The following is a 71,012-nucleotide window of genomic DNA, read 5'->3' as shown; positions in this document are numbered from 1 at the left end:
GGTGAGGTTGTATTCATCAGGAGCAACAACAGAAAAAGGGCTACACTGCATGGCTCACCACACCATAGGATCAGAAGGACAGGATTCATTATGAAAGAAGTCTCTTTCAGTGGACAGGCAGAGGTGGCATTAGGAATACTGTGACATAAATTCTGCTTCGTCCTGAAAGAAACACTGGGATTTATTGACTGGAGGGGCTGGAGCTTCTCCATCACTGGAGGTTTTTAAGAAGGTGTTAGACAACTCAGAATAAAGTGAGCAATTCATTTCACGCAAGAAAGATTTAAAGATAGGTTCATTTGTATAAAGATATCTTCATGCAAAAACCTGGAGGCAAAAGAAATGTAGTGGCACTGCTTCCAGTACAGGAATATGCCAAGGTAACACAAAGAGAGGGATGCTCCCAGCCAGGATGAGTCGCTGATTTCTATTTAGCCTTTCAAAAAGAACTGGTCACTAGCAACAATATAAAACTCTTTTAAAATCATTCTTAGAGTGAATTAAAGCACTGTAGGTGTAGGAGGACAGGACACCTAGGTATAGGACCTAGGTGTCCTGCCTTCTCCCATACACACACCTAGAAAAGTGGATGGAAACTTGGGTTTAATTTCCAGCACTCTATTAGTGATTTACAACATGGAGAAAAATTGTTTCCCTGCTCTGGGCCTTGGTTTCCCCATGGTGAAACTGGAGCTACTGACACTGACCTTCACTTCCCAATCCTCTCTCAGGGAGCAGCAAGAGTGGGGCATCCCTGCAAGGGCTTCAAAGAGGATTCAAAACTGACTGAGGACTGCAGTGGTTTGTAGTACCACCTTTAGTACTGCCTGTAAAGCTACCTAAGAAAGATTGAGAAGAGGGCAAGCCCATAGGGATGTTTTCCCAGGCTACAGTGATCTGCAGTGCTGGGATGACGGAGGACTCCTCCATATGCAGCAGCTCTGGTTTGTATGATGGCAGGATCTCTCCCTCCCAGGCCACTATCCTGTACGAGCAGATCAGACACAGGTACTGAACCAACTCCCATTGCAAGGATGGCACAACCACAAGCAGGTTCAGCTCGTGCTGTGCTGACTCCAGAAGTTAGTCTCTGGGTCAGGAAGGAAGAGAAACGCCTGTATTTCTGGGTCTGGAGGCTGAGCAGACTCCTACCCAGGGAGGATGCCCCATGATCGTCTTCAGCCTCTGACACCACGCTGGGTGCAGGACTTGGCGTGGGCTGTGGATTGACACTTTGCAGGGTAGACATGTGCAAATGGAGGCTACCTGAAGCACAGCACAGACACCCACACAAATTGCCATGCCAGAAGAGGTCTGACCTAAGCAGATTTGGGGGACTGGAAGATCAGAGTCTGACTTCTGCCTAAGTATATGCTTCAACATCAATGGAGAGAGCCTAGTTCCACTCCAGCAGAAGCCAGTATTAAAGTTCTCATTGACTTCAACAGCAGAACAGCAAAGCTCTGGCACTTCGAAGGTTTCTTTCATGGTGCTTATCCTGTTAATAAGCACCATCCGTTCCTTTCTATAGGGGAGCCATCCAATGATTTGCTAACAGCACTTTGGTCTTCAGGGACGTAGCCCATGTTTATATGATCATGGCAGTTCATCTACACAGGCGGAGAGGGGACTAACAGCTTCCCACTGCACAGAAGGAGCCTTGGAGAAGCAACAGGGGATTTAGCTTCCAACAAAGGCGTTGTGCTTGTGTTGAAAGTCCTCCTGTTTTCAGGTCTGCGGTACAAACCGCTAACTCAGCCCAGTCCACAGAGCGGGAGATGAGTGCTTGGGTTCACACTAAATGAGGCTTATTATCACACAATCAGCATTAGTATCAGTTAGGGAGTTGGAAAAGTCCTCTGTGGAGCCCATATCCAAAGGAGCAGCTCCAGGCATGGGGAAACAGCTCTTGTGCATCACCTCTCTATGAGAAAAGTTTTTCTTAATGCCTCACCTACACTTCACAAGCTGCAATTTGTGGTCATCCCTGCTGACTATATCATCTGCTGCTGCTGAGAAGAGTCTTGTGACTCCCCTGCAAGTAGTTGCAAACAGCTGTTAGATCACCCTTCTGCCTCTGCTTCACCTGGCTAGGTAAGCTTAGATCCAACTTCTCTGCAGGCTTTCCAAGGTCCCTCTGGATTGAGGTTCTGTCAGGCCCTTAATTTTGTGTCACCTGCTGATTTTCTGAGAGTAACTCTGACATTACCTAGGTCATAGGATCTTAGGATCACAAGATAGTTCAGGCTGGAAGGGATCTCAGGAGGTCTACAGCCCAACCAGGCTCAGCTATGAGGGCAGAGCGGGTTGCTCAGGGCTTTATCCAGTTGGGTCTTGAAAATCTGCAGGGATGGACACTGCACCACCTTGCTGGGCAGCCTGTTCCTTGTCTTAACTGAAGATCATGAACATGCCGGACAACGTGGGACCTAGTGGTGACCCTTAGTGCACTCTGCTTATCACTAGCTGCTGGTTGGACACTAAGCCCATACCCTTGGCTTATGATGCATAGCCTCACACTGCAGATGAGTACTAAAAAAACATTTATTTCTCTTGCTGTTGCTAGATGATAACAAGTCTCTTGCCCTACTCTGATGCTTGCAAACAAGCTGATTCCAAGAGCTTCAAATTAATTGCATAGAGAATGAAATCATATGTTCAAAGAGCAATGCTACTCAAGTTATTTTCACATCCACTCTGCTCTTGCAAAGAATCGGTGTTGAATGTCAGCGTTTTGTTAATTTTGAAAGCCGGTGCTTGCTCAAGATTTTGCTTCAAATAAAGGATTTAGCTTGCTCCAAAGAAAATGGGGAGAGCATGAGAGATGCATGAAGGTGTTTCTAATGCTATGCAGAGCTACAGTTGCCTGACAGCATGTCATAGCCCACACTGACTGAGAGGCTAACAAGGAAACAGGGCTTTTTTCATTCCCAGCCCTGTTTTCTGACCTTTAAAGCATCCTCTCCTTTGAAGTAGCATATAAAATACAAGAACCAGGATGTCACTCATTTTCTCCACCTCTAAAACAAGTTAAGAAAACAAGACAACAAACCCTTAAATGTCAAAAATCTCTTCTCCCCTGAGCAGGCACCCAACAAATCCACAAGGATCTGTTGAGGTGTACTGTTGTACTCATGTTGCAAACTCCTGCACTCTGGAAATGTGGGCACTTTACTATGACTCCCTCACCTGGGCAAGATGCTAAATATTTATGAACAGCTGTCAAAAGCCCTCCTTGCTGGGTGTCTCACAATGTCTAACCAGCAGCGATGTGAAGCCTTGGGGACACAGAAGTACAAATAATGCTCTGGGTGTCTCCTTTCAGGGTGGTGGCTGAATGACTAGGAGCACGAGAGTTACTGGTCCTAAACGTCCTTGAGCAGGAGGGCTCTCAGACATTTTTCTTAAAACATTGGCCTCCACGTCCTGCTGTAACTCTACAAGACTCCATTTCTTCATCTGCAAGTTTGGTTTTTAAGGCTGCTTGGCTTGAATCCAACGGGTTTTCTGGCTGTGTTGGCTAAAACCACACCCTAAACATGAGAGCAGCTAGGCTTTGAAGGACAAAGATTAAGACTTTAATTCCACTGGCCTTTCACATCATTTAAAAGAGATATATATGTGAACCACTCTCTGGGCATTTAAGGAAGTCACAAAAGCTAATGAAAGGTCTTGCTTGGATTGTTCTCTTCAGCAGCTACTTGGTCCTCTGTAGATAAAAACACTTTGAACTTGTATTTCTACCCTCTAAAAATGACTTTATTATCCTTACTAAGTCTTGTAGACTTTATATATAGAAATCCCAACTATCCTTTCTCAAGTGAAGGAGAGTGAATGAGTCTGAGGAGGGTGATAGAGGGGATCAGAGACATGAACTGCAGCTGAAAGAAGAAGAAATAACTGCCTCATGCCAAAGGAACCCCATCTTCTAAGTATAGACTGAGCATTTCAGTATGGGGTTACTATTTTCCTTGGTTCAGGGGACTGGGTGATGCTCCTCTGTTAGGATGTATTCTTATTACATGGAGGATGTATCTAGAAAGCAATGCAAGGAGGAAGGAAATATCCTCTACACTAGAAGGCAAAAAAGAGAAAGATCAGTGCAGCAGGGCAGCCTAGGGTATTTAGTTACACATTTATTAGCAGCTCTCCCACAGCTGTTCACAGCTCTCAGGGCTGCATGCAGCAGGGTACACTGGGGTTCCCCCCAAGCCCTGCATCCTGTGACATGGGCAGCATCAGAAGAGGCATAACACCTCCTTGGCCTCCTGGTGGGTAAAGTCACACCTGCCTCTTTCCTTTAGTCTCCATTGACAAATCCCAGAGAGGAGGGGGGTGGGCAAGTGTCAGGAGAAGAGGGGAGCCAGCGCATCGGGGTTCAGTCCTTCAGGCAGGTGGCTGACAGCAGGATTTACACGGCAATATGTGCACAGCTGTGCCTGAGTCAGGCTTCCTAGGTAGCATGCAGAAACCAAGTCGGGGGGCCCAGGGTGTGATTCATCTCAGCCTAAGGCAGATTGAATTAGAGCAAATGAATCATGCCCTTGAAATTCCTCCACTGAATACAAGCTCCTCGCACTACCAGGAAGCCTAGCTCTGCTGCAGGTATTTGAAAGCAAAGGCTTCACCTTCTCAGCAATGCCTACAGCTGGGTTTGCTCACACTGCCCTCCAGGCAGGGAAACTGAGGCACCAGCACATGCCAGGCTCATGCCCAGACTCCATTTTTATAACCTGGACTTGGAAGACACCTACCAGTCCTAGGGATAAATTCTTGGTTCCCTCTCAGTGGGATGTGGGGAATGAAAGACATTAGAGGGCAAGTAGCACTCACTACTCAAGTAGCTAGAACTTTATTGCATGTGATTATGGGCAGGGAGGACCTACGGGGTTTGTCTGTGGAGGAAGGACGAGGCCAGGAGAGTAAGAGCATTGGACAGCAGCTGTTGTGTTAGAAAGGCACTGGGAAGGCTGTTCTATTAAGTAGCAGAGCTGTGCTGCCTTACACCAGCTTCTGAGATGCTTCTCTGCTCTGCTACTGATGTGCTGTTCAACCTTGGGCATGTCATTTAGACCTTACTAGTTTTTTAAAAGTTATCTTATGATGGGGTTGTCGTTTTGGGAAAGAAAGTTGCAACCAGGGTGAAGAGACTGGGACTCGGGATGAAAGGGCGATTGGTGTAGGGCTAGGTCCCAAGGCCCTTGTAGCATCCCAGTTCCCTGCTCACCATATAGAAGACCTGGAGATGTTTGATCCCTCCCACAACGCTGACAGCACTTGGGGCAGAATGAGCAGAGCAAGGAGGGTTTCTGATTTGGGGACATTACAGCCATAATCCTTCCTTCTCCCTCCTGACAGAAGCTCTGCAGTCACCAGCCCTGACTGCAGCTCTCCCCAGGAAAACAAAACCAAACAACAACTAAGTCTTCACGTCCGAGAAGCTCATTGTTTGTAGGACAGACAGGCGGATGGGTAGCTGTGATCTGGCCAGGCTTGAAATCAGTGCCAGCCCCATTTGTGCTTAAACCATTTTCTCATTTCAAGCTCTTATCAGATGAGTATGGTGGATATGGAAGCGGCCACAGACACCACAATTATTTTCATGGCAGCAAGACAGGAAACCGTGGGCTTGGGCTGCACAATGAAGCTGTAGGAGATGTGGGCCAAAAAAAGAAAATCTTTCCTTCCTAATCAGATGCCCAAAAGCAATTAAAGGAAAGCAGGGGGGTTGGAATAGCATGGAAAATTACTTGTCATTTAAACACTTTATTCTCCTTTATCACATTTGCCTTACTGTGAGAGTTGTTTCCTAAATTAATAAAAACAATCTATAGTGTAGCAAGGCAGCGCTCTCAGCCTCAGCTGGCACCTATCATGTTTGCAAATCTCAGGAACAATCACGGACTCACCTGAACAAATAACTGGGCTTCCTGCTCCCTTATCTCTCCATGTCGCATTGTCCAGCTCTCCTGCATTGTGTGTACCCAGCACAACAAGCCACCTCGTGCCCTCAAGTCTCCTGATGTGATTAACTGTGGCATCTTTAATAAAACCTGCGGCAATATTTCCTTCTGAAGTGGAGTGAAGATTTCATTTACTCCTCCTCCTTTATTTTGCCAAATTCCATTTTTATTTCATTGTATAATTAATCAGGCACTGGAGCATATGACAGCTCGGCTTAAATTTAGTTCTCACTTCTCCTATGCAGCCTTGTCGGATACAGTTGGCCGGTCAAACTCAGAGTTGGATTTGTCTGAAAAAGCAACACAGAAATCACCAATCTGGATCAGACCTTTACTCCATCAAGCCTAACATCTTGTCTCCAATGGCAAGCAGCATCAGGCGCCTCGGAGAGCGAGAGGTGCACCAGGCGCTGGAGGAGAATGTTACACCAAAACACAACTTGCCCAAAGGGGAAGACGTTCCTAACCCTGGTGTCTTCTGACATGAGAGGGTGGCTGTGCCCAGCACATGAAGGACATACAGACAGACAGACACACACACACACACACACACATAAACATCCCTCCTGCAGCCTGGATAGCTGCTGAGTTTTGTGTTACTCTGAGTGCCCGTGGGATAGTCTAATCTACTTGGACCTTGACCAACCAGGTGAAAAAAAAATGGTGTGTGCAAAGCCTGGAGGCTGCTCAAAGACTTAGACCTTGCAAAAACATCAGTGGGTAACATGGGACAGATTATGTTCTGCAAAATGCAGAACTCCAGGCACTAAAAGATAAAATGTGAGATCATTTCAGTCCTATACTGATCTCTACACCAGGGAAGTGCAGCATAGAGCTTGCTGGTGTACAGGACTGTGAGCTTTATTTATTTTTTACCCTTTCCCCATGTAGGGTTTCTTTCCTAGTACTGCAGTGTCTACAAGTTTCATTCATTTCACCTTCCCACTAAACACCAAACATATGCAAGCTGGTTATTGGCACTACTGCACTAACTTGCTTCTACTCCGTGATCCCCTCCTCAGCTCCGTGCAGGTCTGTTCCTCCAGGCTATTACTCCCATAGCTGGATAAGTTGGACTTATGTCTTGCCTCTTGGTCACCTGATATGAGGAATCATCTCCCAGAGCAGGACAGGGCTTGGACATGCCATGCCAGCACCTGTATGTTTCTTGAACCGACTGTCCACGTCAGGACATCAGGTCATGATGTGGTGGCTAGAGGATTTGGCAGGTGAAGGTTTTGGGGAGTTGGGGTGTTTGATAGGAAGGGACATGAGGAAAGGAGCTTGAGGGGTGAGATCCTGGTCTGGGGAGACACTGGGAAGAAGTTCTCATCTAAATAATAGCAAACAAAGACAAATATATATATATATATTTGAGAAACAGAGAGAGAAACAGAGAGAGGAGATACACAAAACACGTTCACACATATATTTATACATACTACCCAAATGCAAGGAGGGCTTCTTAGATTAATAGTCAAAGATTACCTTTTAAAAAATACAATAAAACAAATCAAATTGCCAAAAGTGTGAGACTTTCTAAGCAGGAGCAGGCCAGGAAGAGCTTTCACTGGCATCTAGTGGTACGTTGCAGAGGCAGAGTCACCGCAGCTGATGGCACAGCTTCACTTCCAAAGTGGGTTTCTCTGGGATAGCGGAGACTCTGTTCAGACTGGGAGGTCACCACTTCCAAACTGGGCTTAGGAAGAGGCAATTTTGGACATAGCCTAACCCTGCCCTGACAACTTTGTCTATGAAGCCCTTTTGGGGATGAGCATAGAATCATAGAATCATAGAATCATTGAGGTTGGAAAACACCTGTAAGATCATCGAGTCCAACCGTCGACCCAACACCACCATGCCCACTAAACCATGTCCCTAAGTGCCGCATCTACACGTCTTTTAAATACCGCCAGGGATGGGGACTCAACCACTTCCCTGGGCAGCCTGGTCCAATGTTTCACCACTCTTTCACTAAAGACATTTTTCCTTACATCCAATCTAAACCTCCCCTGGTGCAACTTGAGGCCGTTTCCTCTCGTCCTATCGCTTGTTACTTCGGAGAAGAGACCAACACCCACCTCACTACAACCTCCTTTCAGGTAGTTGCAGAGAGCGATGAGGTCTCCCCGCAGCCTCCTTTTCTCCAGGCTAAACAACCCCAGTTCCCTCAGCCGCTCCTCAGAAGACTTCTTCTCCAGACCCCTCACCAGCCTCGTTGCCCTTCTCTGGACACGCTCCAGCACCTCCACGTCCTTCTTGTAGTGAGGGGCCCAAAACTGAACACAGTATTCGAGGTGCGGCCTCACCAGTGCCGAGTACAGGGGCACCATCACTTCCCTCCTCCTGCTGGCCACACTAGTTCTGATACAGGCATGAGGCGCTCTGAGTCTATTTACGACTGCATGAGTAAAACCTTGGGGTCATACCAAGGCATATTTAATCTCTTCTTTTCTTGGACTTTGGGGCTTTGTTTGAGCCTGAGGGGACAGCAGGCAGAGCTGGTCTGTTTGAAGGAGAGGGTGAGCTGTGGGGGAACTCACCTGGGAAAATGCCAATGTCAATGGAGAGAAACAGGAGCTCTGAGGGCACAAGTCATCTGCCCTACTAGAGGCGTCCACTTTAGAATAAGGTATACAGTGCCCCAGTGGACGAATGGACACTGACACAGCTGAAACGGCACGATCCTGGCCCTTTCCTCCAGATCTCTCTGGCAGCAAAGGAGTCACACAAATGATCCCCCCAGCTGCTCCAGGTCAGCCCCTCATCCATGTCCTGTCTCAACCTCTCTCCCTCCATGGTGCCATACACCAAGATGGGGCCAGTTGATGGAGCTGCTGACTGGCACCATCCAAAGTGTTGGTAGGCAGGACTTGTGGGAAGGTATTATGGAAATAGGAAGGATGGAAAAGGGTGGGCATGTTGCCTAAGGAGTCCTGCACGTGAGGAATCTCGCCTCAGCATATGTGGGATCTACTGTGGCCTAACACCGTGGTCTCTCCTGTCTGTCCAGGACCTGCTGTGGCACTTTCATGCATCAAAGCAGAAGACCTTCAGTGAGGCAAACTGAATGAAGCTTGTGTATCTTCTGCTGTGCATGTACTGGTATAAAGATGGTTAGATTTGTATGACTTCTTCCTTCACTGGACTGGGATACAAGCTGAAATGTAGGTGCATCTTCATACTGGTGCTGCTGCCTCATACTGCTGGTTTGTATTGGGGTAGGAAATACATCAGCAGACTTTATCCAAGGCACATACCGTGTGTAGACTAGATCTGAACTCCAGGGACCCTGGAACCTTGAACTTCCTTGTGGGATCTGAGCCAGGCACCTCACCATCTCCTGCCTCAGTTTCCCTGAATCAAAGAGGAGGAGAATAGCATGTTTGCAGCCTGTGTCATATTTAGGACAGGATTGGAGGTGCTGGCTTATGCAGGAATGAGCGTTACTGTCCAACCTCAGAGACACGGGACAGCCCCTTATCGCTGCCCCAGGGAAGGACCATGCTGAAGCAGCTTTTCGTCATGCACAGGCTCCTAAAACCCTCCCAGAGAAGCATCCTGGGCTAGAGCTGCCTGCTGAGTCTCTAAGCCTCATTGTGCAGGGCAGATCCAGGAAGGTCTGGGCGCTTTCTGTGAGGTCCTGCTGAGGCTCAGCCTCTCCCAGGTGGTGCTGATCACTCTGCCAAATCAAGTCCATGTGCCTCAGTGTCCACCCTTGTCAAATTTGCACACTTCTTTTGTGCTTTCACTGAGCATTAAAAAGGATCCTTTGCTGGTAACTAAGCACCAGACTCAGTTGCTACCTCCCCCCAGGGGGATCGCAAGCTGCTACGGACACAGAAATACTCCCTGAAATGCACCTTTCCTCTCCTGACGCTTCCTGGAGCAAGTCCCAGACAATCAGCCTGGGAGGGAAGAAGGATGCTTGCAGCACTGCGGGATGTTTTCCTTCCCCCAGCAAAAAAAAAGCAAACACTCTCAGCTGGGGCAAGAGAGAAATGGCCTGATCCTGACCCACTGGCTGCCAGGGCAGAGAGGGCAGGATGGGGGACCAGAGCTGCTGGGAAGAACTACAATTCCCATAAGGCAGTGCGAGCCGGGGACCCTTCCAGCTTCCCACCAATATAGCGGTGCAGAAGAAAGGCACATCAGGGAGAAATTCCCCTCTTCTCCCTCCCCGTGCTCCCGCTAACACCTTGGCGGTGGCGTGAAAATCCCTCCCGGCGACGTGAGTCGAAAGCATCTCCCCTGTCCTCCCCCTGCTCCTTCAACCTTTGCTCTTTGTCTTTGTTTCGCTTCACCCTTCCTCCGGTAGCTCTCACTGCACTGGCCACAGACTTCCTTTAGGTCAGCCCAGCTGCGGCTGCAACACAACTTGCAGCCAAGTCGCAAACACTGTTGTGCCACTGAGACTGCCCCGGAGAAGAGAAATGCCAGCCAGAGATTGATGGCCCGCTCAGGTAAGATGCTTTCGGCCAACCGCCCTTCATTTGTCCGGGTAGCCCAAATAAAAGACGAAGCAACTCCCTGGGATCTGGTTCTGCCCTTGATTCAAACCCTGAGACCAGGGGATTGCAGAGCTGGAAGTAAAGGCAGGATTTGGATCTGTAGGATCTGGATACTGGGGGGGGTAAGCAAGAAAGTAGGCAAGAATTTCTTCTTTTACCCTGATCTGAATTCAGGGATTTGTTGCTTTTTGCCAAAACCCAGAGGCAATTGAAATGCTGCTGCCGGTGAGATGTTTCCTCTAAGGGACCGGCACAAGCATCCATGGCGAGGAGAGAGGCCGTGGACACCGCAGCGAGACCGGCGCTCGCTCCACCTGTGGCTGTGGCTGAGCATGTCCCCTCAGCATCAGCCAGACGCGACAGGAGGGTCCTTGGTGGTGGGAAGCTAAATCTGCTACCCATTCAGGGGGTTAATGACCATCCTCGGTAAAAATACACTAATGAACTTTTCTGAGTCCTCCGTCTAGCCTGGCTGCTGCTGAGGCTTTGTCTGCTGAATTAAAACCTGTTGTAGGTGTCACATAGCTGCTCCCGGACCTAGGGAGGGGGCCTGGCCCCCCTTGGAGTCTCCCCTCCACTAGCAAACATTAAACCCGGTTCCTGCTCCACGTGGGTGTGTTTTGCCTCTCCTGGCTCAGTATAGTTTTGCAGGTAGTTATTTTTTGGTTTTGTTTTCCTGTGGTTCCTCTGTACCGGCATGGAGAATTCGGCTTGGACAGGAGCACCATTGTGCTTCAGTGGTGGCTTTTACCAGCACCAGTGGGGATCCAGATGGGATAGCTGAAGGGGAAACACAAGCGACACGACTAAATCTGAAGTAACTTTCCCTGTTATAACTGTCCTCTGAAATCTGACATAGCTGCCCACTTCATTTACCACTCTGACCTCTCTCCTCTGAGGAGTGTGTAGCTGCAAACTCCATCGCAGTTGTGCTTGGATGTTTATACTCCACATCTCCCATCACTTGTCCCCTGATCCATGGCATCCCCCCTCCCCAGCACCCTACACCTTGGTGACAGGCTCCCCAGGGACTCGTCTTCTCAGCCACAGCCTTCCCAGCGACCCAGACCTCCAGGGACAGATTTCACTGACAACCCATGCCCTTGCTGGCAGCCTGCCCCATAACTGATGATTTTGGCAGCAGCACCTTCAGCCATCAGTACCATCAGTAAAAGCCTGCCCAGCCACGTATACTCTTGTTGACAGTCATCTCCAGCACCACTGGCTTCCTCCCCTCAGTCTTTCTGGCTCTTTTCCCTCCTGCAATTCAGTCTTGACGGAAGATGTTTCTCACATCTCTGTTAGCCCTGATTTTTTTTTTTTTTCTAATGGAAATACGTAGGACCCAGACCCTGCTGTCAGTTGAACCCTCTTGAAAAGGACAAAGTCACTTAAGGTTTCCAGGTCTCGCTTCTCCAGCTGCCCACTGAGGACACCACTGACCTGTCTTCTCCTGTGCACGGAGGTCTGCCAGTACAAAGCAGCACATCCCAGTTTGCAAATGGTGCTCAGTTTGGTTTTCTTCTAGGTTTTGGGGATTTTGGTTGCTGCACAGTCACTCCTCAAAAATGGGACTAATTACAACAATTACCTCAAAGTGCATTAATTAATTAACTTATTTACTTGTAAATCTTCTTGGTCAAAGGACAGAGGACTATTCTGAGAGTAAATCACTAGTGCTGCAATAGTAGAGCCGAAACCTCAGTGTCACTGCAGCAGCGAGTGCATCACAGATCCCCCATTGCCAGGGGAAATTAGCCTGTTCCTGCCCTCTCTGCTGGAGTCCAGCTGAGCCTGTGGCTTCAAAGGTCTCAGGTTCAGTCTCCCATGGAGCAGCCAAGGTGCCACCCGTTGTGTTTACATAGCGAACGCAGGAGGTGGAGAAGAAATAATGCCTTAATAGTTTTCCCTTTATTTTTTCAGTCTGGCAATCCGAGTCTCCAGAAAAGCCAGGGGAGCCTCTCCAGGAGATCAGAGGAGGCAGGAGATGGAGTTACAAACATTACATCTGCAAGCTGAGGTGGAAGGAGGCTGAGAAATGAGGAAGACCACACACTCCTTGTTGGCCTGGCATACAGCAGCAGCACCCTTTCCCGTGCAGGGAATAAAGTGCATCCATTAAAGTACACTTTGATGTGTGTGTCCTGATGGTTTTCGTATCCTCCCAGACAGTCCATAACATTCTGGCTTTTTCGTACCTGCTGGCTGCTCGGCAGCCCCATCACGCACGGCTGGGTGCAGGGCGCTGCTGCCATGAAGGACTTGGTTAAGCGCGTGGTGCTAAAGACACACCCATGTCAGGAGTGTGGCAAATCCTTCAGCAAGAAGGGAAACCTGAAGAGACACCAGCGGATCCACACGGCAGAGGAGCTCTTCACTTGCAGGGAGTGCGGGAGGCGTTTCACCACCCGGGGCCACCTCACGACCCACCAGAGCATCCACACAGGAGAGAGGCCCTTCTGCTGTGGGGAGTGTGGGCGCTGCTTCCGCCTGGAGATATGCCTGGCCGCCCACCAGAAGACACACGCCAAGGGTGGTCCCTACCTCTGCGCCCGCTGCGGCAAGAGCCTGAGCACAAAGATCTACTTCAATATCCACATGCGGACACACACGGAGAAGAGGCCATTCGCCTGCACTGAGTGTGGGAAGAGCTTTGTGAAGAAGGGGACCCTCACTGCCCACAAGGAGATCCACAAGAGGGAGAAGCCCTTCAAATGCCCTGACTGCAGTAGGTGCTTTGGGCAAAGTGCCACACTGCTGGCCCACCAGAAGATACACCTCCGCGGTGGCCCTTTCATTTGTACGGAGTGTGGGAAGAGCTTGAGCACCAAGCGGTATTTCAACATCCATCAGAGGAACCACGCTAAGCAAAAGCCGTTCGAGGGACATATCAATGGTGTGTCTCTCCAGGTCATCCAGATTAAAGAGGAGCTTGATTTTGCCTTCAGGTCAGAGGAGAATATGTTGGACAGTATGTCCCATGAAGGAGATGTAGCCCAGGGGTGCAGCATACCTAGAAACCCATCTAATCCAAAAAGCCCTCCTTGGAAAATCCAAATGAAGGAGGAACCAGACCCACCCACTGATGACACAGCAAACATTACTGCAATAGCCTGCCAGAAACTTTACATCAAGGAAGAGCCACCAGAAAACCCAGACTATGGAAAGCTCTTTGATCCAAAGATCCCACTGATGGCTTTACAGGGGAGACAGCTTAAAAAGGAAGAAGATGCTGATGGGCAGCATGAATGGGAAGTCAGTAACCGGCTGCTCCATGTGAAGGAAGAACCACAAGAAAGCATTGAGTTTGGGATGTATTATGAACAGAAGCCGAAACTCAGTGCTACCCAGAGGATCCACATTAAAGAGGAACCTGGTGTGGAGGCCAACCACCAGGAGAGCCAGAGCCCAAAGAGGAAGCAGAAGAAATGCTATCAGCCCACCAAAGAGGGGATGCTGGAGAACCAGGAGAAATCCATGTCCAAGAAAGATCCCTCAGCAAAAGGAGCTCCCAAGGGTGAACGGATATTCCCCTGTCCCGAGTGCGGGAAGAGTTTCAATCAGAAATCAAACCTGACCAGACACAGGAAGATTCACACGAGTGAGGGGCCGTACAAGTGCAGCGAGTGCGGGGAGAGCTTCCGCATGAACCGCAAGCTGATCCGCCACCAGCGAGTCCACATGAGCGAGCCCTTCAAATGCACCGAGTGCGGGAAGAGCTTCACCCAGCGGTCGAATCTAGTTCGGCATCAGAGGATCCACACCAAGGAGGAGCCCTACCAGTGCCCTGAGTGCGAGAAGACCTTCAACCAGAAGGCCAACCTCTTCCGTCACCAAACAATCCACGTCCGCATGGGGCCTTGCAAGTGCACCAAGTGTGGGAAATGTTTCCCCCAGAAGCGCCACCTGATTAAACACCAGCTGCTCCACTCCCGAGGTGGGGCCTACAAGTGTGGGGTCTGTGGGAAGCGCTACCGGCTGAAGAAGTACCTGAGGAGGCACCAGAAAATCCACGCACGGGAAGGAACTGCTCCCTGCGCAAAACAGGGGGAGGCCACAAGGACCGGCAGTGGACCCCACCACACTGAACAGAGAGCACTGGCCCCCATGAAGAGTGAAGAGGAGAGCTGAGCGGGTCTGGTGCCCACTCCTGGGGGAGAGTCCTTTGGGAAAGGGGAGGGATGGAGACAAACTCTGCTCGCCTTATGTGTGCAGTATCTGGGGGTGGGGAGGTCAGCCTGAGGGGACGGTGAGGTTGAGGGGGCAGAGCACTGCTGGAAGCCAGTCCTCTGCAGCTTTTCTGACGAGAACCCTCAGGGTATCACATGCTCACAGCTGTGGGATGGGGCTGGAGAGCCAAGCCTCCTCACAGCTCTTGGAGATGGAGAGATAAGAGCTTGGCATCCTTCGTAACAGTATGCTTGTGCCTCTAAAGGCTGCCAAAGTTGTGGAGGCCAAAATTGTCTTGTGTGGGCAATATGTAGCCAGGAGGACCAGGTAGGATTTATTTTTATTACATTACTGTGTTTCTGAGAAAGCTGAAGGGAACCTCTCCCATCTAGGCAAGGATTTAAAGCAAGGGCCAACTCTCTTCTTCCCCATCATGTAGCTCTGATCCACACCTTGATCCTACTGGGCTGATGGACTCCAGTCAACTGGGTGGTACAGATTTGGGAGAAACTGCTGCCAGCCAGACCAGGGTTTTAAGGCTTGAATCATCCAAACCAGGCTCCCAGATTGGCTTAAGCCAGGTCCCTAAAAGTAAGTTATGCAAAATCAATGACTGTTTTTCCAAAGCTAGCCCAGAGGCCAGCAGATTGTATTCTGGTTTGTGCCCCCACAACCCCACTGCGTGGATGTAAATGAGAATGTCTTTTCTTAGCATCGAGTTTTACATCTCTGATGAGCAGGACGCTTTGCCACCACAAGTTCCAGAGGCGCTGGTGACTTCATCAGCTTGAGCCGACACTGGCGCTGGTTCTCAGCCACCTGCTTCCCTACCCGTTACTGTGAAGCTCTTGGTAGGATATTGACTTTATTGGGCATGATTTAGGGAATTCAAACCAAGCAGCAGGAATAGTTGAAAAAGTCTTCAGACTTTATGGACCACAGAACTGGAAATTATTTCCCTGTTGGGATGTTCTTCCTTCCTCTCCCTGGTGTAAAGGGGACTGTGCAGCTACTCAAAAGCATGGACAGTTCAGCAGTCTTTATTGCTCACTGCTGATGATTTTGTTTGAGTGTTCCCTGGTCAGATGGATCTCTGTGTCTTGAAAGTCCGTGGTGAAGCAGAGATGTGGAGGGAATCCATGATCCCCTGAGTCACTCCCCAAGATTTCTCTGCAGCACTTCATTTCACCTGAGCACTGCAGAGCAAAGACACATATTAGGGTTTGTTGTGTTGCTGTAATACGTAAAGTCCAAGAAGCAAGTGGAAAAATGTTCCATGGTGAAATAGTAGCTCTACCTCTCTGGTTTTGTGCAGGAAAAGAAGCCCCCTTCCTATCCCCAAGGCACACACCGCTTCCTTCTCCCAGGACATGTTGCAGGTGGCATCCTCTTGGAGTCATCTGAAAGTCATGCGGTATGACTTTGGGCAACTACCTGCTGTGATGCTTCAGACCCAAGCTGCTGATTGTCTGGACTGCCTACTCTGGAGCAGCTGTGTCTCCAGGCAGGGAAACTGAGGCATGGAAGGAAGGAAGAAAGGAAGGAACAGGAAAAACTGCACTTGAGCTTTGCCTTTACCAGCTACTTGGACACCATTGGGTTAAGGTGTTCTGATGCGGTGGCTCAAGCCCAGCACTCAGTACAGCTGTCAAACCCCAAAAGCACAGAGTAATTTTGGTGTTTAGAGTCCCTCAGCCTTTGATATAGTCAGGCCCAGGATGTGATTTCAAACAGCAAAGCAAGCTCTGACAGCCTCTGGAAGGAGCCTACCTCTGTCTTCTCACCTATAAACCATAGCCAAATTGATTGATATGAAGCTTCCCCTCAAATCACTCTAACCTGGTGGTGATTCATTTCTGGGACAGAAAAGGAAGACATACAGGGGAAAACAACAACTTTAGGATGTTCTAGGGGAGTCTAAGGGACACCCTTGTTAGAAAAATGGTTCTGGGCCATATGGTGGGTAGATACTTCACTGCAGGACTGGGAAACTATGTTCCTCGGGAAGAATATGGCTGAGCCAAACTAGCGAAGCAAAACAGCCTCTGTTAGGCTTGCTGAGGGGCAGAGGTACAGCAGAGCCCTTCAGTGGGGAGAAAGTAATCACCAGATGGCTGGCATTTATTTCCTTTTCATTAGCCTAGCGTAGGGCCATAGAGATTTTTAGCAGAAGAGGAACTGATATGAGAGGTTTGCCAGTTGTATTACTGTGTCCCTGCACATAGAGAGGGCAGTGAGTCAATGTCAGTAGCTTTCCTGGACATCACTGGATCTTCCACCGTTGACCGTGGCCAGTGTGGGTGTCCCAGCTTCTGGGACAGGGCTGATAGTTCATAATATCTCCTCAATAAAGTAAGTATTTAAAGAAAAAAGGAAAGAAAGTGAACCTCTCTTCCTGGTGGTTTTTTTTTTCACAAGCTATCACTGAGAGAACCACACTACAATGGTAGTTGTTCCACACTACACTGAAACAACCACACTACAATGGTAGTTATTCTACCCACAGTGCAGCAGGTGAACAATGCCAGAGCAAGATGCATACCAGTGGCAACCAAATGGATGTGTTGGTGAAGAGCCCTCTGGGCTCTGTTGACTGCGTTGACCAGCTCTCCACCAACTATGCTGAGAGCTCGGACCTCCACACACTGACCCCAGGGCTCCAGTCAGTGACTCACACACAGGTACCATGTGAAGTGCCCTAAGGTGTCTGCATAGGGCTAGAAAGACATAGGCCTTATGGGAGGCCTTCACCTTTCTGGATGAGCAACTGGAGGCCAGGAAGGGCATCTCAAATTACACCAGACACCATGGTGCGAGAAACTGAAACGATGCCCTAAGTATGGGCGTTTTCATCCATGAGCTAAATAAACTCCACACTCAGTGTCCCACCTGTGGGAGCACAACGCTCAAAGTACAAAGGGAGTCTTCCTTGGGTACCACCGAGATCTGCCTGGGACATTACACTATGACTTTCTCAAGGACACCTGCAAAGAGATGCCTTGCAGATAGTTTGGGCTACCAGCTCTGGTGTCTGCTGTTGACAGTTGTTTTGGGTTTAGATCAGGACCATGGAATAATCCCAGCTCCATGAAAAAAACCTATTTATCTGGGGATTGAACAAAGCCAAATCCTCACCCCCCAGTAGCAAAATAGTCTTCATCCTTTTCTCCCTAAACCCATTAAAAAGGCTCCCAAATAATAATAAAATGCTTAAAATCCAAATCATCGCCCCATTCTCCACTGCACGGATTTTATGCAGAATACCACATCTGTAAGCATTCACTGAGCAATTTCAGTCACCAAGTGAAACTATACAGTAAATTCAACGTGGTCAAGCTGAAACCAATGGACTTAAATCAAAGTTATGTTAAGGAAGAGAGATCCAAGCTCTGATGACTTTTAAAAAAATACCTTCTGGTCTTGCACAGTGGGTCAGGTAGGGCTTATCTTGAGACAACTGCTGTCCTATTTCTAGCCATGCACATTGTTCCTGTGGATTTCAGGAGGAATTTGGCTGTGGGACTCTTTTTGATCACCTTGTTGACTCATTGTCTATCTGTGTGTATCATCTCAGCATCAGTTTTGTCTCCAGCGTTCAGCATGGCCTGTCTGGAGGAGAGATGGAGACAGGCTGTGTTGGGGAGCACTTGCGCAAGAGTGCATATTTTGTGCTTCGATGAGACGCGTGGAGCTGATTGGCGCTCAGCATGTTCTGGTATGGTGGGAATGAGAGGGTCTTTGGGGCCAGAGCAAACATCTGCTCCAACATAAGTGCCCTGGGATGTTTACTTGCCCTTTGAGAACGTGATAGTTCCCATGAGAACTTCTTCGAGAATCCCAGGCTGCAGGGATCCTGGTGTCCACACGGATGGGGAGTGAGGAGAGGAAAAAGACCAGGGTGAAAACTGGGTGAGCTACAGGACACTCAGTATCACATACTTCTACACACGCTGTTATCTGTTCACTTTCGGCTAGCAGCCTCCAGGGGGAGTGAGTATTTACTTACCACCACCACCTTAGCTACCTCCCATCCCATCCAGGGCCAAAGTTACACAACCAGGTAGCACCACATGGGACCAGGTTATCAAGCTGAACTGCCGGTAGCCAAGGCACACTTGGAGCCACTGCTTCCATCTCCTGACCCAAAGCACAGTCCCTCCCGTGAAAGTGATTTCTTGTGCTGGAACAAAGCAAAGGTGAGCGATCTCCATCAAAGGACCGAAGCTTCTGACTAGTCCCCACCTGCAGATTTTCTGAACAAGGTCATAGAAAAATCTGTGATCTCCTTTTCCAGGGTCAGTGTTAGCCTGAAAACAAGAGCAGCCCCTGTGATGGGGTAGGTGAGGTGGGCAGTGCTGGCCTGTGGCTCTCTACCAATTGCACAGGAGGTGATGATAGCCCATTGCTATCCTTTGTAAAAGGACTGCTGCCCCACGGGAGACATTGCAGAGTCCCACTGCTCACTCTTTTTTCCCACCTCAGGCTGATTTCTGTCTCTTCTGCTTCTGTCTGGCCTCTTCCCTGGGGAGCTGCTGTTTCAAGGACACCAACGTCCTCCAAGTCGCTGCCAACTGAAGGCAGAAGTAGGAAGCAGAGATCTGGAGATCCTTCCCTACCAAGTCACAAGATTTTCTCCTTTTTCATCATCTGAAAAGTAGGATAAGATGCTTTGCAAGTGGAATAAGATACTGACTGTTCTTATTTCTACATGTGTGTTGGCCTCTGAGGAACAAAACAGACTGAACAGTGAGGGTCTGAATGTAGAGGATGACTTCTGCTAGGAGAGTAGCAGGGTTTTGAAGTCATGCAAGAATAAGCCATCGTTATACCTGCGCTGAAGTTCACTCGCCCTTAGACATGTCTGCAGGGCAGAAAAGCAGTCCCTGCAGGAGAGCTGGGAACAGCACTGGTGTGAGCTCACTTTGGGGAGAAAGGGCCTAGGAAACTAAACGTTGATCTTGTGAACTACAAGCTAAGCAGCCCTGACAACTAATTATTCCTAGTCACCGCTCAAAGTGTTGGCCTAGGGCTGCAGGCAGAGATTACTAAGAGCCTTTTGCTGCACAGACGAGCTGCAGTGCATTGTGCACAGTCAAGGGCACACGCTTATTCAGCCAGTATTGCAGGGCCCAAAACTTCCCCATCAGAGTGGACAGGCAAAGAAGCAGAAAAAACCTTGTGACAAAGAATATGTTATTTAGATCGAGTTAACTTACAATAACTTCATCTAGCTTGGGGTAGTTTGAAGGGCAGAGAGAGGAGGGGGGAATGTGAAGTATGGAAGAGGTGACTTTACAGTCTCTGATCGGGTGGCAAAAATGAGTTGTGCATCAGATCTAACAACGTGAAGGAGATTTGCAGAGCCTGGGAAACACCACGAGAACCTGGGCTTCCCTGCGGGAAGGTGTTAGATCCAGATCAAATCTTACTTACAGCTCTGCCTGTTCGTATTAAGTTAATTTATTATCAACAACTTCAGGCTACATTAAAGCCCCCGTTGGGTGATGCAGCTGATGACTCCATTTGCTGCTCATGGCAGGGTGAGAAAGGAATGAGATTGTGGGTGTTCCTGCCCTTCCTGGGTTCTTGTTCCTCTCTTCAAAGCATCGTCTGCTGTTGTTTTCCTGGGCTGAGCATCAGGGTCCTGAAGGCACCAGTAAGCCTTAGTGGCCCTGGCCAACCCCAACTGGAGCCTCTGCCTGCTACGTCCAGGCCCTGAGAGACTGCACCTCACGGGTGCCGCCTGCGCAGGGTCCCACATGGCTCCCCACCCCTCGGGGAGCAGCCAGCCCTCACTGCTCCCAGACACAGAGAGGGTGTGGGGGGCTGTCAGAGGGGGGCAGCAGGAGAGAGAGAGGTTGCGCGGGCACACATATACCACAGTGTGCCCAAAAGCACCTGTAAGCCTCTCCGCCTGCATCTGTGAACAAGAGCTGAGGTTTAGGAAGGAAAGATAAATCAGGAGAGCTCGTTTCCCGAGTGTGAGACCATGTGCGGTCATTGCTACAAGCTGACCTTTAATTGCAAAACCCACTAACCAGCTCCTTGCGTGTCTGTCTCTGTCCACAGCTAAGGGTTCAGGTGCGATCAGAAACTAAGGAGCTTGTGATGAATTTCCTTGGATGGACCACCCAAAATCAGGTAGCTCACACACACACACACCACACACACAACCACAGTGTGCCCAAAAGCACCTGTAAGCCTCTCCGCCTGCATCTGTGAACAAGAGCTGAGGTTTAGGAAGGAAAGATAAATCAGGAGAGCTCGTTTCCCGAGTGTGAGACCATGTGCGGTCATTGCTACAAGCTGACCTTTAATTGCAAAACCCACTAACCAGCTCCTTGCGTGTCTGTCTCTGTCCACAGCTAAGGGTTCAGGTGCGATCAGAAACTAAGGAGCTTGTGATGAATTTCCTTGGATGGACCACCCAAAATCAGGTAGCTCACACACACACACACACACACACACACCAGCCCTATGGACATAACTGGAAAGATGGGAAAACAAGTCATGAATCAGCATCCCTTTGCTCACTCTCCAGGCAGCAGCATCTTAGAGGCACAGGTGGAGCACAGCTGATCTCTCTGAGACTTTCCTCCTGTCTATAAAGTGGTGTATCGTAGAAATCACCCCAGATCCTATAGATGTTCCTTTTTGCTTGTCTCTATTAAAGCCCAGGGGGACAGAGCATGGGGAGCTCCTGTTCCAAGCAGGACCTGTTCATCCTTTGCTTTCCCAGCCCTTTCCCTGTCTTATGGTCTTGGGGAAGAGGGGTGCTCCCAGGGACAACAGACACACCTACCCCAGATGGTCTAGGAGCCCGATTCCTGCAGCACTGTCTGCCTCCCTTTGAGCCCCTTTCTCTCCTCTTTTTTCTGGGTAGTTTTTGCAAACCTTTGACATGGGCTTCCCGTGGCTTAGTGTTTCAGCCCCATGGAGGATAGATAGAGCTGGGGAAGAGGCAGTCCTGGATGTCTCACACCTGGGGAAGATAGGCTTGGATTGCCTTCACTAACAAGACCTTTTCTGCCTGAGAAACTCTCAGCCAGCTAAACCTTAGTGAAGGTAAGGTAAACGAGGCTGGAGGGAGGCTGTCCCTGCTGCTGGGACATTCACTGTCTCGCTGTCCTTTGCTACACTGACGCTGGGAGTCAGCAGGGAAGGAGAAAGGGGAAGGAGAGATTCTCTGATGCCTGGAAATATTTCTCATCGATAAGAGAGCATATTCCCAGCAACATTTCCATGAGGTATTTCCCAATCCTCATCCAATGCTCCTTGAGTGTACTCACTTTGCTTTTTATGCTAAGCACTGTTGTGTTTCCCAGGGCTGAATTAACAAGGACACCTTGTGATTAGTTGTCTATCAGAACAGGATTTCTTTTATCTTCTAAAGACTTTCTTGTTAAGTATCGGACAAAGTCTGTAGCAAAGAAAATAACAGTGTACTTTTCATTTTAACTTCTCCATGCAAGTAATAAGCCCGATCCATCTTTAGCTCAACATAAGGGGGGCCCCTTTCTGCTCAACAAATTGCTTGCAGATGCTGGGGGCTCAGAGCAGCTCAGCCACTAATGCACAGCCTGGCATTGCTCAACTCCATTCTGCCTGCTTTTCACAAATTGCTTGCCAAGCAGCCAGCATGGAAAGTGGCTCAGGGCTGTGAAGGTCCGTGCTAGTATTGCATGCCAGTATGGTCAGCTGAGTTTGAGGAGAAGAGGCATTCTGCTGCCCTCAGCAAGACAATTCCCAGGGTTTGGCCCCAGTCTGCAGGGGACTTTTGGACAGCAGGCATGTAATGGTAGCATTATACATCTGTGCAGCCTGAATATGCCCTCTGTACAGTCTTCAGCGTGTAGCTCTGCCCATGTGAATCCCTCATTCAGCAGTATAAAAGTATTCAATTCTGGTAAACAAGCACCACCACGAAGAGTGGGTCAGGCTCCACCAGAGGTGACGCGCAGGCTGGTACGGCCAAGGACTGCCGTCGAGCTCCAGCAGTGTAGGGGTATCGCTGACCCAGCCCAGCTCCGCGTGCCTTCCTGGAAATGGCTCCAGCTCCTCGACAGCGTTAAGGCTTAGGCCATGGTGGGTTCAGCTGGGGTTAAAGCACTTGTCCCTCGGTTATGGTCTCCTGTTTCCATCAGTATAATCTGGATACACTTGAGTTTAGGTGAATTTAAGCATCTTAACTCTGAGCCAAATCCCAGCCAAAGAGTCAAAGGCCTGAATTCATCCTGGAAATATCTTTGGCCGTAAGCTGGAAAGGGGCCAAAAAGTATTTTAATGTAAAGGGGGAAAGGAAGTTTTTGGTCCTCTGGAATTTTTTCACTTTACTACGAATTCATGAATTCTTCAAGCTGACAGAAAAGGGGGGAATTAGAACTAATTGTAAAGCCAGAAAAAACTTTTGAATTTTTTTCAATCTTCTTACTTTAAAAATAAATGCAAGCTTTACACTTTGGTAGGTTGGAGGTGCTTTTTTTTCCCTTAGAAGAAGCCAACTCTATCCTAAAACAAAATGTTTCATTATGGGGTGAAAGTAAAAGATATTCAAAGGTTTGTTTAGATTTGTGTTTTTTTCCCAGGAAAAGGAATTGAAAAATGTTTGGGTTTTTTTTTTTTAAATTTACCTGGAACAAACTTTTGGTTTGACAGCAGATCAGATACTACCACATATTCATCCAGATCTACTTTAAACACAGGGCTCTTGAGATTTCCTAAGTGCTTAAATTAAAATGTGTGAATGAATAAGGGGTATAAGTTCTTTTCATGAAAATAACAGCATGTATGTTTCTAAGAGTGCACAGCGAGAAAAGGCAGTGGATGTGACCAAGCCTGTTGTATACCCATGGCTGGCTGCAACCAAAGTAGCAGTCAGGAATGAAAGAGGGAATAAAACAATCACTGTCCCCTCCAAATAAAATAAATATCTAATCCTTTACATTGGCAAACCTTGGAAATGAACTGCAGCAGAGGCAGGAGCAGATGCCAGGGCTCAGAGCTGAACACAGGAGTCCCAGTAATCGACCTCTGTTTGGCGCTTTCTACATCAAGGCCCAGTTCCTGTTCTGTCCTTTAGCTAGGGCAATTCAAGCACTTACTCCGTAAATGACAACTCTGGATGTGCTTTTTCTCCAGCTTTGGCACTGAGGTGCAGTTTTATTTCATGTCTTGCCCAGCGGATTTACAATGTGGTGGTTTGAAGAAAGTAGAAGCATCATGAAAGGGATGCTAAAAATAGGAACCAGACCAGGAATTGAAATAAGGAAGAAGAAGTGAGAGCTTCGCCCCCCAAAAAAATCTCAACGAAGCTGAATAAAGACAAGAATAAACATATGCTGGCTGGATACACAGTAGCTGTAAACGTTCATTCCTTGGCAGCAAAGCACCTGGCTCTGCACATCAGCCTGCTCTTCTGGGGAAAGCTGGGAACCAAGAACATGGCCATGTGGCCTCCAGACACCCACGCAGTTCTGTACACCTCAGGTGGGAAAAACAAAGGCAAGAGTGCACGAAGGACACTCCACCAGCAAAGCCAGTGGCGGGAAAGCAAGAAGGAGAAGAAAAAAAACCAAGCATTTTTAGGAGGTACCCTGTACCAAGCCCTGAAGACACACAAGTGTATCAGTGGAAGAGCTTCTTGAAGAAGAGAAATCCCACCAGAGGAAGGTCCAAAGTTGTCTACAAGGTTGGACAGAGATGCACCAGGACCAAGGAGCATCTTTTGCAAGGAGCAAGCCAAGCAAACCAAGGAGACACCATCCCCAGGGCAGGGAGATTCACGCCGAGGATAAGCCTTATGAGACCTTCACTGTGGTGTACCAGGTGGTGCAGGTCCCCAGATAAGAGTGGGGATATAGTGAGCTAAAATACCCACTATGAAAGGTGGCCCAGGCTGCTCATCTCTGCAAGAGGCTGTGCTTTCTCCTCTCCATGGTCACGGTGTCTGGATGACCGGAGGGGGTTGGGGATGGCCAGTGTGAATGCCAGTGTAAAGATCACACAGGATCCTTGCTGGCAACCACTCTCCTGGGGTGGTGAATATCAGTGACGCTGATGGGACTTTGCTCCCCTTCGGACCTTGAACCATGCATCCAGATTTCTTCATGTCTCCTACCTCCACCACCTGTCAAAATAGAGAGCAAAGCTCTTTGAGAGGTGATTCAGGATATCTGACTAAGGTTTCTGCCCTTGAATCACCTTCTGAAGAAACTTGTCCCTCTCCATGGACCAGAAGGGACACACGCTCTCAGCCTGTGCTCTGCAGCTTGGGCTGTCATCACCTCTGGGCCCCTCCTACTCCATGGATGAGAGTAACAAAAAAATCCCACCGTTGTTCAGGACTCAGCAGAATCAGAGTCAGGTCCGTCTGTCTTCTTACATTATATTTTGTTTTTCTTGTGCCTGTAATAGAAACTAAGAGGATCATACCTTACTTTCGGTGATCATGGTTGCAAAGCCTGGAATGAAGCTGTTCCCAGATCAACGGCAGCTGCAGTGTCCCCAGCCCTTGCCCCTTGTGTCTGTCTCCCCAGCCAGTTAGCTGTGTCCTTGCTGCCCAGTTTTGTGAAAGGTAGACTTTAACTCACCCTTTGCTCTTCCATCCCATTTCATGAGGTCTTTACCTGTCCTACATCCATAACATTTGCAAAAGAAATGAGAGCAGACCTTAAGAGTTTGAAGTGGGAGAGATGGAAAAGAGGACTCAGCTGCCCGGAGCAGTAGAAAGCTCTTAAAGGATTTTTCTTCTTTTTTCTTTCTGGGTGCTTTCCTGAGTCATCCAGCTAAATTGACTCACCCTGCACCTGCAGTCACTTGGTCCCATTCAAGGGAGCACGGGCACAGACAGTGGCAAGGAGCAGGACTCCCCTTTCAAAGGCTCCTCACTGCTAAGTGAGCATAACAGCAGCATGAAGTTGCTACTCCCCATGCCTGTGTCACCTCACTTCCTTAACTAAAAAAAAAGGCAAACAAAACAAAAAGAGGACATAAAAACATTCACTTTCTCCTGGGTTTTGTCCTTTTCCATTTTGTAACTGGGAAAAGAGAACCAAAGAGAATGCCAGTGTCACTGCTTTTTGTGGTCACTTGGTAAGCCACTTGTTAGGCAGGAGTGTGACATGGGGTGATGCACAGGGTCCAGCTTCCTACCCAAAAGGTCAAGAAAACCTGGAGATGTTTTTTCCAAGGTTTCAAAAATGGAATATAATAACTTTTTTCTTCCTGAGGATACTAAATTCCTATAAAAGACAGAAATAATAGTTACAGTATTTCGGCCCAATTTTAGAGATGGGGAAACTGAGGCAAAACTTTCGATCTACACAAAATCCCACAAGCAACCCACGTCAGATGCACACCCTTATCCCTCTCTTCTGTTCCCTCATGTCACGCTTTGAAACAGTTGTGAACTCATTTCATCTGAATAAGGATGTCAGGAGACATTGGTCTGGCTTCTAAGTGGCACCAGCGAGCACATATTTGAAATCAGAAAACACAAGGAGCACAAAACAGTCAACCACCAACACAGGCCGAACTCCTTTTTTACAGTACAATTATCTTCATTTTTTTTAAATTACTGTTTTTTTAAAAAGTCCTAATTCTGAGAGTGTGTCCCCCCCAACACTTTAACCTGTACTACCCAAGCTGCTGTCTGCAAGGTACTAGTGATAAACAGCCAGGCAAATGGCTGTGTCTGTATGACTAATTCAATCATCTGAGCAGAGGACACTTCTCCAGCCCTGAGGGCACCAAGCTGGCTTGCATCCATACAGCTAAACTCCATTCAGGATGGCATCATCCAGCTCTGCCCTGGGACTCATCCCTGGCTCCAGCTCTGACTCAGGCTAAAAGTTTCATGTAAAGACATGAGAGTTGAGAAAATTGTGCTCCGGTGCCCAGGAACATCACCATTTGTTTCAGAGATACGGCTTGGGTTTTCTATCACCCCAAATTAGCACATGTCCAGCAGCCACCAAATGCTCCAGGACCTGCTACGTGACCCAGACTGGCAGGACCATGGATTTACTGTGGATTTCTGTAGGCATCAGTGCTGCTGGTTATAACCACAGCCCAATCCAGGCAGCCTGCTAACTGCTACAAAGCACCCAGGAACAGGCAGTCCAGCCATCCCCTGGGAGCTGGAGACTCACAAGGAGACTCTCAGCCACATGGAGGAAACAATTTTCTTGGACTCACTGGGTGGAGACCCCCTCCACTGTGTCTAGCAGAGGATGCAGACCTGGGCTCTGCCACTGTCTCACCAAACGTCCCCTTTCAAGTCACCTCACTGCATTTCCCATTTGCAAAGTGTTTTGAGATCCACAGACAAAAAAGTCATGGAAGAGGAGAAGAGGATGACTTTTCTTGCTTGCACAACTCTAAGGGGGGTCAGCCACACGAACGGAGAGTGAAAGCATCCACAGTGAGGGCTGGGAGGTACGTAATGGGGACTTCTAATGCAAAGCAGGGAAGTTCAGCTGCCTAAACATAACAATTGAAAAAAGAGAAACTAATGTAAATCAAAAGCTGTTTCCAGCCTGCTGCAGCGTGGGCACTGCATTTCCCTAAAACAACCCCCAGCCACCAAACATAGGCATCCTCCAAAGCGAACGGGCGAGCAGCATCCCCACTGAGGACTACAGCTCCCAGGAGCCTGCAGCCCAGGCAGCACCTGTACGGGGACCAGGCGCTGGGCAGCCAGGCAGGGGTACCAGCAGGGAGGCAGCGCTGGCTGGGGATCCCCCCAGCCATGCCCGAGAGGTTTTAGGGCTGCTATTTCCTACCCCCAAGCCCCTTCCCTCCCTGACCCAGCTCCTCTTTCTCTGTCTCTCCTCCCCCGGTAGTTTTTACATCACTGACACAGACTTCCTGTGAGTCAGCACCAGCGGACATGAACGAAGTAGCTGGAAGACGAAGAAGAGCTCAAAGTGGGTAGAAATAAGAAAATTTGGCCAGTGACACTTGGACACTTCCAGACCCACTGAGGGAGATGGGAGACAGGTCAGTAAACGGCTGAGCTGGGATGTCTGGGGCCAGGACGGGATGCTCAGGGCTGAACCCCTCCATGGTGTCTGCATGTGTCCCGCAGCATCCCAGGGCAGCAGCAGGACATCTCTGGAAGTTGGGGTCGCCGCTGTGAAGCCGGAGTGTTTCTCAAGGTTGGCTGTGGTGGAGCAAACTGCCCTGGCTGGGATAAATCGCCTTGCTTGTCTTTCTCAGGCTGAATCCTGCCTGAGAGATCTGGCTTGCTCCCCTGGCTGGAGGTGACCGGTGGAGTCAGAGGTACAGCTAGTCCTGCTCGGCGTGGGAGCAGGCGGCTTGGCTAAAACGCAGGGAGCAGGAACAGCAGCACAACACGGGAAGGGGCGTCCATCCTTTAAAATCTGCCCAAAAACGATGTTTCTGGGGCATCTGTGTGACAAGTGCTTGCAGGAGTGCTGGAGGAATGGGTGGGAATGAGTTAATAGGTCCAGCCTCTGCCTTGCAAGGAGGAGCTGTGCCTGCCTATGCCTGTGCCTGTGTGTGTCTGTGTGTGTGTGTGCTGGTGTGTGGGGAGGTTCCCAGTGAAAGGAGCAGAGCAACAGCTGAGGAGCTGCTCACATTCATGTGTTTCACAAGTGAAATTCAGGCAGCTGTGCTGACATGCAGCCACCTCCGGGAAAAACAGCCCAGCGCATGAAACAGCCAGAGAGAAAAGTTTGCCCGGAGTCATCTCTGGGCTCGGAAAAGTTGGTCGCCACAGAGAATAAAAGCAACCTCCGTTTCTCAGCCTGAAAGGTCCCCAGAGAACAATCTCACCCAACACCTTTCTCTTGGTGAGAAAGGAGCAGAGGTGCTGGAAATGCCGCGGATGGTCCCCAGAGAACAATCTCACCCAACACCCATCCTTTCTCTTGGTGAGAAAGGAGCAGAGGTGCTGGAAATGCCGCGGATGCCTGCTGGGATGGCTGGATCGGGGTTCCCTTTGCTCAGCTGAGGGGTCGGGCAGGGGCTGCTCAGGACGTCTCATCACTTTGGGGCACTTGGGAGTTAAGGAGCAGGGGAGCAGAGAGTTTTGGCTGGCTGGACCATTGTCAGGGACCCCTCCCCAGGAGCTGCCCCAGATAAGTTCTTGGGGCAGTTTGGTGCTGGTTCTCCCATGAAGAAAGTCTATGGCAAATGGGGTGCTTCTTCAGCCTGGACTTTTCATGCAGATGGGCCAACGATGCTGGTGGTGTTGTGGCTGCACCCTTCATGGGTCAGGCGTGACAACCTGCAAATTGAAGCTGGCACCAAGGCAAAGCTTCAGCAGTCCAACCGCAGGGCAAGGGGACGGGGGAAGGAGTTGGGTCCTTGCTGTCTTCCTGGACACCAGGAGGACTTCTCCATCCATTCGGATGTCTTCCTGGCCACCAGCCCCAGCAGCTTTGCACAGGCTCTGGTGTCTGCCCTGGTGCTGCATGGGGAACTGAGGACATCGGTGTGAGTTTCACTTCTGCCTTCAGCCTGTCTGGCTGCAGCTGTGACCCAGATGTCCCTGTCTGCTTACCGAGGTGGACATGACACAAAATCTCTAGAGAAATAAATGAGCACCTGCTGAGGGATGGGACCCCCATGGGGTTTGCACAGCCAGATAAGCCTCAGACAATGCTTGAGCAGTTCTGTTTCACAGATGTGAGATTTCGGTGCTGTCTGGAGGCTGGGGAGTGCAACGTGATATGTCCCAGAGACAAACAGCCATTTGCTCATCAACATTTCCCCTTGTTGTCCCAGAAGGTCCCTCTCTGCCAGTGCACTGAAGGAGGCGCAGATGGTCTCAGTGACCACGCTTCACATGGGACGTGTCTGGCCCTGGCCCTGGCCCCGGTCCCTGGTCTGGTCATCCTGGATCAGAGCAGGGATTGCACCACCCCAGGGATCCTCCAGAACTGGGTCTGGGTGTGCCCCTCCCCAAGAGGAATTTACTTCTAGAGGTGCTGATGACCGTGAGTTGGTGCCTGATGGTTATGACCACCAGCCTTTACCACCCCCTGAAGGAAAAGTGGTGTTGGTTCCTGCTTAGAGATCAGTACAGCAGGAGGAGCCCCCCCAAACCATCAGTTTCTTGTCATGAGTACCTGGAGACGTGGAGAAACTCCAGCCTGTGCCAGGCAGTTCCACCAACCCCCTTCAACCCCTTCCTAGATTTTATAGTCTCTTGGCCTTTGGTTTTACTAGAATTAACTAAGGTTGGCTGGGCTTTTATTTATGATTTTCTTTTCCACATGACAGCTTACCACAGTAAAAGTGCTTTGTTTGTTGTTGGTTTTTTTCCTGTTGGCCTTGACAATAACACCTGCCTTGGTTTCTTCTCAGGTTCAGCCCTCATGAAGGAAACTATAGTCTTTCATCTAAAGAAGAGTAACTCAAGCCGGTGCTGGCACTTTCCCATGGTCACTACCTCCCAGCAGCCCAGGCAGGCAGGGAAAGCTGGTGGCAATGGCCAGGAGGACTCCCAGCGATGCCTCTCCTAGTGAACACCACCCAGGCCCCCACCTCTGAAGAACCAGGTGGTGGAACAGCCAGCCATGATGGCACTGGAGCTCTTGGAGGTAGAGAATTTTCTCAGCCACACTCAGGAGAAGTCATACACTTGCATGATTTGTGGGGACAGTTTTAAGCAAAAGGGCATCCTGGTGGCCCACCAGAAATCCCATAAGGAGGAGATAGAGGTTGAAGGCTGTGAGAAGGAGGGCGATGCTGACCGGGCTGGAGAGCTGCATGACCAAGAAGCCATCAGAGCAGGTGGGAAGGCCAATGGGGAAGGCCATAGCAAGCACAGCACACAGAGTGATCCTGAGAGAAGGGAGAAGCCCCATGCCTGCACCGAGTGCGGGAAGAGCTTCAAGATGAAGGTGGACCTCACCAAGCACCTTCGGACTCACACAGGTGAGAGACCGTTCCCCTGCACCGACTGTGGCAAGAGGTTCATAACCAAATCACAACTCAAGGAGCACCAGAGGATCCACACAGGCGAGCGGCCATACAAGTGCCTGGACTGTGGGAAGAACTTCACCCAGAAATCACAGCTCATCGTGCACCGCCGGATCCACACGGGTGAGAAGCCCTACCAATGCAGAGGCTGCCAGAAGAGCTTCGTGGACAAGTCGCAGCTGGTGGCCCACCACCGGATCCACACAGGTGACCGTCCCTTCAAGTGTGGGGTGTGCAGCCGTGGCTTCCGCCAGAAGATCACCCTCATCAAGCACCAGCGGGTCCACAGCACCAAGGGGGCCCAGCGGGACAGCACCAGGGCCATCATGGCCGAATCCACTCCAGCAGGGGAGAAGATCTTCCGCTGCGGCTCCTGCGGGAAGGAGTTCAAGAAGAAGTCAGTGCTGGTGACCCACCAGAGGATTCACACTGGGGAGGAGCCCTACCCCTGCCCTGCATGTGGGCGGTGCTTCCGGCAGAAGATCCACCTCGCCCGGCATCAGCGGATCCATGAGCGGCCCAATGCCCACGTCTGCGGAGCCTGTGGGGACCACTTTGGCAGCAAGAGGGAGATGCTGCGGCACCACCAGGACTGCCATCCCCCGCAGGCCCCCCACACCTGCACCACCTGTGGAAAGCGCTTCAGCCAGAAGGTCGGCCTCATGGCCCACGGCCGTGTCCATGCGCGGGAGAAGGAAACCGCCAGTGCCGTAGGGGGTGGGCAGCCTCTCACCACCCTTGGTGGTACCCACGCCTGTGGGCAGTGTGGGAAGACGTTCACCAAGAAGGGCAACCTGGCCAACCACCAGCGGGCTCATGCCGAGGGCCGGGGTCACCACTGCGGGGCTTGCGGCAAGGGCTTCGCCAAGCGGGGGGAGCTGACCAAGCATGAGCGGACCCACACCGGGGAGAAGCCCTATGGGTGTGGGCAGTGCGGCAAACGCTTCGCCCAGCGCACCCAGCTGGTCACCCACCAGCGCGTCCACACCGGTGAGCGGCCCTACCCCTGCGATGACTGTGGCAAGCGCTTTGGCGACAAGTCACGCCTCACTGTCCACCAGCGCATCCACACCGGCGACCGGCCCTTCCGCTGCCCCACCTGTGGCAAGGGCTTCCGCCAGAAGATCGCCTTGGTCAAGCACCACCGCGTCCATGAGCGTGGCAGGGACAAGGGAGGCAGTGAAGACACCAGTGCCAACACCAGTGCCAACGCTGACACCAATGCCAATGGCGATGGCAATGCCAACGCCAACACCAACACCAATGCCAGTATCAAGACCAATGCCAATGTCAATGCCAATGCCAAGGTGGCTGGCAAAGATGAGGAGAGCCCGGCTGTCCCCTGTAGGCGGCTCTCCGTTGGCGAGCGGCCCTTCTCCTGCAGCAAGTGTGGGAAGGGCTTTGCCCAGAAGGCCCAGCTGGCAGTCCACCACCGCATCCACACCGGGGAGCGCCCTTTCCTCTGCGCCGACTGCCCCAAAGCCTTCATCGACAAGTCCTGCCTCATCGTCCACCGCCGCACCCACACTGGCGAGCGTCCCTTCCCCTGTGCTGCCTGCGGCCGAGCCTTCACCCAGAAGGTCGCCCTCACCACCCACCAGCGGGTCCACATGCGGGAGCACCAGCCACCGCCAGCCCCAGTTCCCCTCAGACCCCAGGGTGAGGAGTGGCCCTTCACCTGTGTCGTCTGCGGGAGAGGTTTCCGCAAGGAGATCGCCCTTATCACCCACCGGCGGGTCCACACCAAGTATGAGCCCAACCGCTGCAGCAAGTGTGAGCAGGTCTTCCCCAACAGGGCCCAGCTCTGGCTCCACCAGCCCTCCCATGCTGAGGACCGGCCATTCAAGTGTGCCACGTGCGGGAAGGACTTCAAGAGGAAAGAGATCTTGATTACCCACCAGCGGGTCCACACGGGAGAAGCGCCCTTCCAGTGCCCCCAGTGCAGCAAAAGCTTCTCACAGAAGGCCAACCTCATGAAGCACCAGCTCACTCACACCCGCCGGGGCCCGTTTATCTGCTCTGACTGTGGGCAAAGCTACACCACCATCGGACATTTCAAGAGGCACCAGAGGAGGAACCACCTCAAGAAGCAATGTCTTCCTGGTGAGGGAGAGGAGCCCCCTGAGGACCTGGTGACCGGCCGTGTGCCACCGGAGCCAGTGGGTGGCCACAGCAGCCCCATCATCGTGGTGAAGACAGAGGCTGATGCTGATGACTATGAGGTCCTACAGGTCCCATGATGGCAAGGATCAAGCACTCAGGGAGGGAAGGGATGATGCCTGCTCACTTGGGGATGGGGATGCTGCGTCCACCACCAAGGTCCACGGTCCCATGGAAGCTGCTCCCCTGGGAACATCTCACAGTATTTGGTGGGAGCCAGGAGTGCAAAAACCTGGGAGGATCTGGACTTCAGCACACAGCAATCCCTGAATCAAACCTCAGTCAAAACTGGCTGACACAATGTGAAATTTGGGGGCAAGGGAGGGATATAAATACATATTTTGGCTTCTTTTTTATATCTTATATAAGAATCCTCATTTCAAGAGGGGTTGTTTTTTTTTTTATAACAGGAGGGCTGAGAAGCTCAGTTTTTTAAAGCAAGTAAATGAAATCTGTGATTTCAGATATTTTTACATGACTCCAAGAGCTGGAGTTTTAAAAAAAAAAAAAGGACGAAAACTCTTACCAAACGTTATGATGCTTGCCATCGCCCTCTTCCTGGCAGGAGTCGGAGCAGAGCACCGTTGGTCCCTAGCCTTCCAGCAGTTGACACCAGCACCGGCCGTCCTGCAGACACGTGGAGCAGCGCGGGGTCTGCTACTGTGGAAAAACTGCAGCCAGAAATAAGGGAGGACGTCACGGCCAAAAGACTCGGGGATGGGGAACCCACTGGCACCTGGGGAAGGGCCACTGAGGTCAGTAACGCTCCTCGTGGAGGGCAAACACCCACCCACCCAGCCTAGTTTGCAGAGCCAGAGTAAGAGCCCTGGCTGGGAACTAACACCGGGTTTATATGAAGACGTCGTTTTTCCTAGTTTAAAATAACCTCATACATGGGTTGATTGTGCAGAATAATCCCTGGGCATATTTTTTATGGCGTTGAGGGCATTCGTTGCACAGCCACAGTTTCAGAGAAGCATTTGGGAGGTTGCCAGACCTGTTTCTTGCACCACATGCTCAGTTGCAATGCCAAGATGCGGCTCCTAAACCTGAAGACTGCCGGTCTGTGCCGTGTACAGCCGCACTGAGGTAGGGAGAAACCCTCTACAACTGTCCTCTGTGTCACACATTTGCAGTCGTGACCATAGCGTGGCACCAGCAAAAGGTCTGTTTAATTGCTCTGCCAAGAAAAGGAGGTGTTAGGTTGCTCCCAGCTCCCCACCAACCCGGGTGGAGTTGGGGCTTAGCAGAGGCTGTTCCCACCAGGGGTGAGGATGAGCCTCCCCACATCTGGCGTGGAGACTCCGGCCCTGTGGGCTGCGCTGTCCCATACGACCCCTCTGACCCAGCTTAGTGACGCGGAGGCCACCGCCAAGGTGCACCTCCAAGGCCACCTGGCCAAGCCAGCCTGCTGTTCAGAGTGGTTTTGGGGGAGAAGAAGGAAGGGCTTTGCTGGGCAATCACTTAACGTGCCACTTCAGACTTGCCGGGGGGTTCAGTTGCTTTTTCATCCTGGACGTTACTGCCAGAGGTCGCTTCAGCGACAGCAAGAAGGGGGTTCACCACCCCCTCCCCAGAGCTGGGTGCTCCCTGTGGCCAGAGCAGCACCCTCCACCCTCCCGCCCCCTCCTTAGCCGCCAGGTTTTGCCTTCGAGATTGCACGAAGGCGGCGAGGTGCAACACCATGTCCATACAATGCTAATGTTCAGTACCTGCACGTGCCTTTGGAGCTCAAGCAGCTCCCCCATTAAAATTACCCGGTGAGAAATGATCCCCCTCCCTCCGTGCTTTTAGCAGCGTTCACCGTTGCTGGATTCAGCGTGCGCCCTGCGCTCCATCCCCCAGGGCAGCCCCTGCTGCTCTACGTCCTGTCCATTAAATTAATATCCTGCCATTAACTATGGAAAAGAGCTCCGATGCCACGAAGCGATGGCAGGAGCCAAAGGAAGGATCAATACACCACTATTAGCTTGCAAAAACTGGGCCAGCTTGTCTTCAAACCCCGCGTTGTCAGCAGACGAGCCAAATGGACAGTTACACAAAATTAAGGGCCGTTTTCATTTTATTCTTTTTTTCCCCCAGTAGATCTGTTTGATTTCGAAGACTTCCTTCAGCATTTCTGTTGTTTTAATCGGCTTTTTTTCCCTGCGTTTGTTTCGCTGGCAGTAAATTCATCAGCCCTAAATAGGTAGACTGATAACAGACCATAATAGCACACTAAACTGTTACATGAAAAGCAGGGAATTAAATCATTCACTGGAAAACAGGCCATGGTGGAAGACTGCTGCTTCCTGAAAGCTTTGTATCCTTTTAAGCTTGCTTTTTTGTGCAAGATGTTCTTGCTCCAATAATCTTTGCACAGCTCTGCCCTATTTCTGCAAGCCAAAGAGACAGCGAGCTGGCGTGTAGGCTCAGCCCTCGCTGACCAGTTGCCCCCGCCTTGTCCCTTGTTTGGGGATTTTCTCTCAGGAATTAAATGGCAGTGAGGAATAAATTATCCAGCTCCCCTTTTCTAACTGATCCTGATTTCTTTAACTCATATTATGTCTTGCTAATAATCCCGCTGCACGTAAACAAACTCGAGCTGGGGATGATTGGAAAGCGGCTACGTACATCGCATGGCAAAACTTCTGCCCTGATTAGGTGACCGCTTTTCCAGCCAGGGGGATTATGAGTGATGAGTAACAGACCACGTTACCGGAGTACGGACACAAGAAGAAAAGGCTTTGCCTAAGCATCATTCAAATAAGACCCAGGAGGACAAACAGTAGAGCATGAGCACGGCCCAGCTGGACTCTCCTTTGGGGAACAGGAGCAGCTCTATGTTTAAGAGCTGTGGTTGGGCAGTTTTCCATTGGCTTTCTAGAAAAGTTTGACTGCTGTGGGGTGAATGAAGACGAATTCTTAGTCTAACGAAGTCTCTCACCTGCATATCATTTCAATGTCAAGTTAGAAAATAAAACAGATTGGGAATATACTTATTTTTCCCTATCTCAGTGGTTGCGGGTCCACCGTGCTCTGGGGCTGGCTTTATCTCACCTGAATTCATGTCTCTAGAGCACAGATGTAAACATCTGAGCTGGTCAACCCCCATTTAAAATCAAAGGAGAGAAACGGAGAGATGGAGAAGGTGATTTTTCTGCCCTATTTCGACGTCCACTCTGGGTTGAGACTCCAGGACTTCATTGACTCTACTGGCTACATCTCCGTGGGCTGCAAAGGGGATCCGGGCTCGGAGGGAGACGTCACCATCGGTTCATGGGGTTTTTAGCCCACAGCAGCAAATCTATTGGGGAAAAGAGCAGGGGCTGTAGGGACAGAGGCTGCAACGGCCAGCGGCTATTAGACATAATTGGCGCATGGAGTCAGCACTGCAGATGCCTCTGATGCAAAAACGTCCCAGCCCTTAACGATTTGTTCACTGCGCTGCGCCGTGCTGATAAAGCTCTGCCTGCAAACGGTCCCGGCTGCGTGTGGCTTCCCGAGGGAATGAGCTGGTGCAGACGGGGGTGTGGGAAGGCCGGTATAATCCACACAGAGGGAGATGATTATTTTGCAGGTATATTTTTTATTACTTTGTTTTTATTTATTGGTAGGCAGAAGGTAGCCATGCAGGAGATGGAGGAACTAGCGGGAGTTGTGAATGCCCACTGAAATATTAATATATGATCCAATGTTATTTGCTGTTCTTCCCTACTTTTCTTTTTACAAAGCAAAATAAATTACATTTTGCAATTGTCCTCCTTTTTAATATCACGTCCCAGCACACTTTTGCTGTATAGGATCCTCCAGCTATGAGATTCACCTCTTTCCCCTAGATTTTTTCTGTATTTCCTCTGATTTGCAGATAGTTTGCCTCTAATTTCTAATAAAAATCTGTACTAAAAAAAGCTGTGCTTCAGTGCTGTTGGATTCAAGTCATCCCGAATGGGATGGAGGTGGGGGAGGTAAGAGCTTGGGATGGGAGCATCCACCTGGGACCAGGACACGAGCATCCTCATCTCAGTTCAACCCTCCATCCCATGGCAGGTCTGAAGGGGGGATTGTGTGAGACTGCGGCTTTGCTGTAGGAATCACTGAGAAGGAACTTAACTTTCCAAGTCTCTCTATAAACATTTGGAAAAGTACATGCAAGGTCCTCACTCATCTTGGTGTAAATCAGTCTGCAAAAATCAGTCATAAACAGAGGCAAAATACAGGTGAAAACCGTGACGGATGAGAAATCTTGTCTCCAAGCCTCTGGTGCATCCTGGTTATCTCCTGCTCGGATCGTTACTGTTTGCTGGTGATCACAGTTTTGCAAACAGGAGCTCATCAATGGGGAATGAGCAGCAGGGCAGAAAACGAGAACGAGACCTCTCTTGTTCGCCTTCACCCCTTGCACCATGAGCATCCTAAAACCACTCTTCTCCGTGTCAGCCCAGTGCCATGCTTCCTGGGACACGAGAAGACCCTTTTTTAAGAAGCGGGAAGTAGACATGGTGCAAAAGATACGAACTACTTTTATTTAACAAATCCCATGCTGGTGCACTCAGCTAAGACGCTGGTCCCCAGGCACTCCTGTTCCCTTCCCGTGGTTTGCCCCAGACCTTAGTTTTGCTTTGTGGTTTGTGATGGCACCTGGGCTACACATTTGGGGACCTCTCTGAGTCAGACATGTGTCACAGGCCATTCGGTGACACAATGGGACGTTTCTTTCCAGTGTCCCTTAGCTATTTTCCGAGCAACTCTCTCTGACCAGTTGAACTGCCGGATCCTCCAACCTCCACCAATCCCCATTTCTGTTTGCACCAAACAGCCGGTCGAGAAAGTAGACTTGCTCCTTCCCTCCTACAGAGGGACATTTGTTATTCAGAACAAAATATTATGTTGCCGTGTTATTTAATCAAGTCAAAATTCATAGGCAGCATCTGTGCAGAAGATAAAATGTTTCGGGACAGTTTAGTCCTTTTCTTATCTGAGTGATTAAGGTTATGTAAAGACTTTTCTTTCAAACGCGGAGATGGAGTTTCATAAGCGAGGGACCAAAATAATGCCAAGTAGCCAACCATCTCCTCTTGATCACACTGGATTAGTACAATTAATCTGTAGGTATTAGTGACCAGCAGGGTTTTGCCTGGAGGATATAATATATATTTATTATTTCCTATCTGATTTCCCCCAAGAGGCAGAAAATTCAATTGTGGGCTTTCCTTTTCATCGTTATATTTTTGCAAATGGGGTTGCGGGATTTGGAAAATTACCAAGGAGCTCTTGATCAGAGGGGGGACAGTTAGCAAAGGGAGGAATGAGACCTCTGCTCATTTTTACGTCTCCTGAGAACAGTACAATTGGGAATTGCCTGCTGGATGAGCGCGAACCAGCGTGGGACCTCAGCCAGGACCTGCTGGGGTTAGTGGGAGGGTAGCAAATATCCACCAGTATAACCAGCCCTAAAGGCACTTTCCAGCCACTACTGCTATTGCTGCCTAACACCGGAGGAGAACAAAGCTCAGAAATATGGAATTATTTACCTGGGAGAGGATCAGGAATCCTTATTCTCATGCTCCTGTTCAGTTGCTGTAACAACACGTCTCATATAAATACTCCTTTCACTAATGTGAAGCCTTTGAAGAAAGAGCAGAGCTTTGCTCTGTTCCCGAAATGAAAACCAAAAAGGAAAGTCCCTGACAAGCTTTCTTTGCTTTGGCTTTTTGGGAATAGGTGCTGAGGGTTTCTCACTTTTCTTCCTGCAAAGCAGCTGCATTTCTCATCAATTTATAAATGAAGACGTAGAGGCCTGGTCTGAAGCAGCACCCGTTTAACCCAATTACAGATCAATTGGCTTAAATGCTGCTCTTAGCACTGTCTCAGTTAAAGGTTGGCATAGATGGATTTAGCCTGTGTGGGTTGACTGCTGGGAAAACAACTGATTACAACTGGTGCTTCCTATACCTCCCAGGCTTCACAAACCAGTGTCGTGGTTTAACCTCAGCCGGCAACTGAGCCCCACGCAGCCGCTCGCTCACTCCCCCCCACCCGGTGGGATGGGGGAGAGAATCGGAAGAGTAAAAGTGAGAAAACTTGTGGGTTGAGATAAAAACAGTTTAGTAATTGAAATTAAATAACATAGTAGTAGTAATAATAATAGTAATAATAATAATATACAGAGCAAGTGATGCACGATGCAATTGCTCACCACCCGCTGACCGGTGCCCAGCCAGTCCCCGAGCAGCGGCCCCCCCGGCCAGCTTTCCCCAGGTTATGTACTGAGCACGACGTCCCATGGTATGGAATGTCCCTTTGGCCAGTTGGGGTCAGCTGTCCTGGCCGTGCCCCCTCCCAGCTTCTTGTGCACCTCCAGCCTGCTCAGTCGGTAGAGCATGGGAAGCTGAAAAGTCCTTGACCAGTGTAAGCACTGCTCAGCAACAACTGAAACATCGGTGTGTTATCAACATTGTTCTCATCCTAAATCCAAAACACAGCACTGTACCAGCTACTAGCAAGAAAATTAACTCTATCCCAGCCGAAACCAGGACAACCAGCCAAGAGCCACCAGAAGATGCATAGAAAGGAGAGGAAGAACCGCACAAATACACAGTGATCTTTCCTCCAAGTACCTATTTTAAAACTGTCACCTGCCAATTTTATTGATTATTCACCACTTCTTGTATTAGAAGAGAAAATGAACCTTTCTTTTCTACTGCCCTTCTTCACACGCTTCCTAAAAGTGAGGATGACCCTAAATGCTGTTTAAACCCAGAGCTGGAGTCCCGGCGATGCAAGCCGAGACATTACTTAGGACCAATGGGCTTTGCCAGTGCTTTTCATTTTTCGTAGCTTTATAAAATGAATGAGCAACGTTCTCCCATCCCCTTGCAGGGGAGATAGCTGCAGATTACAGCAGAAAGCGGAGTGTTACATGATCAGCTCGGATAGGAACATGGAAATGAGTGTGGCAAAGCGATGCAGAGTTAGATTGAGGTTCAGCAGCCCCCGCTTATAAATACTAAACTCTGCCTATCTGGTGCAGAAGGTGAATCACAGGTCACAGCAAAGATAGGAATCAAAAAGGTTTAAGCTGAATTTCCAAAGTACATCTGTTGGATCTGTCTTTGTTAGGACAAGCCTGTCACCTTCAGCTTTGTTTTTTATCAGGGGGATTTTTGCAACGCGCAGGCTAGGCAAGGTTCACGCCGCTGCCTTCAGGCGTCGGCTCTGCTCCCCTCCCCGGCATCCCCTTCCGTCAGCGGAGCAAAACCAGCGGTTTCGTGACGCCTGTTTGCAATGCCCACTTAAGACTGAGACAAATCCTGCCCCGGGCTCCGCTGATCACGGAGGCTGCCCGGGAGGCTACAGCCATCCAGGCTGTAAATAATTGCATTTAATCAGATGGATCCCCCCAACTCCATAAGCTCATGGCAGGGGGATCCAAACTTCACTCTTACACCCCAGCTATGCACTCCCCTGAAGATGAACTACTATCAACTTCGTTTCTAAGACTTTCTTAGGATTGTTGTCTCACTTACATTAAAATCCAGGCTGCAACAGCATTTTCAGCCATTAACAACAGTGTTAGAGCAACGCAGTGCTGGAGGGCCAGGGCTGCAGCACAACTGAAACACCCAGAAGAGTTAAAAATAAAACATACGGTTTCGGTGCCTAAATACCTTCCTTGTGCTTGCTATTTTCTGCCTGACAGCACCCTCTTCTGGGAAGCGGGTGCTGCTCGCTGAAGGGTGCACCCTGCTCAGCTCGCATCAGCTCCTCAGTGCCTAAGCACCAGCAAGGAAAGGGCAGAGCCCTCCCAGGGTGAATTTAAGCAGAGTGGCACTAGACAGTCTCTTCTGAGCTATTTTTTGCAGTTCCCTTTGAAGGAGTTTGAAGATCGTTGCATGATCAAGTGTTGGTCACAAGTCACAGCACCTGGTTATTTGGTACGTACTAGCTGATGGGTGCAGCTCCCAGCAGCCAGGAATCAGCACAGACACCGGTAAAGCCTGGCAAATCGCTGCTTTGCATTGCTGGAGCAGCAGGTAAAATCCGTACCGTCCTAATTTTTAATTAAGTATGTCCTCAGACACGTCCCAGCTTATTCGTTTGCTTGAAACACAGGTGAGCAAGCACCTTTTTGCAAATCATGTACATATGAGTCAGGACAAGAACACGGGTGTTCAGCTGGCTACATCTCACAGCGACACAGGCTGTGAGCCAAGAAGGGGATGGGCAGCTCAGCTGCCCAGGGACGTCAGGCAGGGCCGGGGCAGCCACCATCAGCATCCGAGCCAAGAAGGGGATGGGCAGCTCAGCTGCAGACAGGGCCGGGGCAGCCACCATCAGTATCCATCTGGCTGGGCTCCAGATTGCACCTCCTCCAAAACCATCCTCATCCCTTGCCCTCTGCAACGGCAGGAGCGCCTCGCTTGTGGCTAGCATTGGTCAGGTCTCTACTTGAACGGATTTAACACAGCGCAGCTAGTTCCAGGGCTTGTTTGTATTTTAAATAACAAGGTTTTTAACTACGAACCACATGCAGGGTTTATCCGCGTCCTGGGCTAACAATCTCCTTTGAAGGCCAAGCAGTGAAGTTGAGACACAATTTGCTAATTAGTTCCCTGGTGATGGTTTCCCACTCATGGCTGCAAACTTTCGTCTGTTCTTACATAAAGGAAATAGTACTGCTATGTTTGCTGGCAGTGTGGGGGTGCTTAATTACCTTTTTCAAGCATGGAGAGCAGCAGGGAGATGGACAAAGAGGAGTTGACCCGAGTTTCCAGCCGCTGCTCAAAAGGCAACGGCAGGCAGCGGGAGCGGCTGGGAGCGAGTGGGTCTGAGACCTGCTTGGAGGCAGGCAGGTCCCTCGATGCAGCTCAAAACCCAAGTCATTTCAGGGTCCACTCGGATCCTCCAAAACAGGGACACCCCGAAGCACTGATCGCTTTGGAAAGCCCTGCCTGCCCTTCTGTACTCCTCTCCCTGCCCGCGGGCTGCTGGCTGGGCTTGTACAGCACCTGGCACACAGGCACCTTGGCTCGTCTAGTCCGTGTTTCACTCAAATTAATAACCAGGCTTAATTTATTACATTAGCTCTGTGCATCTTGGAGATTTTGCCAAAGATGACGACCCTCGCTTGCCCCAGCACAGGGGAAACCGAGGCCAAGAAAGCCTCCTAGCAGAGATCCACAGGCGCACAGCTCCACAGCTTACACGTTGCAGGTACTTGGAGCAGCCCCAGGTGGAAGAAACACCCCTGGGGCGTTCGCCCTGCTCCAGGCACCTCTTTCCACTAGCCCCTTTCAGGCACAAGGCAGATCCGTAGAACGGCCGGTTTAACTCAAGGATGCAGTCTGAGGAGGAAAAGGACGACCGAAAGCGGTGACCGCATACCTGCTGTCACCACCAGGATGAATTCATGCAGCCAAGCCCAGCAAAGCAAAACAAAATCAGCAGCACAGTGATTTATGGGCATGGTGAAACCGCCACCCTCCCCGCCTGTGTCTGCCCCTCCCTCTCCAATGCCCCCGGTCCATCTGCTTCTGCAAAAGTTTAGCTAAAACTAAAGGAAATCACTTAGAAACGTTCACTAATTACTGTTTGCCTGCCAATCTGGAAAAGGTATCAGCCGCTAGCGCAGAGAAAGCAGCTTCCAGTCACACAAATCAATTGATGGTTCCAAGCATCCTCTTCTGCATTCCTTTCTTTAAAGCCTTTCCTTGCCAAGTATCAGACCTGCTTATGCAAGGCTGTAACGCAGCTAAAAGCTTCTTAGAAGAGGCTTATGCACCTGCGGCTGACAGAGCCAGCAGTGGCAGGTCTTATTTACGCCAGGGCTGAAGAAAGGTGGGGATCGGGCCCCATATTTAGTTATCAGGGACAGACGGGCAAGGGCAGGCAGGCAAATTGCAACCTGCAGCTACACTGCTCAGGTTCTTCCCATTGAAACACCAACCTTGCTTCTCCCCACTGGGAATTTTGGGAATTTTCTAGGGCATCAGATCAGAGCCTCTCAAGAGCATCCAGTTTATTTCATATCTAAGACTCTGTGATTCAGAGGAATTTATTATTAGTTATTATTTTGGCTAAAGCGCTCAGGTCATCATTTGATTTCACCGTGCAGCATTGTCTGCAGTCACGTTTTAAAGAGAGCTCTTGCAGACGTGCAAGGGACTCAGCCAACGCAACGATTTCCAGCTCGGCTTCCCCTGCAGCCACGTGGCAGCGGCAGAAATAAGAGATTGAGCCCTGTAGGAGTCACTCCTGGGAGCCAGCCCCAGGCACACGGCAGGGAGAGATCACGGCTGAAAGCCATGCCTGCTGCCAGGGCTCCTCGAAGCTGCACGGTGCCTGCTCTGCCAGCCCAGGACGTCACCTATCATTGCAGATCTCCAGTCAGCCACATCTGGCACAGTGCTAGAGTTCATGTTTTCTGACCTGTCTTTAAAGCAGCTCCAAGCAAAAGCTTGGAGAAGGATGCTTCCCTACCCTCTGGAGAGGTTTCTAGCCCAGGGATAGAAATCCCTGTGATGGCAGTACCAGACCACTCTCCAAGGGCTGGAGGACAGCTGAGTAGGCTGAGAAGAAATGACATGGAAGGAGACAAGACCTTGCCTCTCCGCTTCTCAGTGGGATGAGAGACTGAAGCACCAGTGGGCGTGAGGCCTCTCTTAACTGGTCTGGGTCAGGCAGGGTTTAGTGCTCCCCAAACACTAAGGTGCCATTCCCACCTCCGGCCGCGGTAAGACACTGTCAGCATGTGGGTTTGAATTTCTCCAATGCCCGGGGAAGTCAAAGGGTACCTGGCTCTTTTCCCACCCGCTTAGGGCAATCTCTGGTTTCAGTCCTTGCTGCAAGAAGACATTGCATGAAAAAGCAACCCTGCCAGCACTCCTACTCTCCACGCTCCTAGCTGCTCGCTCCCTTAGCCAAGCAACCAACCATACCAAGCAAGAGCAGGAACTGGAATAGGATTTTCCACCCCCTCTCTGTTCTGCTGCATGTAAACGCTCCTAACTCTGCAGAAACAGGTATTAAACACCTGCAGCCAAAAGAAAGCACTGAACCCTTCTCTTAAGGCAGCTGCTTGAAGCACTGTGCAACGGTGAAAGGAAGACTGACACCTGGATCATCCCCTTCATAAACACGAGGCCAAGCAACTAGTACCGTCTTGCACGAGAGTCTGAGGTGATCTGAACCCAGATGAAAGGGTGCATGGTCCCTGACTTCTTGAGGGGCTGTAATAACCCTGTAAGACACCCAGCCATAAGCAGGGGGCGGGGGAAGACATTTCTGAAGAAAGTACAAGGCTACACGAACACAGAGAAGCAGGCATATATAATGGCGGTTTTATTCATAACACCTTTAACTTGGACTGCAATTATTTCAGTTTTTGAAGTTAAATTCGGGCAGCAATTGAGGAAAAAAAAAAAACCCAAATAGTCCCTGTGTGCACAAACAATGCAGCTTTGAATAATACACGATAAGTTTATTTCATATTAACATGAACAGTAAAAAGTGGACATTTGACGGGATTTTACTTCAGTTCCTTTTCTTTATTCCTCTATTGTGTCCTTTTTGCCAGTCTCTTGTCCCTCAAATTGTGGATACTTTGCCTCAACGTCAGCCCAAGTTAGATAACCGTTCGCCAGGTCACGAATGATGGCAGGAAGTTCAGAGATCTGCAGGCAAAGTCACAAAGACATATGAAACATGAAGCCATCGGAATCAAGTTGCTCTGTTGGATACTTGGGGAACACGGGTAATTTTTACATCAGCAACAGAACAGGTGCAAGGTATCTTCCTGCAAGATCATTTTTGGGGAGAAAACCCATTGACTAGGAGGACATCTTAAATCACAGCCTGTGTCATCTCAGCAGACTGCTCAGTTGTTCAGGGTGACCCATGAGGGAAATGCAACTGTCACTGTGGTGGACCACAGCAAGGTTCATCCCTGGTAGTGTTATGTTACAGTTTTGGAAGGGAAAGAAAATTATACACACATCCAAAAGATGTTGTAAGCCAGGATTTAGCCAGGCCCTATTTACTGTAAGACCAGCATAAAAGAAGCTGCCAATTGCCTTTTCTTTGCTCCTCACAGCACACTGTCATGGTGTGAAGGATCAGCTAGAGAAACTAGAAAATTTGCAAAAATTGAAGGGTAACGAAGTCTCGTCTCTGCTGCTCGGCAGTGAGAGGTCATCCAGGTGATACAGAGACAGATGGGTGCCCTGAGGAGCTGGCACCGCCTGTTACACTGAACCAAACCCACAGCCAGCTCAATAGCCCCGAGCAGTGCAGGTGCTTTTGTACAGAGTGGAGCTAGAACAACTCAGCCTCGAAGATCAGCACTAACTCCTCCTCCTACAGGAGCCAAACTGCGTTCCTGCTGGGGGCCAGGGAGAGAAGGGCACGACAGAGGTGCCAAGACCGCGTGTCCACAGCTCTGAGCAGGTTTTGCTCACAGGTGATGAGACCACTGTGGGGAGCTTTGCTATTCCAGTCTCTGTATTATGGCTGTACTAGCAGAGCATGCTTAGGGCAGGTGTGGCTTTTGGGCAATGGTTCACCAGCTTCACTGGTGCTGCACAAGCAACACCAGCAAGAAGCAAGCTTTGAGGAGTTATGTCTGTGCTGTGCTCTGCCAGCCAGCCTGTAGTAGGCAAAGATCATCTGCCTTTTGGTGCCTGTGGATTCAGAGGAGCCCTGCCTTTGAAAGCCAGACACAACCCAGCAAATGCATTTACTCGGCAACCTTCACTCAGAAAGAGGCACTCTAAAGAGCAGTGCAATCAGCACAAGGCATGGCTTTCAAGTAAGATCAACACCTCTGCATCCCAGGAAAACAAAAGCCTCTCCCCACTTTAGCAGCAGAGCCAGCATCTTCTGTTTGACCAGTATCTCTTCCCTGGGGATTTCTCAGAATAGCTAAATTGCCTACAGGAGCTGGAGGCAGCTCCCGCGTAGACCAGAGTCATTGCTGGATCAGAAATAGCAGCTAATGCTCTCCCCTAGCCCGTAAGAAACAGACTTGGCTCTGTAAGCAGCCAAACCCATCTGCCTGCCCTTTACCTCGGCTCGGATCTGACGCATCGAGTCACGGTCTCTCAGGGTGGCCGTGTGAGGCGTCCGGTTAACAGTGTCAAAATCGATCGTGATCCCGAAGGCCACGCCGATCTCGTCAGTCCTGGCATAGCGCCGGCCGATGGATCCAGAGGAATCATCCACCTTGTGAGAGATGCCGTTCCTGGTGAGTGCTTCAGCTGCAAGAAGCAGAGAAGGGGGGGATCACCAGGAGTCATTACATATTCAGCAGGCAACATGATCCTAGCAGTGGCCTCCCACATCCTCGTGGCACTACCTGAAGCGAGGCACCATGCATCCTGGTTTCAAGCAGCATCAGACACCCTCATTTTTATTTTGACAGAAGATCCAGTGTTCCAGTCCCTGCCAAGACTACAAGCTCAAACCCACCCCACAGGTACCACTGCTACTCTCACAGCTCTCCACATTGCATCACTCAGCTCTCACCCAAAGACCAAAGTCACTGATTTCTTCAACCTGTCATTACAGTCCCACAACTCTGCTTTAACTCAAAAACACGCCAGCCTTACATGTGTGCAGCGGCATGTCCAGCACGGGGAGGCGTGGTCCGGAGCAGAACTGATGCCAACAGCAAAAGGCACTGTCTGACATGCAGCCCACATTCCTATCCTTCATGTATTCACTTTGAGATGGTACCAGTGGGCATTTTGATAGAACGCTTGGAGGCTCAGCAGCTCTGGGACCAATTCAATAAATTAGCTGGCCAACAAGAGCAAAGAAAAGAACTTCATTCAAAAAAAAAAAAAAAAACCAAAACCCCATTGCTCCTGACAGCTGCTCCTAAGCAGTGGGAAAGATTTCTTTTTGACACAGAAGGAAAAAAAGAAATGTCTTGTATGCTGCAAACCAACACATGGAAGGGCAGGGAGTTGGGTTTTCTGAGGCTAGACTGAAGAGTTTGACAGATACCCAAAGCTGACTGATACCAACCAACTCAGCTGTTTTAGTTCGACGGCTCTCCCTTTGCACATGTGAGAGCCACGTGATCCCAGTGCTGTTTTCTCTCTGTAGCACTGAGGAAGAAAATTCCCGTCCCAGTGCACATCCCCATTGCACCCACAGTGCTTAATACACTTACATAACTCCTTGACAAAAGGCATGAATTCCTGATTCTGGCTTAGAGGAAGAACGGAACACTTGAATGGTGCTACAACAGCTGGGAAGCTGAAGAACTAAAGAAAAAAGAAAAAGCACAAATAAATACAAGTTTAATGGTTAGGCAAGGTTCTTAGGAGGTGAGAATAAGCTCTGAGGTCGGAGGCAGGGTGACTGTTCCAGGCGACCAGCTGGCCTTCTGTAAGACATCAGCATTCAAGGCTCCAGCAGCAACACCTCACACCACCGAAGCAAGATTGATTTTCTCCAGCTGTCCTCCACTCCCCCTTCCCTCCTGACAGCCAAACATTACCTCCCACCAAAAGAGGTCTACCAGAGCCCTCCCTGAAGAAAGTGAACCTCATCTGAATTACAGAAAAATGAAGGGTAAAGGGGTCTTTCCAGGAGATTTAGTCTCATACCCAGTCTAAAGAGAAGAGTTCTCACAATCATCTCACTCCCTGTTTGATTCCCACAGAGACTCTGCACACACATGGAGTATATGCAGCTCAAAAGTTTTCAGAACCCTCCACAGACACACTCAGAAAAAAAAAAAAAAATAATGTGCCAAAAGGGGAGGAAAAAAAAAAAAATAATATGCCAAAAGGGGAGGAAAAAATAAAATCTTTCCTGGCAATCAGCAAGGCCTGTAAGGGTACAGAGGTAATGCAATTGAGACGTACCACAATAGAGAGCAGCCCAGGCTACACAGAAAGTAAATGGGTACTAGAAGGAAGGTAAGTCCAATATTTCAGACTTCATGAGCAGTTTGTGATTGAAAGTCAACTGTGTCCTAACTCTGGGCTCCTGAATCCTGTTCCCCCCACTCATAATTGTATCACATCCTGTGGTACCAGAGCGCTGTTATTTTTCTTTTCTATAAACACAGTCTAGCAGCCAGGAACAACAAACAGGAACCAGCATCAAGTTTACAACCAGCTTCCCATGGGCCACCAGCAATGGCGCGAAGCATCACAGTTTGGGCACTGGCTGGAACAGGCTGGCCGTCTGTACGTAACACACACTTCCCTCTGGCCCCTGCTACAGCAAAGTTTCAGGCCAAGATTTTAGGGATGCCCAGAATCAGAGAAGGTTGAAGTCCCCCCCTCAGTCATGGGGGACTGAGGAAACAGTCTATTGTCCATCTTGCTGCACAGAGCTATGATTCCAGGAAAAGCAGCAAAGAGAGAGGAAATAAAACACTGAAGAGACGTCTTTCTCTGAGTGATGGGACATTGCCAAGTGTGAATCCAGAAGGAGGAATTTCTCACCCCCTTGCCAGTAATACAGTGAGAGCCTCATGCACACACTGCCCCAGAATGCTCTCACTGCGCGTGTATAAATGACACGTACGCCGGCAAAAACAGCAATTCAACAGCCCACCTGGGTTTTCCCATCTCTACTGTGTATTGTGCAGTCTTACTTTAGTCCTTCCCCTGGATGTCAGGGAAAGGCAAATGCTTGCAGCTGGTTTTAAGCTGAGGCCCAGCCACAGGAAAGCTCACCGTTCTCTGCTCGTCTCCTTCCCGGATGTGAAATGTGTGTTCAAACACTGTATACATGATCCTCCCAATACCAAATGAGGGTTCAATTACATTTGGGATGATTTCTTCCACTGGAACACAGAAGAACCCACGTCATCATTAAAGAAGAATTTATACACAAAAAAGATGTGTTTACTGAAGCTGCCCTTCTGCTCAGAAATTCTGATTACATGTAGCTGAGCACATGGAAATGAAAGGTTAAACATTTCTGCTCTAAATAGAAATACCTGAAGTAGAGATTTGGACTTAGTCCACATACAGAATGTATTTAGGCTGTAAATAACAAGTCAGGGCCCCTTCTTTGGCCCTGAGAGCAAATAGCACAGCACAACTTGCATCCACACAGATAAACCCTCCTCCACTTCACAACAGCAAAGCCTCACCCAAACTGTTCACTGGGAACAGTCCCCGCTCCACACCAAGCCACAAACTATGTCCAGGAATTGTCTGGGAGAGTGCTATTTGGCATAGACCAAAACTGTGCCAGGGAATATGCTAGCAATTAAACAGCCTGGACGATGGCAGAATAATGCTCAATCCCTGGCCCACTTTGGTTTAATGTACAGACACAGCCTCAGTATCCTGCAGTCTGAGCGGAGAAGCATGGAGCTTCAGATCCAACTCAAATTCCAGGAAAGACTCTCTCTGTATTCGTGAGTCGTTCAGCTGCCTGCTTCGGTGCTGCTCCCCTCCCTATTCTCCCTCCCCCTGCAATGTATCACGAGATTGGGAAAGAACAAGGATCAACTAGTTAGTGTTCACAAAAATTCTCAGGAGATGTGATATGCTACATTATTATATACCCGTCATTCTCTCCAGTCCTTGCCACACTTCTGTCAAAGAGGCTTTTTCCCCCTTCTCCCCTCTGTGTATGGAAGAAGCCCAGTGGGCAGCTGCCCTGCTCAAACAGTGCAGCTTTTTAGAAAAAGCCCAGAGAGCAACTGGAGAAGAAACAACAATTATAGGCATCAGCTGCTTTTGAAAGTCAAGGGTAGAATCCAGCTCTCCAGCACTGCACCCTGACTTGCCTCCCACTCTATGTGCCTAGAGAGCCTAGCCTCTAACCCGGGGTGGGACTTCACCTGCCTAAAGGATGGTCCTGTTTTATTTGTGTATTGACCAACCAGTTTTCAAGACAAGAGAGGGGGAAACCATGAGCTTTGCCTCCTGCTTGCAGACAGCAGCCAAACTGCCAAATGCACAAATTTAAAGGAAAACCAGCAACTGGGGTTCTACTTGCTGGCCCCCAGCAATACTACAATCACTAACAGTTACAACTCTGATTCCTTCTTTGAAGCTGTGACAAAGCAAAGCCTGGCACAGCAGCAGCACGTGCTGACTGAAAGACACTTGGACATCTCAAAGGCTCAGCAGCTGCAAGAACAAACACATTCTGCACATGCTACAAGTTGCTCTACTCCTTCCTAGGAGCATTTATCATGTTCCCAACCTAGGGCAGGATGATCCACTAGTTACAGTATGAACTGGGGAAAAATCTATCAGTCTCCAGCTCTGTCAAAGACTTCCCAAACGACCTTGGGTGAGGCGCTTACAGAGCTGGCTGGAAAGACAAGACTTCTTTGAGAAACTAAATCCATGCATTTTGGAAAGTTACCTTCTAGCCCCATTTCCCACATCGGGACAAAAGCTCTGTGGAGATGGAGTCGCTGACCAAAGCCGATGTGATTATCGACTACCAGAGGAACTGACTGGACTTGTCAGCTTAAAAAGTCTGGTCAGCATGGCAGCCTGGCGAGCTGGCAGGTGCCAGAAGACTTGACTCCAGGCAGTGGAGCGACAACAGGAGCTCTGAGCACAGAGATCTGCCTACAGCCCTACCAACAGACTGCCACAACCCGTCTGCTGCACTGAAGATGAAAGTTCCCAACGCTGGTGCACCTTCCCCAGCTCCTCCATCACTACAGCAGATGGTTCTTAGCATCACGTGAGACCTTACAAATCCTAGAATATGCGACTGAAGCAGCATGAATATAATACGCCACCCAAAGCCTATTAAATGGGTTACTGAGCAAACCAGGCGAGAAGCAGGCAGAAGGCCTACATCAATGGTCACTGAAATCCCACTGCTGTGTGAGCGCTTTCCAACTCTCTTAAATTGTCAAATTTCAAGGAAATAACATTTCGCATTCTTCCTGTGCCACTGTACAATACTAACAGGACAATGCAACTAATAAAGTTCACATTCACAGTGTATCCTGATCTGCCTCTTATTTTTGATGATCAAACAACAAAGATACAAATTTACCATGCAATGTTTTCTGAAATCTCTTCACAGTAACCATGTCCTTTGTTAATTTAAAAGTTTTCCCTTCAGTTTCAACAGTGAATTCCCTGCAAAGAAAAAAGAAGTCACTTAAAAGCTACAGTAATAAACAAACAAGTTATATTTCCTTAATTGCGTCGGCAGGCTGACTTTAAAAGTGGGACGATAGAAGCCAGGGCAAATCCCAGAGATCAAAGAAACATGTGGCATACCCATTAAAAGAAATGTATGTTAATAATAAAATTACTACATCTACATTAAAAGCAACCATCTTCATAATCACAGTGAACCTAGTTGTGGTTAACATCCCAAAGCAAATTCAATTAGGAAATGGAAGGATCTCAGGATGAAGCATATACATTAAAAGAAAAAAAGGGAGGCACACAAAGCAGGCACTTGCTGCAGACTGTACATCTTGTCGAGTGCACGGACTTCTCATGAAAACGGAGCTGTGTCAGAAGGTACCGTGCATTTTCACAGATACCAAAGGGGAGGATACAGCACCGTTATTTTATTGCTTATTTCTAAAGGTTTTGATATTATGCTCTTCTAACTACTTTCTCTTGCTCCTTGCTAACTTGCAACTAGCACACACTCCTTGCCAAGGAGAACTCAAGCTGTATTGACCTATCTCCCTTCAGGAAGCAAATGTCTTTATTATTATGCGTCCTAACGCGTCCTGCTGCTGTAAACCTGAGGGCTTCACATCATGGATTTATACAAACATGGTCATATGAAAGGCAGGTCTGACATACTGACACTGTCAACATGTACTCAGCAACGGTACCCTCCTTGCTGAAGCATTCAGATCGGCATAACGCAAAAACCAACATGTTTAAGAAAAGCGTGTGCTAAACGCCTGCATTTGGACCCGACACCACATGGGCTGAAGTTTATAAAGGCTTTGCTCTGAATGCAGCCACAACTGGATGCTGAGTTTAAACACAGTCATGATTTGCTGTCCACTATCAATTCAAACCCGGGATACTGCTTATAACTGAACTATTGAATCATTTCAGTGGGATTCTGGATGAACTGAGTTCACTTTTTTCTGGTTTTGATGTGTGTACATATCACCATATTCTGCAATAGTTTCTCTCCCCATTTTGAGTGCTACTGTTTTTTCTATACTTTCACATTCATGGAAATGTAAAAGAAATAAATCTTATCTCAGGGAAAAAAAAATAAAAATAAAAAAAAAAAGATGTAAATGTTACCATTCTGGAATGTATTCATTGATCCTACACCTTGTACCATTTCAAGCAGGAAATAAAGTTTATTTTGTATTATTGCACCATTAGCCTTCTCATAACATATACAGCTGTTGGCCTGCTTCAGCCAAATTTGACAACTGTAGAGATCTCTCACATTTTCAGTTCCTGCATGTGTTAGGAATACAGGCAGACAGGTCGAGGAAAAACATACAAATTGCTGCCCCAGTAAGTCAAAGACTGCAATAGGTCCTAAAGCATATCACTAAACACTGGAGGATACTCGCACAAGTTTTGGTTCTCATTTAACTATTTTGTTCCATCACTCACAGAATTATTTGATTAATTTTAAAATTAAGTTCAAAACCATCTGCCAGCCCTGGCCAACTCTCAAACTAGAGTAGGGAAGCTGGTAAACATTTCCAATTTCACTGAGGTGTCTCTCTTATGGGATGATCCTACTAAAGCCAGAAGCTCATTCCCACGCAAATAAACAAATATTTGGATACCATGGTTACACATTTATGTGCATATATCAAGAGATATGTTGATGGATGACCAGCAATGACGTGGCAGAAGGGACAGCACTAAAACATTTCAGATGATCCACTCAGCCTACTCTGAAGAGGAAGCTGGTTTCAGGTGGCTCAAATTAATCCAGCAGCACTTTGGGAACCCTCATCAGAGGTATCAGAGAAGGGTCCCATGAACACACAGCCAGCTCACCCTTTCTCGTTGAGCAGCTGCTCCATCTCAGTGATGTAACACTCATCACACATGGAAAGGTATTCCATCACCACCTTTGCATCCTTCTTATAAGCTTTACCAATGGCTCCCTTATTTGCCTCAAACTGAACAACGCTGACTGTTCTGTACGAGGCAGTTAAGGAGTTTGAGATGACAGAAAGCAGGGCCTGGTTCTTTTGCTATGTCAAAGCTCACTGCTACACAACACAAAGAAATCTCTGCTAATGGATTAAGAAACTTCCCTCCAAGAGAGGAAAGGAAAAATAAAAAAATACTGAAGGGCAGAAGGTCACAAATTTTGAAAGAATGCAACTTTCTTTTACAAGTACAGCTAGCAGCAGAACCATGGAATGACACAGAGTAACCTGGGATAGTAACCCCACATTTAAACCATTCACATTTAAACCATGCTTCACAGTCAAAACAGAGCCTAGCATTAAGCTAAAAAAAACCCCCAAGCACAATAGTAAATCCCCTTTGCCCACCTGAGTAGTCACCCACATGCTCAATTCTTTGCAGGTTACTTCCCAAAGTCATGCTGGTCTGTAGCTCTAGGTTTCCCTGTTAAATTTACAGATGTAACTTAAAATAGAGCTGCACAGCTCTCCAAGACATCTCACTGTCAAATCTCTTTTCACTTCAAGAGAATCTGGTTTATTCTGAAAGGATATAGGTTCTTTGAGAGGCTTCTCAGCTATAAGAGGAACTTTGGTGGCACGGGCGTGGCAGGAGAGGTCATAGCAGGAACGATCAGCACAGCCAACGATCTCAATCCAACCCTGAAAAAACAAAAGCGGAAGCTTTCACCAACTCACTTTTTTGCCCACTTAACCATCAAATATGTTTATTCACCCTTAAGCCCTCCCTGCTCCCATGACTGTTTTTTCTACATAATTAGCTCTGTTACAATAAGCAGCCCTCACTCACTAGTTGCTCCTTCATTTGAATGATTCCATTTGTTTCCAGAGGAAACGATCAGTTATCTAACCAGTGCCTGTGTTCAGGGCCAGGTTTTCCACATGGCTTGGCAGAACACAGCACTGTGCCAATAGCTTGGGGCTGCGGCCAGAGCGCACAGTCCTATCGCTCACATGCTATAGGCACACGAAGACATCATGCCTTCGGGGCTTTACCGCTCCGCAAATATGGAATAGACAGCAGGCAACCAGCCACATTAGAATGGCCAGAAGCCTGGCTTACAAGCTAGTAAGACACAGATCATATGCAAAGGAAGCACTTCTTTCAACATTTCAGCATGTATGGCAAGGAGGAATCTCAAAACACCATTCATGCACACGGAACTGATGAAGCCTTCCAACGCTTGCAGCAAATACAACCACCACCTGGATTTTCTAAAAGACAATCCCATATAAGAAAAGGCACATCAGCTGCTTTCCATTCACTCTGTCACATCAGCATGGACATACAGGCAGCCAGATGCTGTGTGGTTTTCCGGTCTGTAGCGATATAGCAGGGTGTCAGGAAAGGTATGTGAACAGAAGAAAACCCTGTGCTGGAAAAACCACGGTGTTCCAGAACATCTTGGGGAATTTTTACACAAATTAAACCATTAGGGTACTACAGCTACTTCTCAGAAGGCTTCTGTAATAACTTTATAGAATGGATTTTAAACCATTCAGTGCAGTTAACTTCTTACTACTGAGTGCTGCAAGTTGGTAAAACATTTTTGGTCAGAGTTAAGTGACAAACCAAAGCGTGGGTCTAGCTCACAAGGTGGTTTTGTCATGCACCTGGGATTGCTGTCTTCACCTCTGGGTTAGGCTATTGGACATACTGCTCTGTGACTGTTGTCCTGATCCACGACAAGGCTTGCAGAGTTTATTAATCTTATTTACACGGTGTGACCCACACATGTCCAGCCTGTTTTGGGCTGGCTGGGAAGAGAGGCTGTGAACTTATGGAATTCCGCTATCTACATTCAGAGGAAGCCATTCCTTCAATCATTTCTACAGGTCTTTTCTATATGAAGACAAATCACTCATCCAAGCTGCAGGAATTTTTTTTCTCATCTTAAGTTTGATGGAATTTTACTGGCTGCTCTAACTAGCTGTAGTGAAACACCACTAGTGATAAGCCTGTTTCAGCTCCTTAAAAGAAAAGAGGGAAAAACAAAACAAAACAAAAAAAAAAAACCCACATGGACAAAAACCACCAACCACACACAACCTCCTCAGCCCTAGGTTGTAGGAGGTTCTCCCTGCCCATAAATAAGGCTGCCTGAACCATCTGAAGCCTTGACCCATTCCCTGTGTGGACACGTTTGGGCTAAGCATGCTACCAGTTTGGCCATCAAACTGGTCAGGACCGTGGATGGGTTCTACTCACATGCGATGTCACAGGCTAACCCCATAGCCTGTGGGACCTCAGCAAAATCCCTTCAATCTTTCGAGCCTTTATTGGAACTAGACCACACACAGTTCTCTAGGTATTTTCAGGAATCTGCCCATACGCTAGACTTCTTGGAAAGGCTAACCAGGCAGAAGAACGTGTGCTTCACTACACATGAAGGAAAAATAATGATTTTTTTTTTTTTAAATCAGATTCAACCTAAAAAGTAGATTCTGTACCCTTAAAGACAAGAATGACTTCATAATCAATACAGTCTAGTTACTACGTCTTCTAATACATTTCTTTTGAAACTATCATTCCAACCGATATACTTGGCTGAGACTTAACTGAAGAGGCTGAAAGCTCTCCAAGAGAATCTAAAATGAGTCTTAAGAGCCTTGCCCCTAACTACCTACTGCTGGTTTACCTGAAAGGAAAAAAAAAGACACATTTTTCAAAATCCAGCCAACAATATAAGAGAAAAACAAAGCACCCAACAAGGCCTGAACTGAAAAGCTCTTACTGACTCGGCAGGAAGATTAAAAAAATCCTTGGGAAATTTTTCTCCCAGCACCAGCTATCTGAACTGGCAGGAGTGAACTCTCATTTCTCACAGCTTGGAAGTGGGAAAGGAAGAGCAAGCATTCTAGCAGGAAGGAATCTGCCCTGGAATAATACCTCCAGCAAAACAAATCCTTCCCCACTGCTGTTACAGGGGTTATAGTCTTTGGAAAGCACCGGGGCCTTTCCTTTAATTCCAGATGAAATTCAACCAGCACAATGTCCACAGGCAACTTCAGGCTCCACCAAAGGAATCTGAAGCACGGACCTACAAACAAGCACGAACAGTTCATAAACTCTGCGCAAGCCCACTGCAGGGAGCTGACCTGTCCCCTTAGTCCTGGATTCAGAATATTTCCATTGCAGTAAGTGTGTTCATACCAACGTGGGGGCTGGACAGAATCATCAGACTCATAGCCCTAGTTTTAAAAACCAAGAAATAAAACGGAGCCCCTTCCCACACTATCAACAGATCTGATAAGGAGTGCCACTTGCCCTTTCACTTTGCCACTTACATACGATGTTTTGGACTCTGCATCCCAGCAGTCACAGGCATAATGAGCCATCTCATTCTCCATATGCTGTCGGAAGCGCAGCTTCTCTGGGGATACACCGACCTTTGTAAGGAAGAGGTAGATTCTGCCAATGAAGTAACCGAGAACGGAGTTATTGATCACACCCTGGAAAGGGAAAAAGCAGGAAGGAAAAAAACAAACACATAGGCATTAATTCCTAAGGAAGCAAAGTCATGATTTGTTGTACTTCTGCAGACAACCTGACACGTTACAGACAGAACTTCTTGCAGCTGCCTGTGATTAAGTACTATGTCTCCCCTGAAACTATTACATCTTTTTCAAATTCACCTACTGCCACTGGCAGTATCTCCATCTGAGCAAAACAGTAAGTTATTATTACTCTAGGACTCATCATTAACTGTCTCTGAAGATCACCTACTTGAAAATACTCTGCTGTATCCAGCAGTGCCGTCACTGGCATTACAACAGTGCACGGGAATTGCAGTTATGGCTCAGGACCCCACAACAGCTGTACCCTACAGTTCATGGCTGCAATACAGCAGGGGGGTGGTGTTCTTTTTTTGTTATTTTTGTTTTGGGGGGCTTTTTCTTTGGGGGTTGAGGGGGGATGCAGTGTTCTGGTGGTTTTTTTACTTGGGGTTTGGGGTGGGGGGGGAGGGGTTGGTAAACCTACTCATTCATAATTTGCATGCGTGCAGAATCAGGTAGTGAAACCCCAACGTGCAAGCCACGTACTGATAGGGGCCAGCAGCTGAGTGTTAGATTCCTAGTCACTGCTGAGCTTTTGGCAGATACTAGTATTCCTTACTGTTCCTCTCCCATTAGCTAAGTGTGCAGCTTAACCTCTAACCACTATCCCAGCACCACCTGCAGCCTTTCATTACTGATAACAAGGGCCAGGCTTGGATCTCAGTCACGCTGATTCACTGAAGAGAACTGACTCTTAAATCTGGGAGCAAACCCCAGCTGGCACCAACACAACAGTTTGTAATCTGAATATTGCTCTCAAGGCTAAAAGGGCAAGCTCCATGTGCTTGCAAGAGGAACGTTACCTGTTGGACAGCATCTCCCAGCCGCATTACATGGGCAGACTGCCCGCTGACCTGGGCCTTGGAAGAGTACAGGAGGATGTTGAGATCTGCCACATTCTGAAACTTGGGGTGATTTTTCTCACTGGGATCCACAAAGTGCTCAATTTCTGCCATGGTGAATTCCCTAACGGAAACACAACCAACCACGTGTATTAGATATTTTATGTGTTAGCCACTGCCCCTCTAATAAATGATACTTGCTTGTGAGAGGCTAAAGCATAAAGTAGTTTAAGAACATATGCAAACCCAGAGCCAAGACAACGTATAGACTGGAACATGAGCCAGTCTAGACACTGGATTTAGTTTCATCTTCAAATTCCTAATAAAACTTTCTACAAATTCATCTAGAGATCTCTAGGCCATGGTTATCACCACTGTGATTCAGAGCAGAGATGACTACCTTTGGAAATACTTCCAGAAGTTCTCTGGAGTTTTTCCAGACTGCTGTGATGCCCATATTAAAGTTTACATTTCCTACAGGGTCAATGAAGCCTAATCCACTGATTAACTCAGTAGCCTTAACTCATATTAGAGATGCCCAAAACAGCCCGCTGAGGTGGTAATTTCTTGAAGATAAGGATACCTCTACATTCAGCAATGGTGTACATTCTGTTTTAAGAACTTGTCTTTAATACGTCTATACTCACATTGATTCTTAGCCCTCTTGCTTGAAATCACTTTACATTGAATTAGCTTATTACCAAGAACCTTTAAAAAAGCTCTAGGTAATCATTAACCTTAAATCACAGGCATCAGGATGTAATTTGCTATGATAGCATAATAACACAGTCTCCAATAAATGTGCCACAAGCGTATAATTTATATTTGACTGAAAATGCATTTCAATGAGAAAAGTTCCTGTTTCCAGATGCGCAAGAGAGAACAGGAGGAGTGAGAAAATTCCAGAGTTCCCTTAGTGCTAACGATGCCACTGCCTCTCAGTGACATTTATGGCACCACATTAATCAATTACCAAGTTTACAACTCATGCTGCCTGTGTGTACGACAGAACCACACAGACTGTGCATGGGAGCTCTTGTTCCAAATTAAACGGAAGAGACTTCTGTTCAGAATAGTTCAGTTAAAATACAGGTGTTATCCTTAATGAGATGCAATAATCACTTTTATCCTGAGACAGAAAGCTTTGAAAGTAATTCTCAATAGCCCTGAGCTTTCCTGCTTGAATGATCTTGGGACACAAACACATGTCCTGAGTCAGGTTATCTCCCAACTTCCTCTCTGCAGTAAGTTGCAGAACTGCAGAATCTGCAGAACTGAGACAAGGAAATACTGCTGCAGGGTCAATCACGTTTTGATTTCAGATTTCAGTTTTAAAGTAAATCGCATGATCATAATTAAACAAGCAAAGCTGCATGTCCTGTAAAAAACACAACTACCTTTAATATGATTCGTTTAGATTACAATGGAAGCCAGATCTTGTTAGTAAAACTGAGTTTAATCTAGGTGTTTCTAATACAACAGCTATTTCAGAGATCCTACCTGTCACCAGCCAGGCTTAGATAGAATTCTGTAGTTAAAACCTTAACTAAGTGAATTCACCAAGTGAACCCTGACACTAGGCATGTTATCAGGAGCCCTCTGGAAGAAAGCACTAATGTGAAACAATCACGTACAAACACTGCAACAAAAGGGAGGTGCTACCTCTCCCAGGTACCCTTCTGTGGAAAGAGGAAATTTGCAGTACCTCACTCTGATGAGGCCGGAGCGGGGTGAGATTTCATTTCTGAAGGAATTTCCAATCTGGGCAGCAGCAAAAGGCAGTTTGCCTTGGTTAAACTCCAGAAGACGTTTGAAGTTGAGGAATATTCCCTGTGCAGTTTCTGGCCTCAGATAGCTGAAAGGAGACGGGGGAGAGGAAAATTCAGGAAGATAAAAGGGTGGGGAAAGCAGTGAGAAAAGAAAAACACAGTTACTACAAAACTTAAAGGTAGTACTTTTTCTCTTGAGTCTTTTAACTCCAGACACAAAACAATGAAGCAATAGACTGAGGGGAAAAACACAAACATCAGCTGCAGCCCAAACACAGCACTCCATAGTTACTCCCAAAATTAAACTGGATGACTTGGCTGCTTTTGAGATGCAAGCATGGAATGGAAAGAGATGTTTGAATGAAATACACTGGCCAGTTACGTCACGGAGGTCAGAGATAACGTACCCTCCTTGCCTTTCCTATGTAGGCCTGAGCTGTACCAGGCTGGTTACAAACGAGGATTTTGCAGGCAAACCATGACTACACCTCTGCTGTTACAGGAACTGTGAAGTGGCCCCTACAACCCCTACAGAGATTTGAGACTTCCACAGAGAATACCACCTACAGAGACTATTTCAGGGACTACACTGGAGAACACGTACGACATTATCTCTGATCCCATCCCAAAACATATGCAAGAATCATATTTTCCACTCTTCAATAGGGGTTTCAGTTTTAGTTTTGGAGACCCCAACCCAAGACAATAGCCTCCACGTTCTCACGCACTAACTACAAACACCTAGTAAATGATGCTACCACTCCATCACCCTGCTAAGTAACTTCATCCTGAAACAGGTACACTGAAGCAGGTTCTCTATAGCCATGAAGTCGCTGACAACTGGGGACCCAACGTTAACTGGCTTTATGGAAACAACTCCAACCAGCAAGGGCATAGCTGTGATCCACATAGTCTGCTGCTTCAAGTATTTTTGTGATTCTGCAACAGCTCCTTGTATCTCCTACCTTCCACCAAGAGTACAAGGAATGCTAAGCTGCCAGAGAAGACCGGGACTGAAAGGCAGGGGAAGGCTACTCAAGAAGAAATTGCATATTTCAATCCTTTTGAGACTTCATTTTTATTCCAAGTGATGCAGAAAATTAAGAAGGGAGAGTGCAAGCAGAATGAGATTAGTACCTACCCAGGCATGTTTCCTCCAGGCCCAATGGAGGTCTTGAACATCAGATTGAAAGAAACAGGAGGGGACAGGTCGTTCCCAGTGATAGGTGATTTCACGTTGTAGTTCACAAAGAGATCTGCAAGTTCTTGCTGGCCATAATTGTCCAACTAATATCAAAACACAGGAGAATTATTTTAATTCCTAGACAAGATAACAGGAATGAATCATGTGCTTTTCATCTTTTACTGAGCATGATCCACAGCTCTGAATCACCTGCCCAAAATATTCCTTTTTAACCTAAAATTTTCAAGCAAGCTAAAGTTTGAACCGATGATAGAATACACTGCACATCTGCAAACCCATTTTAGTAATAAAGGTCCACGACTCAGTCATACCACAGAAAGTCTGAAGTCTATGTAGAAATGCAAGCACTGAGCATAAGAGTGGGTGTAAAGCAGAAGAAAAGTCATTAGGACTGCATCACCACCCACCAGTAGCTTCTTTTGAACAGTTTCAGCTAAAACACGGGGAGCAGTGTGTTGGGAAGGAAAAAAAATACAGCAATGAGAGAGAAGCAAGCTAAAATTTCTGCAGTGCTTTGTCTGCATTTATTTCTTTCTTCTGCTGCATGAAACACAACAGTCAAGTTATGCATTAGATGCTCTCTTTTAGAGCTGTTCTGCATTTTAGTTAAATAGAGCAAACCTGCAGCACAGGGATTCTCGGTGAAAGATTTTCCATTTGCTCTGAAAACAATTTGGTAATGACTGGAGGCTTTCGCAAGTGGGATAATGTCAGCCCCTTCCAGGACCTTACCTTCCCCTTTCTCTGGAAGATGGGAATCAAGCAGTAGTAGAACCACAGATCTAACTGCAACCTAACGGCACAAAAGCTGCAATTTCTGGGATTGTTTTGTGCATTTATGTACTAGCCTTTTGCATACGTACATTTAAATGTAGTTTCTAGACTGAAGTACCATAAAGGATCTGTACTGAACAGTACAGCAATGATTTAACACTCAAGTTTAAAATCAAATGAGCTGCTTCTAGCATTAATTGTCATGATCCTTCATATATCAGAGAAAACTGAAGACAGGAGATAAAAAGAGTTTATTAATAGAGGGATTCCCCTAAAGGATGGTCAAAGTTCAGTGCTGTAGTGTGGAAAACCTAAAGACAGCTGCTCAGTGATGCAATACACTGAGAAAAAAAAAGTTGCTCTTTCCAAAGGAAATATTCATTCTATGCATGGCTCTGGAAGCATTTATCCTAGAAGTCATGAAAAAAAAAAACATTAAAAACAAAGTAAGAAAAACAAATTAAAAAAAAAATAAAGGCAAATGTCTATACAGCTGCTCAGGAACGTCATCCTGGAGCACTAACTATTCTCACGGTAAAGAAAGGAAAAATCTGTGCGGGGTGCTAGAGACAGAGGAACAAATCCCAAGCGCTTCAAAGCCGAGACAACTTTAAAACATACCAATTCAGTGCTAAGGTGATTCAGAAAAACCCTGACAAAACTTCTCAGCAGTCTCTGTTCCTTTATATCATAATCCTGCAGTGAGGGATTTACAAAGGTAAAGGGGAGATGCAGAAGAAATAGGCTTTTTGCCAGAGTGTGAAGTGGAACAAGAGCAGACCAGCTCCAAGGACAGAGCTTCAGCCCTACCAATCCAACATTCAAGAGACTAATATAATAGCAATAACTCTCCAAAACAGGGTTCTCAGCAGTCTCTGTTCCTTTATATCATAATCCTGCAGTGAGGGATTTACAAAGGTAAAGGGGAGATGCAGAAGAAATAGGCTTTTTGCCAGAGTGTGAAGTGGAACAAGAGCAGACCAGCTCCAAGGACAGAGCTTCAGCCCTACCAATCCAACATTCAAGAGACTAATATAATAGCAATAACTCTCCAAAACAGCGGAAGAAGGAGATGCGATTAACCAGCAAGTTTACAGTATTTGTTAACCAGTAAGTTTTCAGCATTTAGGAGCATGTACAGCCTACAAGTATCTCTGACATAAAGACTTCTGAGCATCTTTAGAGAGACAGAAGGGACATTGCCTCTGGACTCGGTGCATCGCACTTCCTCTGTTACACACACATCCCTGAAGCATTCACCTCCCCGTGCAGGCATCTACCTGTGTTAGAACATTTTCCATTTCTGCCTTTTTCTCTGCTGTGCACTTCTTGTCAGACATAAGCTTTTGCAGGTGAGCTGTAAGCAAGAAAAGGATGTAGTGAGTTTATATTGCAACCCCATCATGGACCGACCCCAATCTAAAGCTAGACAAATCAGGAGGACCCTCCAGCATGGGCGTAAGTGTATGTCCACCAGTTGACTTGCTGGTGTGTATCAGGGTAATTCCTCTCACGTCATCAGGGCAATGCTGATCTACAGCTGAGGAGCTGCACCAGTTCGCTGTACTGGTGTGCCACAGGGAAAACAACAGGTCCTTACCTAGTTTCTTCCCAATACTCATTCCCCTAAACCCAAGCAATGGCTTTGTAATCCCTTTCTCCTTATTTTCTTTCTATACAGACTGGAAATTAAAAGCAACGTCTGATCCCAAGCCAGCAAGGCCAATTTTATCCAAATGCACTCAGAGGCACGTACTGACTTGGTACAGTAGGGTTAGACTGCATTCTACTTTAAAGCACAACATCCTCCGTGAGATACAAAGGCAGACAGTGATGCCAAGACTTCCCACTCTCATTTGAAAAAAAAGCAATCTGACTTTTTAGTGGCAGTAACAGCAGGTGGCTGTTCACCAGTGACGGGCCGCAGAAGAAACAGGGACACTCTTTATGATGCTGTTCAGTGTGCAAAGTGGGCAGAGGTTAGATAGGCTTCTTTTGGGTTTTTATAATAAAACAAAAATTCTAACTGAATATTATGAAAACAGCTTTAATGCCAATATAGATCGTTCTACATGCTGAACTTCCAAGGAAAAGGCTAGAAAACTAGGGAGCACAACCAATTTAAACCTCGAGGAGAACTATCCTTCCTTTCACAATGGAGCTGTACCTGAAAAAGTTTTCAAATAGGTTTCTTATTTCTAAGATTCCTTCATGTGATTTTTTTTGTTTTTTAAACAAATTTTAATCAATAACCAGAAAGAAGCGTGAGGACTTTGCAAACCTAAGAAATGCCTGAAGTCTATTTAGTATTCCCAAAAGCCAGCTGAGTTCCAAGGTATACGAAAGTCAGCAGCCGCCATGTAATTGACCTTTGCACAGGGAAAGCATGGTCTGTCCCCTTGTATCATCATTAAATCATTTCTCAGTTCTGAACAAAAAGCAACTGAAACTCAAGAAAACTAAGACCAGAACACAGTAGAGAACAAGAACCTTGTTATATAGGGAGTTCTCAGCTTAGACAACACAGTAATCTTTCATGGCCTGATGACACAGGATTTTATAGAAAGTCACCCAACTATGTTTTTACTAGAGATCCTGTACCTCGTTTAAGACACTAACACAACATTTGGGTGGAACTGGGAACTTATGGGATCTTTGGTATGGTACGATTAATGAACTAAAGACACAAATATGAAAGACTGGCTACACCAACTGGCCTTCCTTGAGAAAGATACTCCTTTCCCATGTTTGTACCACTGCAAGAAATCCCCAAGCCCACCTAGTCTTGGAAGAAAACCAAACCTTTCAAGAGATGATCAGCACGAAAACATTCCCCATTTTTCACATCTTTCACCATGAAGTCAGCAAACTTGTCTACATGGCCAGAAGTCCTAAAAAGGTGATACAAAAAAAGGAACATGAAAGCTGCCACCGGACAGCCCTGGGTACTGTGTAATCCCAGTGGACAGACCATTATCAAAGAGAAGTCCTTCAAACTATGTGCCCTGCAGGCTCACTCTTGCTTCAGATTATAGATTCACATTAAGCAGTACCATCCCACAGAAAATCTGATCCGTGAGAAAGTATCAATACATCTAGATCTTAAAACGTGTCACTAAGATGACACTTAGTGCCTTTAGGAACTGCATCGTGATCGAAGCAAGACATAGATGCGGTTGTGAGGAGTAACCAGAGTTCAGGTGGACAGATTCCCACTATTCTATACTAGTGATCCATGAAAGCTTCTGCCCATTATGCCATGACCCGTACAAAGTAACGCAGTTGACTCAGCTCAGACTCTCATTCCAAAAGCTCCTGACATATTTAGAAAACCCGTGGGTAGTCTTAATGTAGATACGTGGAGGTGAAAGGGTCCAGAGCCTGAACTATGCTCTCACCCTGGAAGATGGTCCCTCTACCTGGTCTGTGGATAAAAAGAGGGCTTCAATCCCCAGGGCTACAGAAGCATCAGTTGCATTCAGAGCTCAATTAACACATTGCATATTGCCATCCCTCCACAGAGAAGGGAAGGATGGTCAAGCAACCTGGCCACTACCCTAAACTATGATCCAGGTGTCCCAGATTTAGGCAAGTCACCCAATCCTTCTTCTTGTCTTCTTGATCTTTTAGAAAAAGGGATAATGGCAATTTCTTACCTAATGGGACTGCTAGGAGACATTAAGACATTAGACTCTCAGACACGAGTCCCACTGCTCTCCCTGATTTATGGAACAACAGCTTCTCACACTGACCTGTACGCTGATACCTAATTATTTTGCACTGCAATGGGGTATGAAATTGGGTGACCCAGTCTCAAGATCCCTGTGGGTAATTTTACAGAAGACTGTAAAAAGCAATTATAACCAGAAATTACATGCTGCAGACAAAAAGACCCATATTTACTTCAGAACTGGCTCTGGTGTGAGCATGGTACAGTCAATCTCCAGGATTTGCTCTTCCTGAATAAAGTGCTGTCTCCACGCCTGGATAATGTTGTTCTTCAAAGCACACCCAACAGGCCCAAAGTCATACAGACCACTGACACCTGCAAAGAGAAAAAAGTTAAAAAAATGTGGTGGGTGGGAGACTGTATGAACCTGCATTGTTTGGAGGAAACGTCCTCCCTTCCCAGTGTTTCCATCAGTTGGTTTAAGCCTGAGGTCATTTTCTGAGCACAAAGCACCAGCTTCTCTGTGCTAAACAGAATATGGAATGTGTCTCACTGTAGAGAGCTTTTTACATAAAGATCCATGATATAAAGGCTGAAAGTAAACTCCGTGAAGCACCTAGACAGACACTGTCCTATACACTAACCAATACAGTTCAGTCACACAGCACACTGGGGCATCAGGCAGTGGTAGAAGCTGAAACTGATAAATACCTGCAACCAACAACTGTAAAAGCCACACTCCCTCCACCAATGGATTATATTTTGTGGAGAGTTTTGTGGGAGCAATCTGTCTGAAGGAGGAATCTGACTACAGGAGAAGTGATAATGCACGTGCCAAAGCAATATGTTATTGTCAGCAATAAAGCATATCTGCCAATCACTAGTTTAGGGACAAAGATGAAAAAAAGAAAGAAAAAGCCAATAAAACAACCTGGAGTATTTATTTTAGTATTTTAGGTGAAAGAGCAGTAACCATACAGGCACCGTCCTTCTCCCCCTGAGCTGCTCAAATCAGCCGTCTGAAGACATTTAACAGACACATTCGTTCACCCGTTCAATAAAGTTAATTGACAAAGTTCATTAAGGTAACAGTTTCTAAAAGTCCACAGTAGTTTTCAGCATTATCTTGTCAAGCAAAGCTCAGATAGAGATGAATGGTTACAAGGAAATAAGGTGATCACCCCCTTAAATGCCAAAAGACCCTATGCCTCTGCAAAGCAACCATCTTCTACAATGCAATGCTCAGAACTTGCATCCTGGAGTCCACTCATTTGCATTCAGAAAGCAAAAGACAAAATCTGAGCCCCCTCCCAACCCAAAGACTTTAAGGAAGGGGGAAACTTTTGAAAGCCTTACAGACTCAAGCAGGAAAGTTTAAAGCCAACTTTAAAATTTTTTTTTTACGTTGCATTAATGTAACATTGCAAGAGTACAGCATTTCACACAGCTAGAAAGACCAGAACATTAGCCTAAAGGGATCAAACTGTACATTTCTTCAAATCTGTACCTCCATAAATAGAAAAGGCTTGATCATAGAAAAACCTCCTTTTCAGGGTGTCTTCCATTTTCACTCTGTCCACAATGTCATCTTTGGGCTGTAAGGCCAGCTCCTGTAATTCAAGCAAACCAAAAACAGTTAATGGTTCCAGTTTCTGGCAGGCGGACAAATCCTCTCCATTCACCACTACGAGTCAAAAGTCTGAAAAGACCATTTTGAAGCAAAGGTGTCCTGCCAACATGCTCATTTTCCAAAGAGAAATGGTCACACTGAGATTCAAGCGCTCAATTACGAACATGATTGTCTGAATGCAGCATTTTAGACACTCCAGGTGGACTCATCTGCCCTAACTTTCAGACAACTAAGTCTGAGCTAGTTATCCGCAACTTTCTTTACAATCAGTGGAGAGAAATGGCAATTTCTAAAGCAATTCTTCTGACCTATTTCCCTCTCCCGACTATAAAAAGAGCTTAAAGTGACTGGCTCAGACTACAAACATCTAACTCTCGGTATATATGAAGCTTTCAATAAAGTGTTCCTCACATGAAAGAATTTTGACTATGAAGATTACAAACACCATCATCCCTGTGCTCTGCCAAAGGCGTGTATTTATCTACTTGTACAAAGAATATCTATTTGCAAAATGCAGACTTTCACAAATGTGGACCCCTGCACTCAGAAAATTCAGTTACAGAGTGCCTAAATGCCCTGACTAGATTCCGCAAAAACGTTTTACAGCAAACTCACTATTTTATCTGAAAACCTATTATTTTTGCAACCAACTCCATTAGTGAAGTCAACAGACTTGAAAGATTTTCTTCAACAAAGACATTTTGATAATTAAAGCAGAGTTAAGCCAAGAAGTTCAAGAAATTAATTCAGATCCTCCTAAGTGGCCAACACTATCATTTTGAACAGCCTTTCGGTAACAAGTATTGTATGACCAATAACTTCAAACTTTTCTTTTTTTATCATCTCTAAAGACAAATAAACGGGGTCTAATTTTAAAAGCACTGTACCTCTGCTGCTCCCGTGAATTAGCATAAGCCAAGGAGTAACTGTGCACAAGAGACAGAAAGAGTCAAAGACAGAGAGCACACATGAGAGCAAGCACCAGACTTTGGTGCTTTTAAAGCACAGAAAGGCAATCCATTTGGCACACTCTGCCTCAAAACATAGAATCACGTTTCACAATGACCAGGATTTCTTAAGAGAAAGGATGGCTTTTGCCCAGAGATGGACAGGAGGAGAGCAACAGTGACACAGCCCAATTCCGAACTGGCAGGGAGAAACGGGCAGCAGCGCAGGAGTAACTAGAGTAGGCACAGAATTCTGTAGAGCCCCACTTCTACTACCTAAAGAGAATAGTTAATGAACTGGTGAAGAAGTCAAAGAAACAGTCTCTTCTATCCAGCATACATTCATAAACATAAATACATTCATAAATAGAAGGCAGAAAAGTGCCTGTGTTAGCCTTCAAGGGGAAGAAAGACCCTGTACAGGAGCAGAATCATCTACTGACTTAAGATATGGTTTGAGGACATAAAGCCAAGGAATTTTAAACACTCAACTGCTCTGCCCTGTTCAAAGCTTCAAATTCAGAATCACTCCGCTATCTTTTAGTAGGAATCACAGAGCTTGAAAACTGTACCAGCAGCTGCTAAAGCTAACCAGCATTCACACTGCTGCCTTCTGCAAAAGTTGCAAGCGACTGCGATGCATCGCTGGAAACATTGTCATGAGAGAAAGACTATACTGGAGTGCTGCACTCACAAGGGCAGATGCTGCGTTTGCAAGGTCATTCTTGCACTGACAGGGATACAGGCCACAAATTGTGTAACTGGCAAGCACGCCTCTACACTGCATCCTACAGGCACTCTTCCAACAGAAAGGTGGGGCTCACAGGGATACCAAGACTCCTAACCTGCCTTGCTACGTCTCTCTACGTCAAGCTTCCGAGGGCTGGGAAACGGAATTGGGAAAACATTTAGAACTGTTTACTCCAGGACGACCTAGCTATCAATACAGGTTTCATGCAGTGGTTTCAAAACACAGTTCTATGCTGAATACAAAGTAAAAAAATGACATCTTTTTACTTGGGTTTAACGTATGCGAACAGGTAGTCGTAACACCGGGCCTGACAGCGCTAACTGTTCGCCTCACATGACTTTGTAGGACAGATAGGGTCAACCGGTTTCAATTCAGGTATACGCACATTCTCACGGTAAGTTAGTTGCACGCAGTGGTGTATTTCTTTATTTATTCATTTATTTTTAAGAGTACCACCAAAGCACAACTACAATCATTTTTATATGAAATACGAATTAGAAAGGACCTTGCAGTTTCCTGGGGGAATCTGCATACCTGACTGATTTTATGCTTCAGGAGTTTCTTTTTGTTGTTTCAGTCTGAGAAGGGGAGGGAAGCTTGCAGGATAAGGAAGTGTATTTTTACTTGTTTATTGATCTAGAGACCAAACAAACTTGAAGTTCCATCATTTCATTTGCAGAAAGACTTTTCAGAGCACAGTCGCATTTAAAAAAGGGGGCACAATTTCAATACATCCCTCTCTTTAAGGCTGAGGAAAACCATAGGCTATTTGAAACGTCTCCAAAAACTTTGTTTAAACTGTAGCAAAGAAAATGGTTTCTACAGAAACATGTTCTATGCCAGTCTGGGAATTTAAATGCTGCACAAAGAATGTGAAAATGAAACTCACTCCAGTGAACAGCATGTCCTCTCACTGTGCACAAAAAAATCTATACAGTAAACGAAGATTAGCGACATATACACCGAATTTCAGCTTTGACTATGAACAACCTGAACTCACATTTATTTGTTCACACACTGTGATTTAATGCTAACAGATATTAGCCTAACAGATAAAGAATGAAATTGCCACTAGCTGGAAACTTGCAAACTATTTCAGGAATGATTCAGTCAGTCTACCCTGCTATGACTGTTTAGCCCAAATCAATACTGTAAAAAAGCATTAAGTAGAGATTTCAAGACTTTTCAGACAAAACTGTGGAACTCAAATTTAATTTCCAGACTCACCTTCGCTTCTAGGATCCTCTTCCGAGCTTTGAGCTCTGCTACAGCTTTGTCTATATCAACCTGGGGAGCTTTCTCTTCCTTCAGCTTCCTTACCAGTTCTCCCTAGAAGGAGGAGACAAAACACAAGATACAGATTCTATCTTTGAATGCCATAGACGAGAACTCTCCTCCTTTCAGCTCTCCTGGCAATCCAAAAGGAGGGTTTTGTCCTGCCTCCCCACTCTCCACGCAGGTCTCGAGGCTGCTTCAATTGGTAGAAGGGAGAAACACATGCATTTGAGAGTTAGCAGAACTAGACATCATTACAGAAATTCAAAGCCCCCCACTATTGTTAAATCCCAGACCTGTTATTAAATCTCAGTGTGCAAATATACTCCTGTATGCACCACTTCATGGCAGGTTTCCACAAATCCTAGCTTTCTGTCTTTGAGGATGAACTAAGTGGATACTCAGACGGTTAATACAGGCTTTGTGACCTCTTTCTCGGTAATAAGGCCTCTCTTCCTTCTATCCCTTCCCTTTTCTTATAAATTTATGACCATTTTAGACTTCTTTTCCTCTGTCAAATCTGTTCAAAACTGGCCAATAAGCACACAAATTTTTAGAAGAAGGTCTCATAGAAGACAGACGTTTTTAGCCTAATGTCTAAGCAAAGAAGGCACTGCATTATCTGTAAAAACAGCTACTGTTTTTAAAACCTGTCCAGTAACTTTGGGAAAGAATGGAGTGGGGAAAAAAAAAGTATCAAAAAACCCACCAAAAAACCCCAATGCCTAAGTATTTCAGAGCAGCAAAACCCTGCAGTGGGCTTACACCAAGGTCTTGACCTGAGTCAAACCAACATCACCTTGTTATGGTTCCACAAAGGTCTCTTTGCCCTGTAGGGTCGATTCTCCCCTTTCATCCCGGGAAAATGCTCAACCCCTAAACACCCAACAGCATGCTTTTCTGAACATGATCCTCAGCAGTCATGCCCAGCTTGCTCTTGGAGATAAATTAATCAGAAGTCTTCCTTCCAGTCCATGCTTCTTCAGCCAAAACCAAGGTCTATCTTGAATCACTGAGAAGGACAAAGGAGCTGACCCAGGAGGAAAAAGCACAGAGATGTCAATGCCTTCTCAAGTGGGATGTTCTAAGAATGGGATGCTCCAAGTCCAGCATTTTTCTTGCATCTTGCACTTCTCCATTAAACAAAAAGAATAAAAGGAAAAAAATCCAAAGAGATTACATTTCCACACCAGCTTCTTCATAAATTCTGAGCTTTTCTGACATTAATATTACAGGCAACTGAGAAACCAGAGAGAATACACAGATTGCCATTCAGTAATCAGATTAGAAAAGCTAAAAGTGCTTCAAAGACTAAGGGGTTCAAAGGCTAATTTTATTAATAAAAGGAGGAAGACTCAAAAGACTGCATTAAAACGAACACACACAAAGAAAAGGAAGAAAAATAAGAATCCTGTCAGGCTCCCTAACCCCAGCGGCTACAAGAACAGAAAAAATCTGCTGTTTCCTTCCTGTTAACTAGTTATACCAAAACATGAAAGTTTCACTCTAGGGCTGAGGACTTCAACTGCCATTCCTGGGTAACGTGGCAGAGGGAGGGATCTCATCTTTTTTTTTTTTTTTCTTTTAAAGTAGTAAGTCCAAATTGCCTTTGTTGAGCTAGGGGGTCGGCAGTAGAAAAACATCAAGGTAGCAGCAAAGCAGCTACTGCTGACTCAACAGAGCTATCACCCTGCTCATTGCCAAGCATCTAAAAGCAGCATACAGCAACTCTTTGTCCTGAT

The 71,012-nt window shown here is 47.4% G+C and overlaps 3 protein-coding genes across 3 annotated transcripts; 2 read left to right on the top strand and 1 right to left on the bottom strand.

Moving 5' to 3' along the window:
* Positions 1–12,727: 12,727 nt before the first annotated feature.
* Positions 12,728–14,605, top strand: LOC109279370 (zinc finger protein 252-like). Its single transcript, XM_019471181.1, has one exon. It carries the CDS (start codon positions 12,728–12,730, stop codon positions 14,603–14,605), a length of 1,878 nt encoding a protein of 625 aa, XP_019326726.1.
* Positions 14,606–30,192: 15,587 nt separating this feature from the next.
* LOC103896192 (zinc finger protein 271) lies at positions 30,193–32,835 on the top strand. The gene is made up of 3 exons (XM_019471180.1): positions 30,193–31,114; positions 31,343–31,751; positions 31,944–32,835. Exons 1-3 carry the CDS (start codon positions 30,193–30,195, stop codon positions 32,833–32,835), a joined length of 2,223 nt encoding a protein of 740 aa, XP_019326725.1.
* Positions 32,836–44,055: 11,220 nt separating this feature from the next.
* Positions 44,056–69,320, bottom strand: GARS (glycyl-tRNA synthetase). The gene is made up of 16 exons (XM_019471190.1): positions 69,223–69,320; positions 66,175–66,277; positions 64,901–65,042; positions 63,800–63,888; positions 62,278–62,354; positions 60,161–60,306; positions 58,956–59,105; positions 57,212–57,374; positions 56,139–56,303; positions 53,385–53,492; positions 52,693–52,838; positions 50,738–50,823; positions 48,433–48,542; positions 46,911–47,004; positions 45,800–45,990; positions 44,056–44,409 (listed from the first exon to the last, which is right to left on the bottom strand). The coding sequence occupies exons 2-16, from the start codon at positions 66,230–66,232 to the stop codon at positions 44,284–44,286; spliced, it is 1,851 nt and encodes a 616-aa protein (XP_019326735.1). The 5' UTR covers positions 66,233–66,277; positions 69,223–69,320; the 3' UTR covers positions 44,056–44,283.
* Positions 69,321–71,012: the final 1,692 nt, after the last annotated feature.

This window comes from Aptenodytes forsteri, unplaced genomic scaffold (assembly GCF_000699145.1).
Source record: "Aptenodytes forsteri isolate BGI_AS27 unplaced genomic scaffold, ASM69914v1 Scaffold80, whole genome shotgun sequence".
Taxonomy (NCBI): Eukaryota; Metazoa; Chordata; class Aves; order Sphenisciformes; family Spheniscidae; genus Aptenodytes; species Aptenodytes forsteri.
This window is presented reverse-complemented; position numbering and strand designations above follow the sequence as displayed.

Coding starts and splice junctions, on each gene's coding strand:
- LOC109279370 (XM_019471181.1), top strand. CDS start 12,728: ATGAAGGACTTGGTTAAGCGCGTGGTGCTAAAGACACACCCATGTCAG.
- LOC103896192 (XM_019471180.1), top strand. CDS start 30,193: ATGGCACTGGAGCTCTTGGAGGTAGAGAATTTTCTCAGCCACACTCAG. Junction 31,115..31,342: donor TCAGCGGATCCATGAGCGGC/CCAATGCCCACG, acceptor CCCTTGGTGGTA/CCCACGCCTGTGGGCAGTGT. Junction 31,752..31,943: donor AAGCACCACCGCGTCCATGA/GCGTGGCAGGGA, acceptor TGTCCCCTGTAG/GCGGCTCTCCGTTGGCGAGC.
- GARS (XM_019471190.1), bottom strand. CDS start 66,232: ATGGAAGACACCCTGAAAAGGAGGTTTTTCTATGATCAAGCCTTTTCT. Junction 56,304..57,211: donor TGGGAGATGCTGTCCAACAG/GTAACGTTCCTC, acceptor TTCCCTTTCCAG/GGTGTGATCAATAACTCCGT. Junction 44,410..45,799: donor TGCGTCAGATCCGAGCCGAG/GTAAAGGGCAGG, acceptor CTTTGCCTGCAG/ATCTCTGAACTTCCTGCCAT.